General features: G+C 42.9%; 1 protein-coding gene across 1 annotated transcript; it reads right to left on the bottom strand.

Annotated features, from left to right (window-relative positions):
• Positions 1-4,991: 4,991 nt before the first annotated feature.
• LOC125426349 (cytosolic phospholipase A2 epsilon-like) lies at positions 4,992-57,913 on the bottom strand. The gene is made up of 20 exons (XM_048484607.1): positions 57,824-57,913; positions 52,699-52,771; positions 38,743-38,879; positions 38,034-38,162; positions 36,730-36,770; positions 35,065-35,107; positions 33,556-33,628; positions 32,165-32,334; positions 31,953-32,048; positions 30,097-30,134; positions 26,382-26,517; positions 19,489-19,625; positions 16,534-16,759; positions 14,361-14,475; positions 13,871-14,008; positions 11,542-11,649; positions 10,280-10,465; positions 8,823-8,989; positions 8,034-8,217; positions 4,992-5,257 (listed from the first exon to the last, which is right to left on the bottom strand). The coding sequence occupies exons 1-20, from the start codon at positions 57,911-57,913 to the stop codon at positions 4,992-4,994; spliced, it is 2,553 nt and encodes an 850-aa protein (XP_048340564.1).
• Positions 57,914-58,153: the final 240 nt, after the last annotated feature.

Below are 58,153 nucleotides of genomic sequence, written 5' to 3'. Positions count from 1 at the left end.
ACTTCACCAAACCTGGGTGGTATCATTAGGAGAGTCTCCTAAAGATACCCTGAAAGTTTGGTGCTGCTAGCTTAACAATTGCACCCCTAACAGCAGGTACCCCCAAATTTCCCCAGATTTTCCTTTTAACCCCCCCCCCTTTGGCATGGATTTAAAGGGAGAATCTGAGGTCCCCAGTTTAAACATTGAAAGTGATGCTGTTTCAGGGTGGGGGAGAATCCACCCCAAAATAGCAGCACCAATTGGGGGGGACTGGAAACAACACCATAAAATGTTTTCACAGCAGTAATAAAACATTTTGAAAACATTTTGAAAATGTTTTTTTTAATTATTTCTGCTGTGTGGCACGGCCTACTGCTGTTTTCAGATTTGTGAGTTGGGGCATGTTCTATGGTGACTTTGAAACAACCTTGTGTAAAAAATCATTGCTTGGTCACAGTGGGCGAGGGCGGCTGCCCATGGCGGGGGCACCAAACTCCAGTTTGCTTAGATACACCACTGGGCATAGCTACTAGGGGGCCGGGTGTGTGCGCGTTGCACTGGGCACATGCCTGGGGTGGGCATCAAACTCAGGTTTTGCCCAGAGATCCAGTTTGCCTAGTTACGCCACTGTCTTGGATAGCCCAGTCTAGCCAGGTATCAGAAGCAAAACAGGCTCAACTCTGATCCATATTTGGATGGGAACCAACCAAGAAAGTCCAGGGTTACTGTGCAGAGAAAGGCAACGTCCGACCACATCTGTTAGTCTCTTGCCTCGAAAACCCTACAGTGTCAACGTAAGTGGACTGTGACTTGACACTTTTCTCCACCTCCAACCAATTTTATTGAATTGTTCATTGCATGTATTATACTGCTCCTAAATTGTGTAATTTGTCTTGAGTCAAGTTTATTTATTTACAGTCACAGACCAGTTCAGAAAAATATCAACGAAATACACATTCAAGCAAACACCACGATAACCAAACTGGCTGGAATCAAGGTGAACCTATTAACCATTAAAATGAGCATATTAAAACCTTACACAAATATTTGTCTTGAGTCTCAGCAAGAAAGGTAAAGGTAGTTCCCTGTGCAATTACTGGATCATTACTAACCCATGGGGTGACATCACATCACAATGTTTACAAGGTAGTCTATGTTCTGTGGGGAGGTTTGCCATTGCTTCCCCCAGCTGTCTACACTTCACTCCCTACAATTTGGATACTCATTTTACCAACCAGAAGGATGGTACAATAGGTCAACCTTGAATCAGCTACCGACTTGAGCTAGCTACCGACTAACGAAACCGACTTCCGAACTTGAACTGCAGTACAGCATCTTACCACTCTGTGCTATGGGGCTGGTATTCAACAAGAAAGCCAGACTATAAAGTGAATGAATGCAAGTATGTATTTTAAAATTGATTTAATTCAGTTAAGTATCACACTTTCAAATTAAAAAAAAACACCTCAGAGTGGTTTACATCAGTACAGTTTACAGTACAATATAGCTGAATGAACACAACTCAGATTTAATCTAGACAAGATGGAAATGTTGTTGATTAGTGATGGAGCCAATCTATGATTAAGTGACCCAAAATGTAAGGTGTCACCCATTCCGGATGAAGTTATACTCCCACAGGTTTGTAGCTGGAGGGTACTCTTGCCGCCAGACCTGCTAATGGCTAAGCAGGTGGCAGCCAGACCTGCTACTGGCTAAGCAGGTGGCCAGGAGTGACTTTATACTAGCTTCAGATATTTAGCCAGTTGTGGCCTTTTCCAGGCAGAGAAGATCTGGCCACTATAGTGTATTCCAGGTTACAACTTGATAAGATTATTACAATGTGCTCTGTGAAGGCTGCCCTTAAAAAGTGTTTGTTTGGAACCTTCAACTAGTTTGGAATACTACAGTCAGGATGTTGACTAGAATGGGTGGTAGGAACCATACTCCAGTCTTGGCCATCTACAGTGGCTCACAATTTGTTTCCCAACACAATTCAATGTACTGTTTTTCACTTTCAAAGCTGCATATGCTTTGGGACCAATGTTATTATTATTAATTCAATTTCATATACCGCTCCATCCCTGGAGGGCTCTGAGCGGTGCACAACAAATCAATATAAAACATAATAAATATACAATAAAATCCAATACAATTATCTAAAATCGGTAGCAATATATGTAGCACCACATAATACATTTATTAAATATAATTAATGCATTTGATGCATTTAATGCATTTGATGGCATCCGGCCTACATTCTGGGAGGGGACCAACAAATAGCCAAGATAGGCACATTTGGATGACACAGGGGGCATCATATAGACCTGAAGGGTTGCCTAATCCTTTATGAACCTGACTGATCACTACAGTCATCTTCAGAGTCCCTGTCCCTGCCTTGTGAAGTCAAGTGGGTGACAGCCAGAAGATGCTGTCATCTTCTGCCGGCAGATGAAGACTTTTTTGGTTGGTTTGGCATTCCTTCAAAAATACCTCCTTCCCTGTCTTAATTATTTTTATGATGTTAAATGTGTATTTTAATTTTAGTTTTAATTGCTTTAATAACATGCCTGTTTTTTCTGGTTAAAATTTGGTTTTATTATGTACGTTTTTAATCTGTTAGACACCATAGTGGCCATGATATAGGTAGAAATGCAGGTTATATATTTTGTAAACAAACAAAATAATATTTTAATGTTTACTTAAAATATTCCTATTTTAGATAGAATTTGGGGTCAGGTAAGCTTCTTTAACAAGTCATAGCGCAAATTGTTTTTAAAAGCTAACGTTTTTACCCTACTTTGCTCTAACTTGTTTAAATGTGCTGCTGCCCATCTTACTTCCACTCTTTTTAAATTGTGATATGTTTTAATTTTTATATGGTTAACAACTTTGGAGTCTAGTCATATAATGGACAGGTGTGATATAAATACTCAAAATTCAATAAACAATGCAGCATGGTATCATTAATCTAGCTCTGTGTATAAACACACAGTAAATTAGTGAACACTAGCAAAAACTACCTCTTCTCATTTAGGAAACTGATTATTATTTCAGTTTCACTTCCTTACTTTTAGCAACACAATGACATTGAAAACCCCCGTCTTCAAACAATAGAGGAAATGGGGCCTGAGTCAGAAAAATATGCTAACGAAGTGTTAATGTAGAAAGTTCCAGTAATCAGAGATACTGTTACAGAATTATTTTTAAATGAAATGTAATTATTGTTAGGCCCCCCCAAACTATTTATATTTAATATAAAAAAGTCAACGATAAGGTATTTTACTTTGATAACATGGTTTAAAGCTCTTTACAAGGATAGTGCAACAGCTTTCAAATCCACAAATGCCTAATAATACAACTTCTAGTGTGCAGTTGAAACGGAAAGAAACTGAAACATTCCCAATGTTTTTGCTACAAGAAAGCTACTTGAAGAAGTTGGACATTGTGAAAACTGCTAACGTGTCCCATGTGCAATGTTCTGCTTACAGTAATATAATGTGCTAGTAGTTTTTTCACATAACTGAATGAAAGGGTTGCCAGATCTGAGTTAGGAAATATCTGGAGTTTGGGGGATGGACCCTGAGGAGGGTGGGGTTTGGGGAGGGGAGGGACTTCAATAAGGTATAATGACATAGAGTCCGCCTTCCAAAATGGCCTTTTCTCCAGGTGAACTGATTGTCTAGAGATCAGTCGTAATCCCAGGAGCTCTCTAGTTATCACCTGGGGATTAGCAACCTTACTGAGTGAAGATAGGATTTTGACAGTCTGGTAAGTTCTAGCAGAAGCCTCTTTCCAGAAAACAGTTCATGTTCTTTTAAACAGGAGCAAGCCATTTGTTTTTATATTTCTCAGTCCAGCCATTGCAATCTGTGTTCACTTAGACTTTAGTTTCTAGATCATCTTAACCTTGAGGGCTTTATGGAAATAACCTTAATTTTGTCTTCAGTCTGCAAAATCTTCATGCAGGCAAACAGGTGGATCTGCACATTTAATATATGTTTAGCAATAGGCTTGCCAACCTACAGGTGGTGTCTGGAGATTTCCCAGAAATATCTCGAGACTACAGAGATCAGTTCGCCTGGAGAAAGTGGATGATTGGAGGGTGGACTCTATGGTGTTATACTCCTTTGAGTACCCTCTCCTCTCCAAATCCTGCTCTCCCCAGGCTCCACTCACCAGTCTCTAGAATTTTCCCAAGCCACTTTTGGTAATCCTAGTTTAGCAATGTGAACTCTGACAACTTAGATTACCTCTGCATTAGGAGATGAATAAAATCCAGAATCTCCTGAATTGTACACACACACATACACTCCTGTCAGGCAAAACTAATTTTGGGTCTTTGTGTGATGATTTTCATGCACAGCAAGTGTGAAGTCCATTCTTGCAGAGGAAGGCTCTTGATTATAGCTACTATCAGAGCTTGATTGTCACAAGTTATTTTTACTTTTTTTAAAAAGCAGCACCAATTTTATTGCAATGAACTCTGGTTCATCCATTGTTTGCACAGATCCTATGAAATAATAAAAAGAAAGCAAACCAACCAATCCAAATCCACCAGAAACAGGGCTTTTTTTTAAAAAAAAAAAAGAGGTGAGGTCTTATTTTTCAATGTCGAGCATTGAAAGCTACCATCAAGAGTACTTACATTGGGTTTCTACCATAGCTTGATCACAGCACGTCCTAGCAGCTTTTAAAATATTCATTTATAAAACATCTACAATCACTGGGTGCCACACAAAAATTTAAAAATGAAACAGGCTCACAGTCAAAAAGATAACATTCACCAGGGAAGGTAGGTTCACAGGGAACAGCCATGGTGAACAGATGGTTCTGTGTCCATCCTTTATTTGGCCATTGCCTTATTTGGCGACAAGCAAACAGTATCATCTGATTGGCAGAACTCTTGCTTTTATGACCAGCTGATTTTTTGAAATCCGCCATAAGGGTGTGGTTTCATGGAAGATGTTGAACACTGTGTTTAGTATTCATTTGATGTGCTACATTGTGCTTTAGATTTTGTTCCCTTTCCTTCCATATTGAAATGCTTCTTCTCTTCTACTGTGCAGACTGTTTTTATGTTGCTTTTTCCGTTCCACTGCTAGGCGCAAGGCTCCAATCATCATGTCTTTGTTATTCAGGATGTTGTACTGACTCAGTTTTACCAGCTTGTCAAAGTTTTCCTCTGAATATCTTAAAGCATTTATATTGTAAGGGCCAAACGTGCTGGTAATATCAATTATACCATCTTCCATCTCCTCAGGACTACGTTTCACACCTGTTGAAAAAAAGGTGGTCTTATTACTGAGAGAAAATGTACATCTTGAGATCATCTGTGTCAAAAATACATAGCAGATCACAGACTGACAGTGGTAGCCCAACCATAGATTCAATTTCCTCAGCCTATTGCATTTGGTTATATATTTATACTGAGCTTCACTCCTCAATGTGAACGAAAAATGACTCATAGCATCATTCTCCTTCCTCTGTTTTACTGACTGAACATACATTATGGGAGATCATACAAGGGTCTTTGTGGCTGTAAAGTTACGTATTGGTGTATATCCAAGCTGTCGGGAAATAAAGATATTACTTGGTGAGGAGAAAAAAGAGTTTATGGCATAATTGTACCCAATACATACTACTGTTGCTAATCATTTCAGTTGAAAATACATTGTGATTCTTAATCTATTTTGAAAAATCAGCCCTTTTAGATTTATTCCTTTCTACAGATTAGATGAACTAAAACATTGATACATTCTGAAGATGCAACTGTGTCAGCCTGCTGCAGACAAAATAGTTGTGACTTCTTAAACAAAAATAAATTTACAGTGGCACAGCAATGTAGAACTTTGGGAATCATCCAGAGTTAGCAGCAGGGATGTAGGTATAGATTTTTCATGGGGCGGGGGTTCGGTGGTGGGGCCACACCCCACCCGCCCCTAGGGCATGGCCATGCCTCCCTAAGCCCCGCCCCTGGCCTAGCACTTATAAAAGCAGCTCTTCGAGGTTGGGGATGGCAGACTCCCCTGCCCTGCCCTCCCCTGCCCCTCCCCTCTGGGCAGAAGCATAGAGGAAAAATGGAGCCTGGTGCAAAATCTGAGTTTTGTGCCCCCCCTCCTCCGGGATTATCCCCCACCCTGAAACAGCATCACTTTCAATGTGGTGTAGTGGTTAAGAGCAGGTGCATTCTAATCTGGAGGAACTGGGTTTGATACCCTGCTCTTCCACTTGAGCTGTGGAGGCTTATCTGGGGAATTCAGATTAGCCTGTGCATTCCTACACATGCCAGCTGAGTGACCTTGGGCTAGTCACAGCTTTTCGGAGTTCTCTCAGCCCCACCCACCTCACAGGGTGTTTGTTGTGAAGGAACAAGGGAAAGGAGATTGTAAGCCCCTTTGAGTCTCCTACAGGAGAGAAAGGGTGGGGGATATAAATCCCAACTCTTCTTCTTCTTCTAAACTGAGGACCTCAGATTCTCCCTTTAAATCCATGCCGCAGGGGGTGGATTTAAAAGGAGAATCTGGGGAAATTTGGGGGGTGCCTGCTGTCAGGAGTGCAATTGTTAAGCTAGAAGCTCCAAACTTTTAGGGTATCTTTAGGAGTCTCTCCCTGCTTGATACCACCACCAAGGTTTGGTGAAGTTTGGTTCAGGGGGTCCAAAGTTAGCTTGGACCCTCGAGGTCCAATAGCCCCCCATCTTCTATTAGCTCCCCATTGGAAACAATGGGGGGATGGGGGGGGGCACCCTTTGGGGAGTCCATAACTGTTGAACTCCCTGAACCAAACTCCTAAAACCTAAGTGAAGTATCAATAAGAGACTATCCTGATAGTACATCCCAGGTTTGGTGATGTTTGGTTCAGGATGTCCAAAGGTATGGACCCTCAAAGATGTAGCATACATCTTCTATTAGCTCCCATTGAAAACAATGGATTATGGGGCACTCCCTTTGGGAGTCCATAGCTTTGGGCCCCCTGGAACAAACTTCACAAAACCTGGGTGGTATCAATAAGAGACTCTCCTGATAATATATCCCAGGTTTGGTGAAGCTTGGTTCAGGGTGTCCAAAGTTATGGACCCTCAGAGGTGTAGCCCCCATCTTCTATTAGCTCCCATTGGAAAAAAAATGGAGGATGGGGGCACCCCCTTTGGGAGTCCATAACTTTGGACCCCCTGAACCAAACCTCACCAAACCTGGATAGTATCATCAGGAGAGTCTCCCAAAGAATCCCTGAAAGTTTGGTACTGCTAGCCCAAACAATGCACCCCCTGAAGGCCAAATACTGAAAAAGCACTAAAATGTTTTAAAAACCCACAAATGGAGGGGTGGAGCTTCGGACATGAATGGGGTTTTTTTCAAACCTGAGAACCCCCCCCCCCCTTACCTACATCCATGGTTAGCTGTCATCTCCAGACTACAGAGATTAGTTCTCCTGGAGAAAATGGAATCTTTGGAAGGTGGACCCTATGGCACTGTGCCCCACCGAGGACCCTATCCTTCCCAGGGTCCGTCCCCAAATCTCTAAGAGTTTCCCATTCTGGATCTGGCAACCCTACACCTCCCCCTCTGCCCGGCTTCTCACTGGTGGCCTGGGAGACCTGGTAACCCTATAGTGGCATACGTTTTTGTATGAGCCAGAGCTCTATTTATCAGAAGCAATGTATGTAATCTCTCCTAATTGGTATGGCTGTGCTGGACTTTAAAACTCATTATCATTCCAAGCTCAGTGTTTTATCCAATTCATCATGATAACTCCAAAAATCTTGCCTCAAATGCTGTGTCAGAACTCAACAGTAACTGGAAGATGTGTGTGACTTCCTTGCCCAAAGATGGTCAACACAACTTTTGAACCAGCTCAGATGGTTGCTTGGCATGGTAACATTCTTAAGGATGCTAGTGAAGCAACACGGGATATGAGAGATGTATCTCAAATCCTCTGCATGCTTGCAAGGATACCTCAACTGCATCACCTGGATCATGAAATGCAGTTGTTTGGGTTGGCCTGTGCCTGGCCACAAATTCTGTTCTTTTCAAAAGAGAGCAAAGACTTACCTGGTGCTTTGTACTCTCTGAAAGTGTCATCAACTAAGGGGAAAAGAACCACTATAGGAGTTTCAGGGCTTTCTTGATCTCCAAACATGTAGCACTCCTTTACAGCCTTTTCTTCATCATTTGGGATATTTTGGGGAAATGGGATTCCCTGTTTTGAGAAATACTTTGAGGCTTGTTGCAGGGGCTGTGTAATTACAGGGAGAAAAATCCAAACAAGATGTTAGAAATGGATTCAAGTATGCATCTATAGGTTAGCAGTCTGGATACTTTGGGTAGAGTGTGATGTCTCACCTATACACTTGTGATACCTCAGCTACATGCACGGTAACATGCATTGTTCAAAAACAATGTTCAAAAACAATGTTCAAAAACAATGTTCAAAAACTTTTAGAATATGACTAATTCATGAAAAAGCCACCATACACGAAAAAATTGTTATGTTCTGGTTGGTAAGATGCATAAAATTAACAAGATGACCAAGGTTGATCTGAGACTGATTTGGTGGAGCTAGTTAGTGCAAAGTAAATAAAAGGTGAAAGACAACTCTCATTTTATGGCTTTAAACATCTCACTTTCATCGAAATTGGGATGGTTACAGCACTTATTAAACTTCCTCTCTTCTAACCCTGGAGTTGCTGATGGCAGAGAAGGAAGCTCTGAAGAAAGAATAGGAAGGATATTTTAACAACAAAGTTTTTATTTACATCATAAAACAGTTACTGATTCTCAAAGCATGTAAGTTGTGATTTTGGTTTCACTGCAGTCAAGTTATGATTCGTGTTTTCTCACCCTCAATTGTGATCCTGAGCTGTAATTTAAATGTATGATAACATCCACTTTCCTCTCAGGCCTCATGAGTGGTGGGTAGCTGCTATCAAAGGCAAATGCATTATCAACCAGATACAGGTGATCTTCAGCTCCTGTCAGCTGGTTTGGAAAACTATCCAGATCACAGTCTGAAAGAAAATAATTTGTTGTCAAAGTAGCTTTGTCAATTTCACCTAGAGGCTTCAATGTTAACATTCAGGCAAAGACAGAAAGAAGCAGGAGCGACTGGATCAGCTTTGTCAATTTCATATAGCACTAGCAGTGTAACTTTAAAGTGAAGGCACACAGTTAAGCATGAGTGAAATTGACAAGGGACTGCCACAGTAGTGATGCATTAGTGCAGGCCTAATTTGGCTGGAAAATGTTGGGGGGGGGGTTGAAGGAGTGGGCTACAAATTTCTGTTCCTTCAGGCAATGGTGCCTGCTGCAGTAGAGTTTTTTCTTTAAACTTCCATTGTGTGTGGGTACTTGGAGACAAACATTTTTTTAATTGCCGCTTCAATGTAACTTTGCAATAACTCTAGAATGCTTGTGGAAAAAGAAAAAAAGGGGGGAGGAGTGTTCTTCTGTGTCATGGATGACCTCCCACCACCATTAGGAATAATGCATTTTCAGCAGTATGTGTAATAAATACAACTGAAGAGACAAGGGAAAAAACAACGGGGGGTCTGGGGAGGGAGAATGAATGTGTGTGGAATGATTTCACATAAAATGTTTCCCAAATGCAAGATATGACCACTGGAAAAATCTGTGGTAAGCTTTGCATGAGGAAAACACCAGAGTTTCGGCCATTGACTTGACAAGTATAACTCTGGTTAGGAATGCACTGTTTGTTATTTAAATATTTCAAATTTGCCCTCCTACCTACACGAGATCTTTAAAGCAGTTCTCCTTCTCAATCTCTTGCTGCATTTTACTAGGGCTTCAAAATCCATCCTCAAATGATAGCTATTTCTCTGGGAATAAAAGACAATCTCATAGCCCAAACCTTTTCTTCTAGAAGAATGGTCAGTATTGAACCCTTTTAAAGGGTTCCTCCCTTCCCATTGAGGAAGAGGAAGAGGAAGAAGAGTTTGGATTTTTATCCCACCTTTTTGTCCCGTAAGGAGACTGAAAGGGGCTTACAAACTCCTTTTCCCTTCTTCTCCCCACAAAAGACACCTTGTGAAGTAGGTGGGGCTGAAAGAGTTCTGAACAAACTGTGACTTGTCCAATGTCACCCAGAAGTAATGTAGGAGTGGAGAAACAAATCTAGTTCACCAGAGAAGACTCCGCCACTCAGGTGGAGGAGTGGGGAATCAAACCTGGTTGTCAAGATTAGAGTTCATCTGCTCTTAACCACTACACAATGCTGGTTTCCATACAAGCTGTTCAATTTGTACACTCTGTTCAATCTTCCATAACAGCCATTATTATACCTTTCCATTTTGCAAACGGACTCTCCAGGTACTCATTGTGCATCAGGCAGCCTTTCAAAAAATTGGGGACTTTGGTAACTGCTGGTCGCCACATGATAATATCTTGAAAAGTGCTAGCAAGACTATCTGGAGGAGTCTCCATACGAGTAGGTAGTTTATCCACATCAGTATACAAAACATAGTCATCTGCAGAAGAAATAACAGGTAAGTTCATTATTGTTTTGATATTAGTCCTTCATGGTGGTAACATGATACATGGAATTCCTATGAGCTTTCTGCCCTTATTTTATCTCATCTTCTCACATCTTTCTTACATATGTAATATGTAAGAAATGTTTCTTAGTAATAGTGCCTTACAGAAAATGTGAAATACCACATAAGTGAGATCATAGAATCATAGAGTTGGAAGAGACTACAAGGGCCATCAAGTCCAACCCCCTGCCATGTAGGAACCCACAACCAAAGCACACCTGACATATGATCATCCAGCCTCTGTTTAAAAACATCCAAAGAAGGAGACTCCACCACTCTCCAAGGCAGTGAGTTCCACTGTTGAACAGCCCTAACCGTCAGAAAGTTCTTCCTAATGTTTAGGTGGAATCTCTTTTCCTGCACCTTGAATCCGTTACTCTGGGTCCTAATCTCTGAGGCAGCCGAAAACAAGCTTGCTCCCTCTTCAACATGACATCCCTTCAAATATTTAAACATAGCTATCATGTCCCCCCTTAACCTTTTCTTCTCCAGACTAAATATCCCCAGCTCCCTCTTTGTAGGGCATGGATTCCAGACCTTTTACCATTTTGGCTCTCCTCTGGACACATTCCAGCTTGCCAATATCCTTCTTAAACTGTGGTGCCCAGAACTGAATGCAGTACTCTAGGTAAGGTCTGACCAATGCAGAGTAGAGTGGTACAATTACATCCCTCAATCTTGACACTATACTCTTGACTCATGTTCAGTTTTTGGTCTACAAAGACTCCCAGATTCCTTTCACATGTAGTGTTGTCAAGCCAGGTGTCATATCACCCATCCTATATCTGTTCATTTCATTTTTTGTGCCTAAGTGTAGAATCTTACATTTATCTCTGCTGAAATTTATTCTATTAGTTTTGGCCCAGCTCTCTAATCTGTCCAGATCATCTTTAATCCTGCCCCTGTCCTCCAGGGTATTAGCTACCCATCCTAATTTGGTGTCATCTGCAAAATACACAGTATGTTTACACTAGTAAACCAAGCAGAAACAAACCATGACAGTAATTTACCAATATCAGTTATACGGTCTCGTGTCCACCTTTGCCAGAAATCATCTGAACTAATAGACATAAACCAGCCATCCATGATGTTCACAGAAAACACACTACTCCAGATTCCTGTGATAGGGAGAAAGGAAACATTTGTGAAATCTTAAAAAACACTTTTACTAAAAAAAGGGATTTCCCCCCACTCCTGTAAACTTGGCTTCTCAGTCACCTTCAGAAAAAAAACTGTATTTGTCAAGATAAACCAGGTGTGGCCAGTTGGAGTAGCATAGTAGACTATGTTATGAGGTGGGAAGTCCCCAGACTCATATTATTATGAGGATAATAATAGCAACAAATTTTATGGAGTTGTTACAGGGATTACAACAGGATAATTACCAGTATGTAAAATACTAGGAATACTAAAAAACATTATGCTAAGCCTTAATGCTAAGGCTTAAGTTTCAGATGCTCTTTAGTATATCAACTAGACTTAAAGAATGTGTAAATTGGAAACTTACGGGTAGGGCTGTCAAACTCTCAAAGTGGTCAAGAGATTCCCCAATTTGGGCCCCTCCCCCCAGCACCATTCAGCTGGCTGGTGGGGGGACCTCTCACCAGCAAAATAAGTCTTGGGCCTCCATTGCCAGCGATGCATCAACATCACTTCCAGCTCTCACCAGAAAGTGCTGTCATTACAACACCAGTGATGTGGGGATGCTTTGCTACTTGGGCAAAAGCTCCTTGGCAAACCCCCCCCCCCAAAACCTTCTACCACAGAGCTTTTGCTCAAATACTGGAGCATGTTTATGCCACTGGTGACACTGACGTATTGCTGGCAACAGAGGCATAGGCCTCAGCTTCTTGCTGGTAAGTTTCCCCCATCCCCTACCAATTGTCGGGGGATACCTTGCAACCTTACTTGCGCTTTAGATCTCGCTTGCCAGGTGATTTCAGGCAAGCTGTTCAAGTCTTGGCCAGTATCATCATTATCATCATTACCACCACCATCATTATGCTGGCCTATTTTACAAGGCTGTTACGAGATTACAGAGAGAATCTATGTGAAGTGAAGCACTCATAAATACACCAAATGAAATAATACTACACAGAGCAGATTCTATGCTAATACGGATTTCAAGGTGGTAAAAATCAAAGGTGGTAAAAATCAAACTATTAAAAATATTTTAACATTAAAGCATCAAGCCATTAAAACAGTATTTAAAATAGAAATATGTATAACAATATTAAAATAAATTAATATAACATATCAATTCACAACTACACATAACAAAAAAGCATTTAAAACATAAGTATGTATAAACATATTTAAATAAATATAACATATCAACTCAAAACTACACATAATAAGACAACAAGGGAGGAGGGTCAATAACAGTTAGTGAGGGAATGCCAAACAAAACAAAGAAATGTATTGTCGAAAGCTTTCCCAGCCAAATTCACTAGAATGTTGTGGGTTTTCCGGATTGTATGGCCATACTCCAGTAGTATTTTCTCCTGATGTTTCACCTGCATCTGTGGCAGGCATGCAGGCAAAATGTCAGGAGAAAATATTACTGGAACATGGCCATACAACCTAGAAAACCCACATCTTAGTTAAACAAAGATAATGTTTACTGGCTGGCAGAAGACAATGATAGAGGAACCCAAAAGGTCTCCTTGGGGAAGGAGTTCCAAAGTTTTGATGCCACAACCAAGAATGCCCTTTCTTGGGTTACCACCCATCTAGCCTCGGATGGTGGGGGCACCTCAGAGGCATAGCTGGGCCATACTGCGCCTGGTGCACACTCTGGGTTTTTCTGCCCCCCTCTCCCCCTTTACCTTAGTTCAGCCTGAAAGTGCAGGCTGGAAAAGGGGGCCTGTTCTCTTGAGGCTGAAAACAGCCTGGTGAGAACTACACTTCCCAGGAGAGCTTGAAGCTTGAAAGGTCTCCTGGGAAGTGTAGTTCCCACCAGACCATTTACAGCCTCAAGTGAACAGGCTGCTTTTTCAGCCTCTACTTTCAGGCTGAACAAAGGTAAGTGTGTGTGGGTGGGGGTGTTTGGGGGAGCTACAAGGGAGGGGACAGGGGATGCCACGGGGGCAGGGGCAATTTTCTACCCCAGGCATGCGCCCGGTGCAACGCGCATGTCCCCGCTCCCTGGTAACTCCACCTCTGGGGCACCTAAAGCAGAAAATATAATTGGCAAGAACAGTATTCAGGTTTTGAAACTGAAATTTATATCATGTGCATGTGATTCTATGTCTTTAGACCTTTGGCCCAAGTTTCAATAACTGAGTGCTAGTAGCATTTAGGTGCACCTGACCACCAATGTTTTCTTTAGTAATTCACCTTCTAAGAAGCAGATCCGAGATTCTGGAATTTTCTTAAGTAAATGACCCATGAAAAATTCACTACCAAAATGTTCAGCATGGATGTAGGCTCCATATTTTTGGAATCCAATCTCATATGGTGTGAACTCCAACCATTCTAAAAAGAAAGCATTAAGAAAGTTATGCTGCATCAATCACTGCCAATAAAGAAATTCTGTTACATTAAGGCATAACAAAATTAACTGTTATATTTTGTTTCCTAGCTTTCAGATTTAATAAGCATATATAAAATATAAGTCATAGAACTAGGCAGATTAAATAATAGCAAAAATTAAATGAATGCAATTTGTAGTATTATTTTCATAACTCTGTTTCTGAAGTTTTAGTTCTCTTGAAAATCAGGAGTGTCAAATTCAAGTCCACTGAGTTTTTCTGAGTTAGACTTTATAGTTCTCAATGACAACCTTGAGGTTAAAAAGGCAGGCAAAGGTACAGATTATGATTCTTACCTCTAAAATCCCGATTACTTAATTTCTCCTTCACACTGATACAGAGGTATACGGGCAGGGGGTTCTGGCCGTGAGTTAATGCTAGCTGCTGGTCTGTGAGTTTATGTGGATTTTCCTGTTTGTGAATATTGGGGAAAATAGTTAATGTAGCTGAAAAGCACACAACTGTAGCGGCTAGAATTCCAGCAATCTGAACCCTGCACTATGTCTTGTGAAATCAACATGTCTAGAACAACCAACGCTGGTGCCTTTGGTGATTCTAAAAGTAGAAGGTTTGTAATGAAATAATGCCTATTTCAAAATGAACATTCATTAAAGTTTCTCAAAAATTGCTCAAAAAGAGCAATTTAAAGTTCCTTACACAAGAAACTGTTGTATAGGAACCTGATGTACATTTTGAACTGTATGCATCTTTTAAAAAATGGGACAATTATGAACATTAAGATGATTAAAATTTCCAATAGCAACCCATTTCTGAGAAGTCTGAGAACTGGACAAGAGTATCCGAGCAGTTTCAAAGCATGAAGAATCAAAGCAATGGCTGTGTACAGCCTTTTCCATGCAAGTTGTTTACAACATATCTTACTGCCAAGTGCTACAATCATTTGAATTCTACATTCCATTTGATTCCAGAAACGTTTTCCCTTCATTTTAACTCTGTTGTTTTCCCAAGCACTTTAACCATGACTTTTTTTTAAAAAAAATCCCAATTTCTGAGTCAGCTTCCCTTGAGCACGTATCATGTTACAACAGTCTTTATTTCTCTGTCCTACCAAATACCTGGTCCCAATCCATGCCTCCATGTAGTCACCCAACTTCCACTTCAGTAACTTTCTCCCCACACATCTCTGTTTTCAAAAGGTTTTTTTTAAAAAAAAAAACTAGTGATGTAATGTTGAGGCAGAGATACAAAGAAGCAGAAGCAATTGGATCAGAACTAGTGATATAATGTTAGGTCAAAGAGTGATTTTGATGACTGCATCAGCAATAGAATGCTAAGATGCTGGGGCCATTGAAAAAAGAACTAGGAATAATTGCTGCATGAAATCAGAAACTGCTGCAGTAATGACCATGTGTTACTGCAGATAAAATTGTGACCGAAAAATGTTATTCTTTGTGTGAGGGCTGGGCTGGGCTATGTGTTCTTGTTCCTCCCGGTAATGGTGCCTGCTCCAGGAGTTGTTTTGGCTTCCATTTAGGCTGGAAATTCTCAATACAAGAAATGGAGGCAGAGACATTTTGAATTGCCACTTCAAAATGCAACTGGGCCGTAATGCTAGAGCACCTACACAAAAGAAAAAAAAGGGGAGGGTTGTTCTTCTGCATCTTGGATGGCATCCTGCCACCATTAGGAACGATAGGTTTTCAGCAGCAGTGTGTGAAATAAATGCTGTGGAAGAGACAGGGGTGGGGGAGGAGGTATGAAGGATTTCATAGAAAATGTTTCCAAGACACAAGGTTTGACCATTGGGATAACCTGTGGTAAACTGTGCGTGTAGAAAAGATCTACATCTCCCTTTTACAGATATCATGCACTAACTATAAAAGTTATCATCACCTCTGCATAATGGCTACCATGCTATAAAATTAGAGCTCCTCGGTACCATGCTGGTATTTTGCCTCTACCTCTGTTTACAGATATATGGAAGGAAAACATTTTTTAAAGGGATGTTTTTAAAAACATAAAATCATAAAAATTTATGATTCCTGTCTTTAGGTACTTCAGCTTATATGAACAGGAAGTCTGTGGCATGTTAAAGATTAACAACACATTTGCAGTATAGGCTTTTGTGGACTATAACCTGCTTCTTCAGGTGCAAGGATTGGATAACCGCTATGCAGAGATTTTATGTATGGGGATGAGGAAAAAAGCAGGGTCACAGGGCCATGAAATGCAAGTGTAGACTGAAATGCAAATATGTAATTCAGCTCTAATAAAGAGAATGGTTGAGAGACCATTCACTAATTATGCTAAGTTAGTTGACAACCAGAATGTCGGGCATCCCAGGTTTTGTCAGCTTCTGTGGCATATATCACAGCGAAATTATCCTGCATAGAGCAAAGAGATCAGTTCCTAATTTGAAAGTGCTTTAATTTTGCAAGACTATGCCTTTAATCAGAGTTATGGATTTAACTGAAAAAGGAGATATTAGAGAGAGATTGATAAGAATACCCCATCACGTAGCATGGCTTCAATGATAAGCCCCCACAAATCAGTAAAAGATATATTGTAGCCTTCTTGATGCCGCTGTTTTAGTTCCTTTAAATAATATTTCAGACGTTCTGGGGCAAAACTGGCAAGGAACTTGTTTTTTTTCACATGCCTTCGGGCATCAGTGATTAGCTCCTGTAGATTCTTTTTTGACCAGTTAGCATCATCATACAATTTTGACATTGTCCTGGAAAGAAACATAATAAAGACAAACTTAGATTCAGAACAGAAGTAACATGAAGTATAGATTTTTTGGGTGTCATTTCTCTACTTTATTGTGGTCACGTTCTGAGTTCCTATACTTTGAAGTCTATGTGAATCACTTTGTGAATCATGTCTCTCCCAAGACATCAACTGAAATAATTTATCAATGATAGAAACTCATCCATATTTGTCAAGGGAGAGTTTTAATTAAGGACCACTGAACTGAAAGTCCAATTTCCACACACTGGAATCCTAGGATGGATTGTGCAGCAGGAGAATTCAGGTAGAAGCCAAGAGAGGGTCACTTGAGTTACCAGGACTGTCCCAGTTCAGACCTAGAAATTGACTTGTCACCTGAGAATGATCAAGATGTCCACTTCCCTTTCCATCCTAGCAAGCAGTAGTAGGACCATTGGGCTGATGGCAGGAGGGCTTCTGGTTAAAGGTTGACCTAATCTTATATTACTATTTATCCATCTGTTTGAGTTTACCATGAAAGTGAGCAATTGAGATGCAGATCTCAGATTGCAAATGCCTTAGCAGACCAGGTGCTCGGGAGCTGCACCTGCAGAAGGCCATTGCTTTCACATGCTGCAGGTGAGCTCCCAAAGGCACCTGGTGGGCCACTGCGAGGAGCAGAGTGCTGGACTAGATGGACTCTGGTCTGATCCAGCAGGCTTGTTCTTATGTTCTTATGTTCATGAAAGGAGAACTATGACAAGAGTCCAAGCTACTTTTCAGGATGGGAAAGTAAAGTTAAAGGGCCTTTTGCTTGTCTGTTCTTGGAAAAAAGTGCTCAGATACATAACAGAATAGAGTTGAAAGCAGGAGGAGTTTGGAATTGGGACCCATATGCTAATTTTCTACGTGCAGGCAACACTTTGAAACAATCAAGATTCAAGGTCAACTTTCTGCTGCAAGGTGGAATCATCTGTACTTGCACTTTGTGGAAGACAATTGCAATTTGAGGAGTTAATAGTGAGTCACAGTTTTTCCCCCTATATCTAAGGCCGATTTTTCACAGTGAAATTGCTCCTCTGTTGCCACGGGGAATGCCCCAGTGCAATTGGAAGTTCTTCATGGTTCCTGGTGTTGCTGCGTGGCTTCCATGTTTTTGCCCTGGACCTGTCCAGCAGCATTGGCTTTGCTCCATGAATTTCCTGAACAGCAAAGGATGAGGTCCTTTTGAAATGTCCCTTTGTTGCTCTGGAGGCTTCCGCCACCATGCAAAACTCCTCCATAGCAGAACTGGGGCCATTTTTCCTGCCTTGCCACTCTGGTCTGCCCCACCAATGGACAGGAACTAAGAAATGGCGCCCTCCCCTGCTTGCAGTGAAAAAAACAGGGAGAAACCTTGGTTTTAAGAAAGGAGGGAGAAACCTTGGGCAGAAAAGCAGCATGTGCAGGTGCCACGAAAGGAGGGGGTGGAGGATGGCAATTCCATCACACACGTAAGGATTTTAGACGGGGGCGAGGGCGAAGGCGCCGATTCTCAGGGCCTGTTTTGTGTTCAGAGTCATTTAAAACTAAAATAATGAAAGTGAGTGGAGGTAACGGGGGGGAGATTCAGCCAATCAGAATGCGGGAAATGGAGGTTGTCTGCTCATGTGTGGAAGACATTGAAGAACAACCTGTAGTGCAAATGGAGAAGCATCGGGCTCATGAAGAAACATTTGGGGCATAATGCACTGGGCCTGCCTCGAATCCCACGAAAAACTGGTGAGTAGAGAAGAGTCAACAGCAGGACAAAAAGCTCCCCAGATCTACCTCGGGGCATTTTGACTGTGAAAAATCATCCCAAGATGCCCTGTGGGTCAGACCTGAAGAGGTTACCATCACTGAAGATGTTCTCTCTTAAAAACATGTTTTTCTTCCTTAACATTCCTTTATCTCTTGTTATTTGTCACTTTTGGAGTGGGTTGTTTCCATGTTTTCATGCTCATGCTGAGACACTTAATATTGGAATGTAGTACTGGACTGTACTGGACTCTAGGCACCTCACATTGCTTATCAGTTGGCCTTGGGATGTATTGCTTCCCTGAAAAGTCAGTTATGGGATAAAGAGACATGCACACATGAACAAGAAAGCCATGTAATTCTAAAATAGTATATAAGTCTCAGGGAACTGCCCTAATATTGAATCTTGGCTTAGGTTGGACCACAGAGCAGCACTGGGCACATTGGCCAGTTCTAGGAGTCTGCCCACTTTCATTCTTCAGGGTTCCCAATCAGCTGGAGGGGCATATTCTCTGTTCTCCATATTCTCTGTTGATTTCTTTTCTGTACATTTGATAGGCCAGTTTCAATAAAACTTTCTGTTTTCCTACACCACTTGTGTTCTTATCGCCTCCAAATCCTTCAGTGGAAAAGAACCTTTTGCTGCTTGGCAATACACTCTGTAAGTGACAGTTTCTCCTAGATAATTCATATCACATAGAAAACCAGGAGGTTTTCTAACAATAAATCAGAGAGCTCAGGGTGATTCACACAAAGTCAGCCTATCTGCTGGGCAGGGTAAAGGAACTGTGAGGGATTATTTGGCAGTCTGCCTTCAGCAAAATTATTTTCTGATCCCAACCATGTGTGGGGAAAAAAAGAGTAAAAGCCATTGTCTGCAACTCCCAACTTCCTGCAGACATAAAGACCTAGAAACATCCTGTATCATGAAAAACTATATGGATTGCATGAGTATTTTCCTTCCCATTTCCTTACCAGGTTGTGCCAGATAAGCCAGTGATGTATGAAACACAGTCCAAAATATCCAACTCCTGGATAGTCAGCATATGAGCATACATTGATGTCAGTGCTCTCATACCTCCACCAGTAGTCATAATTGCCACAATTGGGACCTGTTTACCAAACACACACAGAAAAGGAAAACATTTGTAAAGATTAACAGATCCGGACAACATACAACCAACAAGGCAAGAGTAAAAATCAGCAGCGTATGGCTGTCATGTACAAATGGAGGCACACTGGTGAATGCCTTCCTGGTAGTTCACACCGCAGTCTTATAGAACTGAGATCGCCAAACAAAACAACACCCAGAGTACAAAGCCCTGACTCTGCAGATAACCAACACATAAGATACCTTCTAAGGAGAGAAGCTTTGAATGGTAGAAAGGTCAGACTGGAGACCAGGCAACAGCAACAACAGCTTGAAATTTCTACTCTGCTATGAACATCTTGTGGTGACCTCACTCACTGTAAAGGATTCAATGGTGTTGATGGTGAAGTAACCTTGAGTGCATTCCACAGCCCGGGCGATGGGCCAGCTTCATCGGCGGAGACTTTATCTTTGCGCGGGAGATGAGGACTCCGTTCCCATGGGAAGCAGGAAGGGGGATGGGGTGAATAGAGTTATAACCTGCGCTTCTGGCGGGAAGTGTCATTCCTGCCACTGCGTGTACTTGAGCTTTCTAAGATGTCTGAATAAACGGTCTTTTTTCACCAAAGAGCCTTTTATTTCTGCTTCTATGGAATTCCTTACATTGTGGCAGGAATCCTTAATCCATCTACTTTACTAGTGCAGTGGACCTCTAGTGTCTCCCATTACGGAGAGGTTGAATGTTACCGCGACAAAAGCGGTAGCCCCCACAGAGGGCTCCCACCTTTCCCTTCTGGATCTGGAGGAACCGGCAGGAGAACGGGCCTCGCTGGTGTACTCTTTCCCGTCCTCGTGATCAGCACGAAGTCTTCCTTTTACTCCGCTGGAACGAGGGACGCAATTTACCACCATGGGGACTTACATGAGTCGCTTTGGGCGCTAAGTTCATGGATCGAGCGCCTGTGGATCGGATCTCTACCCGTTGGCGTGTGGATTACAAACCTCAGATGCAACCCATCAAGTGGAGGAGACGGGCCTGACCACCTTTCATGCGGCAACCCAGGAATCCATTAAACGGTTCCTGGACTTTATTTCGGTGATGTTCTTAAAGAACCACTGCGTGGTATTGCAGCATTTTAAATTCATTCAAAGGACACCGGGACTAAACCTGGGATTGGGAGGGGTGTCCGTACTGTTTGCCAATCGGACCCTCCTGACCCTCGGTCAGCGGGTCGCATCTGAGGTGCCTCGGGGAGCCACCTGGGGCTACGGTGTCTCCGATGTCTCGCTTCAAAACGACGAAGAGGCCGAGGAAAGCCTGCACTCCCAGCCGGATCTCTTTCCTCTCCCATCGAAGGAGACCTGGGATGAGGAAGTGGGGCTTACTGCAAGTAGCCCATGAAGCTACTGGATCCGTGCAACGCCAGCTATGGGAGGAGGAACGTGGTACAGTTGCTGCAAGAGCTTAAAACCTGCAGAGGGTCCGGGAACGGCAACGCAAAGAAGTCCAGCTCGAAGTTGGACCGCAAGCTAAAGATGCGCTTCCAACGACAATATGCCCAGAATCTGTCAGTCCATGATAAAGTCCTTGAACACTCCAGACTGGATTTACAACGGCAACGCGAAGTTGCTTTCAGTATTTTGCGCACGTTTAGGCGGAGTTTCACTTGTGAAGCTTGGAATCGGGACGAATTGGCTAAATTGGAACGAGAAAAAGCTGCTCTGCATGCGCATCTGCGATGCCTTTGACCCGCGAAGGAGAGGGAGCTGGCTGGCGCGGAGAGGGAGCTAATGAGTGCAGCAGACCAGGAAGCCCCGGTTGGAGTCTATGCTGTTACTGATCATGCCGGGCGCCATAGGGGCCACATACCTGGGTCCTGCCACCCAAACGCCAGCGGCACCGCTAAGAATACCGGGATTCAAAGCCCCCCCCCTGCGATAACAGCTGCCTGCCCAACCTGCTCAACTCAAGCAACCGCCGCCTTCAGTGGCTTAAGAGTCAGTGGAACGGGGCTACTATAGGCCCCCCGATACCAGCCCGTTTTGATGGGACCGCTTCCAAACTTCCCTACTTCATTTTGCAACTCAATGCCCACTCGTTAGATTGCGATGATTTATACCCGTCTGAGCGCGGAAAGATGCGGGACATCGGCGCAGTCCTGGATGGCGCAGCAGCCGACTGGTTCGCGGACTCTTTTGGATTTGCAAGATGAAGACTCTCGCGACGGTGCCCGTGATTCCTCCAAGCCTTAAGAGCTGGCTTCCAAGATCCAGGCGCGGTGAATGAAGCTATCCGGCATCCATCAAAACTATCCAGCAAGGCAACCGCCTGCTTGCAGAATTTGGTTCGCGTGAATTTCGTGCGGCGGCTGCTCGACTTCCTCCTGAGTGGCTCTGAACGCATGAAATGCGAATACTTCTCGGATGCTGTGGACGGCAAGCTTTCGCGTGAAACGGTGTTTTTAATTCGGGTTCCTCAGACTATTGCAGATTGGATCCAGTTAGTCCCAGGTGGCGCCTCGCTTTGAATACGCTCAGGCCGGAGGCCGCCAACGTTCAAAACCCAACACCGCGCCTACCAAGCCAAGCCCAGCCAGCTCTTACCGGAAACTACTCTCTGAACGCTGGCCGCCGACTGGGATTGTGTCTTTATTTCGCGAGGGCCAGGTCATCGGCCGCCAACTGTCCTAAGAAACAAAAACTAACCGGGCTTCCAGTTACGCGCACTCCATCTGCCAAGCCACCACGCAGATCGGGGCCGCCTCTGACGGGCTCGCTCTGGGTGCCGTCATCGAAGGCGCACTCCAGAGGAGGGGGAAGCAGCTGTTTGCCTTTCTTCAGCCCCTGAGCATGGACATGGGCCACCACTCCCGGACGCCGTGAGTGAAGGCAGCGCTCCCATTACTGTCCAAGCGCTTCTGGCCAACCCCGCCAACACACTCGCATTATAGCCTCGGCCCTCAGGGATTCTGGCTGCTCCCACTGCTTAATGCGGCCCCAGGTGGCAGAGGAGCTAGGTCTGAACCAAATTCCCCTGGTTAAGCCTTCCATACCATTCACCCAAATGGATTGCAGCTCCCTCGGGAACGGTAAGGACCGGCCCAGTTCAAAACACAGCCGGTTCTCCCTCCGCTATACGTAATTCATTGGGAGAAAAAATTAGTTTTATTTTGGCGCCAGTGGCCAAACACTCCATAGTTTGGGTATGCCATGGTTATTGTTACATGAACCAAAGTTCATTTGGAAAGAACGGATCTTAGAATTCACTGACCCTCCTGGCGGTGAACACATGAATTGGGGGGAAAACCCAACTTCTCCCGACACACCCCCCTCCCTGGCTTTTCCAGCCATTGCTCCCGATTCCATTGGCATCCCACCCATGCATATCATGATTCAGCCAGAGTTTTTCAGGAGCAGGAATGCGATCAGTTGCCACTCCCACAGAGACACTGACTGCAAAATCGCGAGTACAACCAGGGGCTAGAACTGCCTAAAGGTAGAATTCCACCGTGATGAGTCTCCTAATGAGGAGAAGGAACTTCGTGCCTTTCTGGACAAGAACCTCGCTCGCTGGTTCATATCGGCGGGCTACCTCAAACACACTGACACGCTGCTCCCGCTTGTTTGTAAAAAAGAAAGATGGGTCTTTACTGCTTTGGCCAGATTATCGAGGTCTTCAATGCGGTCTCCCTGTCCAAAAAATATCCTTTGCCTTGGATCAAGGACCTTTTAGATGGACTCGGCAAAGGGTGCATTTTCACTAAATTGGACTTGAGAGAAGCTTACTACAGGGTCAGAATTGCTGAAGGCTATGAACACTTGATCCGCGCTTAACACAAAGTTTGGACAGTTTGAATACTTGATAATGCCATTCGGGTTAAGTGGGGCCCCCGGGGCTTTTATGGCCCTTATCAACGAAGTTCTCCATGATTTATTGTACAAGGGAGTTGTGGTATACTTAGATGACGTTTTAATTTACTCACAAACCATAGAAGAGCATGAAACATTGGTTCGGGAGGTATTGAAACGCTTGCTCGACAACTCCCTCTTTGCCAAACTCTCCAAATGCTGTTTTCACCAGACCTCCATTGACTATTTGGGTTACCGGATCTCGCCCGAGGGCTTGAAAATGGATCCTGCTAAAATTGACGCAGTCCTCCAATGGCCTGCCCCCACCAACCGCAAAGAACTCCAATCTTTTCTTGGTTTTGCTAATTTCTATCGTGACTTTATACCCCAATTCGCTGAACTGACTCTCCCTCTCACAGACCTCTTACGCACTAAAGGTAAAGATCCAATGTCCGCCAAGCCCGGGGCCCCCCTTTCCTGGTCTGAAGAGTGTCAAACAGCCTTTCAACTCTTAAAGTCTGCTTTTACCACCGAACCTATCCTAAAGCACCCTGACCCAGATCTCCCGTTTGTGGTTCACGTGGATGCCTCGGACAAAGCACTTGGGGCAGCCCTGTTGCAGAAAAATAAAGATGGTAGGCTGGTTCCGTGTGCTTATTTGTCTAAGAAATTCTCTGGTGCTGAACTCAACTGGACTGTAGGGGATAAAGAGACTGCGGCCATCAAAGTAGCACTCTCCACTTGGCGCCACTGGCTGGAGGGGGCTAAACACCCCTTTCAGGTTTGGTCGGATCACAAAAACCTGGCAGCTCTTTCCACCCCCCTCAAGATGTCCGCAAAACAACTCCGTTGGGCCGATTTCTTTTCTCGTTTCTCTTTCACAGTCCATTTTTTCCCCGGGAAAACCAATAAACTGGCTGACGCGCTCTCGCGCCTACCCGGGGAGGGGGGTGGAGCTGCCTTACGAGACATTCCACGCACTGTTCTCTCCCCCTCCCAGTTGGGGCTGGCTGTCACCCGATCTCAAACGTCCACTCCTCCTCCACCCCCCATTCCTAGTCTCGTCTCTCCTTTCCTGCGGGAACTCGAGGAGGCGGGGCTGCACGAGCCTCCAGCGGAAGAAAGTGACTCCCAATTGCGTTTGGAGAATGGAGTTTGGCGGAGGGGGGAATGTTGGTACGTGCCTCCCCCCCTCCGCAAGCAGGTTCTTGAAGCCTGCCACGATGCCCGCTCGGCTGGACATTTTGGCTTTCTGAAAACTCTGCATTTGGCCCGCCGGCAGTTCTGGTGGCGCGCAATGCGCAAGGACATTGAGGCATATATTAAGGGCTGCTCGGTTTGTGCAGAAGCCAAAACCATCCCGGGAAAGCCCCATGGGCTGTTGAAACCTCTCCCGGTGGCCTCCCGCCCTTGGGAAGTCATCTCCATGGATTTTATTACAGATTTGCCCGAAAGTCATGGCAACACGGTTTTGTGGGTGGTGGTGGACTTATTTTCTAAACAAGCCCATTTTATTCCATGTGCTTCCATCCCCTCCGCTCCTAAGTTGGCACGGCTGTTCATTCAACATGTTTACCGTCTACATTCCGCCCCCGATAAGGTGGTCTCCGACCGCGGCCCCCAATTCATTTCAAAGTTCTGGAAGGCGTTTTTGGGGTTGTTGGGGGCCGCCCCGGCAGTCGCCGCCCCCTACCACGTTCAAAGTGACGGTGAGACGGAGAGAACGAACAGAACCCTAGAGCAGTATTTACGTTGTTACACCAACTACCACCAAGACAATTGGTGCGAGCTTATTCCGTTTGCGGAGTACGCCTATAACAATGCGGTTCATAGCAGTACAAAGAAAACCCCCTTTGAAATTGTGTCTGGTCGCTCCTTCCCGCCGTTGCCACAACTACCCGCGACAGCTTTGGACCCTCCAGAATTTCAACAATGGATTTCGTCCCTAGCCGAGGGGTGGAAATCGGTCCAGAGCGCCTTACAACAGGCTAAGGACTCCCAAAAGCTGCAAGCGGATAAACACCGCTCGGATTTCCCTCTGCGTGTGGGCGCTTGGGTGTATTTGTCCACCAAAAATCTCAGAGACGTGCATAAATTTTCCAAACTGGGCAAAAGATTCGTGGGACCTTTTCAGATTACTAAAGTGATTAATGATGTCACTGCCCGATTGGATTTGCCTAACTCTCTTAGTAACATTCATCCTGTCTTCCATTCCAGCTTGCTCAAGGAGGCTCCCGCTTCCGATGCCTGGCACGACCCGCCGGAGAGGCCCCCACCAACTATTATTGATGGCCACAAGCACTACGAAATTGACGCTATCCTGGACTCTCGCTTTAATCGCAAACGCTTGCAATATTTAGTCTCTTGGGTGGGATATTCCTCTGGGTATAATCAATGGGTTTATTCCGAAAATATTGACGCCCCCACCCTTATTTCTGCTTTCCACCGCGCCTTTCCGCATAAACCTGGGGGGGAGGGGTCTTCTTTAAGGGAGGCAGAGTGTAAAGGATTCAATGGTGTTGATGGTGAAGTAACCTTGAGTGCATTCCACAGCCCGGGCGATGGGCCAGCTTCATCGGCGGAGACTTTATCTTTGCGCGGGAGATGAGGACTCCGTTCCCATGGGAAGCAGGAAGGGGGATGGGGTGAATAGAGTTATAACCTGTGCTTCTGGCGGGAAGTGTCATTCCTGCCACTGCGTGTACTTGAGCTTTCTAAGATGTCTGAATAAACGGTCTTTTTCACCAAAGAGCCTTTTATTTCTGCTTCTATGGAATTCCTTACACTCACTCTCATTATATCCAAACTCATAAGACTCATAATGATAAAAATGAGGAGTGTAGAAAAAAACCATATGGGCCTACTGACACCCTTGGAGGAGAAGCCAAATAAAAACGTGTAAGATAGAAAGATATTCTTGTCCTCTCACCTCATCAACCTGCAGATTTTCTTCAAGGTGAAGGACTTTTTTCAAAGCTGCGGCAGCCACTTTCTTCCGTTTTCGTAGGAATTCCTGCTCTTCAGGACAGAGATCAAAACCCAAGCGAACATCTAGGTCTGCTGTGCTGTAGTAGAGGCAAATACATCATGCATCACAATTTGCAGGTATGTACTGAGAAAATAGACCCAGACCTAGCTTTTCTCACCCCCATGCATGAAAGATTCTCAGTCTGTTTTGTTTTCAGTCTGTTCTCAGTCTGTTTTGTTTTGCATAAAGCTTTCCTCATGTCTTAAATCAGACCATGTGGGTGCAGATTCCTGTTGAAAAGGTGTGTATCTATACAAGTTTTGCTTCTCGACAATTTAAACTTATTTTGCACAATGCAGCTATGGGCCACAAATGACAGGCAGATTCTATGTTTTCAGACAGGAAATGAAACATTTCCTCCATGGAGTTCCACATTGATTTTTCCCTCTTTGGTTCCAAAAACATTCTAGCCCGGAAACACTTTAGCTCAGGGTTAGGCAACCTTTACCACCCAAAGAGCCATTTGGACCCATTTTCCATGGCCCCGAAGATCTACTGAGCTGGGGCGGCGGCTCCACATCCTCCAGTTCAGCCCCTCCACTCACCTTTCCTTCCAGCGCTGGGAGGCAGAGGCACCGGGCAGGAAAACCCCCAACTGCCTGATGGAGCAGGCAGCCCACGCTACCCTCCGGCTTCCAGGAGTCGGCAGGCAGCGTGGGCATGTCTCTCCAGCCCACCAGAACAGCACTGGAAGGAGAGGTGAGTGGAGGGGATGTGAAAAGCGGCGCCCTTATGCATGGAGTCGCCTCCAGTTTGGCCCCTCCACTCACCTTTCCTTCCAGAACTGCTCTGGAGGGCTGGAGGGACACGCCCACGCTACACTCCAACCTCCAGGCCATGTGGAGCCGCAGTATAAGGCTGAAAGAGCCACATGTGGCTCTGGAGCCGGGGGTTGCAGACCCCTGCTTTAGCTGAATCCCCCTTTTAAGGTATTCTTTGGTTTGAAACATTTTCAAGACATCTTCTCTGCTGTGTGGGTATATTTAAAACATTTTATCATTCCTGCTGCCACTTTGCCATCCCTGAACTTCCTCCTCGGTGCCATTTTATTGAGTCCATGAGCTTGTTCCCTCTGTATTTTCTGTTTTCTTCCTGGGGGTGGTGGTAAATCTTTGAACCATCGAATGCACATAGCGACAAAGAATTGCAGCTAGGAAGCATTGAAGCAATGAAGCATTGATTCTTCAAATCCTATCCCCCAAAAGAAAGGGAAGAAACACCTCACGGCGGCCATGAATCATTTTGAGGCGGGTGAGTGTAGACAAACCTTGTGGTAAAGGAAGGGACTGAAAATTTTTTGCAAATGTTTTAGGTGACTTGTGCAGAAAGGGCCAATGTTATAGAGTCCATCCCCCAAAACAGCCATTTTCACTAGGGAAACTGACCTCCATAGTCTGGTGATCAGTTGTAATTCTGTGGGATTTTCAGGCCCCACCTGGAGGTTGACAATGCTAATATTTATACATGTCTACCCACTCACATCTAAATTCTTGGGTGAGGGGAGATAAATCCTTTCATAACCACGCTACTGTACTCTGTAGCGTTAAGCTCTTTTCTTCCAGGTTTTTACTGCATGTATTATTTCATGCAATAGTTTCCTCCCTTTTTCACTTGTGTTTTGCTCCCTCTGGTGGACATTTTGATATTTCCTTGCTGTTTTTCAAGGTTTTTTATGGGCACCTTTAAAGTACTTAGGCCGTTTCTGCACGGCCTCCATTCGCCCCCACGCCGCCAAGAGTTCTGGCGGCGTGGGGGCGGAAGCCCGTTCGCATGCGAACGGGCCAAGCAGAGGCCGACAGACGGCAGGCGGCTCCGCACGGAGCCGCCTCTTCTCCCTTCTGCGCCCCACTCACGATGTCCTCGTCGTCGCCTGCTGGGCGTCGAAGCCCCGCCCACGCTGCCCTCCGACCCCTGGAGGTCGGAGGACAGTGTGGGCGGGGCTGCGACGCCCAGCAGACGACGACGAGGACATCGTGAGTGGGGCGCAGAAGGGAGACAGCGTCTTCCCGGCGGCGCGGTTCGCACCGCGCCGCCGGGAAGACGCTTCCTCCCCAACAACAACCCTTTAAAGGGTTGTTGTTTAGGGCGGCCTGAGGCCGCCCTGGGGGGAGGGAAGCGGAGTCAGGTCGCCGCTGCTGCGTTGCAGCAGCGGCGCCTGTGCGAACGGCGGCCTGGGGGCGGCGTTTTTAGCGCCCCCAGGCCGTCGTTAATGGGCCGTGCGGAAACGGCCTTAGAGAAAACCCAGAAAAAATGGTTGAAAAATCAAAGTGACCCTTACAGGGAGCAAAACACATGCGTGGGAAGGGGGAGGCCTGGACACTCTATAGTCACACATGTAGAGCCCCCCCCCCCCCGGGTCTGGCTCATTTCTAGTATTGTAGCTAGAACATAAGAACATAAGAACATGCCTGCTGGATCAGACCAGAGTCCATCTAGTCCAGCATTCTGCTACTCGCAGTGGCCCACCAGGTGGCTTTGGGAGCTCACATGCAGGATGTGAAAGCAATGGCCTTCTGCTGCTGCTGCTGCTCCCGAGCACCTGGTCTGCTAAGGCATTTGCAATCTGAGATCAAGGAGGATCAAGATTGGCAGCCATAGATTGACTTCTCCTCCATAAATCTGTCCAAGCCCTTTTTAAAGCTAGGTTGGAAATAAAGTTCTGAATGCAACCAAGAGTTGCAATGTGAGACAGATGAACATGTCTCCAAATACATTAAAATTCATCATGATATTTAATTTGGTTGTATATAAAAATGCTGTCTTCTGGAATAAATGACAGGTGAATTCAAAATGTTATAGTTTAATTCTTACACGATTACAAGCGGAGATATGAGAAACTGTCATAAATCCTAAAGCATGTGAGAAACTGTAATAACTCTATAAATCTAAAGCATGTGAGATCTTTAAATACAGAATTGAAGAGTAGAGTATTACAGTCCAAAATACAAGTTATCACAGCTGAGACAGCACAGCAGAAACAGAAGAAGAGTTTGGATTTATACCCAGCTTTTCTCTCCTGTAGGAAAGAAAAGTCTCAAAGCAACTTACAAACTCCTTCCCTTCCTCACCCCTCAGCAGACACCTTGTGAAATAGGTACAGCTGAGAGAGTTTGGAGAGAACTGTGACTAGTTCAAGGTTGCCCAGCAGGCTTCTTCTGGAGGCGTGGGGAATCAAGCCCAACTCTCCAGATTAGAGTCCACTGCTCTTAACCACTACACCACACAAGCAGAAATAAAAAGGTTTTTAAAAACTACAATTTAAGGACTGTGGTGGCAGAAAATAAACATGCTTATCTACACTATGATTATACCTAAACTTCCTCTTGAAGAAGAACAGTTTCAATTTGTATCCCCCGCCCTTTCTCCTGTAAGAGAACTCAAAGGGGCTTACACTCATAACTGAACATATAATTTAAATCCCACATTTATCCAAGTACTGGTCTGTGTTTTTATTTGTCATGTGAATATCTGTCATGTGATTTATTTGTCATGTGAATATTTACAAACAGATGTATGCATATATGTATGTTTGTTTAGTATAAAATGGAAGTTTGTTTAGTATAACACGTGAACAGGACTAATGTATATATATATAGAAATAAACATTCTATCTTACCATTGTTTTACTTTGAAGTGTAAATCAAATTCTGTATCCTGCAGATTAAGAATGTACACAACATAAATTCTGACATGTTATCAAATCCTTCCTAATTTTCATCCATGAGTCATAATCACAGTTTTCTATTTTTTACCTTTCACTATGACCGTAGCTACTCTTGCTTCCTCTGTAGCCTCCTTCTCTTTGCTGCCCTAGAACTACCTGCTAGAATACCTCGACGATGCCATTTTTCTCCCTCTTTTAAAATTCCTCTTCAAAAATCACCTTTTCTGTGAAACTTCTGTATTACCCTCCACAGCACCAGCTCTACTCAAGCTGAACCTAAAAGTATAATTGGAATAAATGTCTATTCTTCCCTTGTCCTCTCCTTTGCATCCTCACCTCTCTTTGTTGGTGTTGTTATGTCAATTTTAGATTGTAAACTTTGTGGGGCAGGGACTTGTCTCCTTGTTCTCTGGGGTATAAGACAAAAGCAGGGTTTATTTTAACTATGGGTAGTTTGTGAAACTAGAATTCATTTCTCATTCAATCACTCAACATTTCCTCAGTAAATTCTATTCAATCTCCTTTTTTATTTATTTTATTTATTTATTGTTGTATTTATAAACCGCCCTCCCCCGAAGGGCTCAGAGCGGTGTTTTCTGTTGTGCAGGAGGGCAGCAGGAAGTTTGCATTCAGACACTGTGTAAAACCATACTTGAGAGTAACTGTGGTCAATAAACCAACTTCAGACTCTGGCTTCAGATCTTGGCACGAAGAATCCTAACTAACCACAGTGGAATGCAGCGTCTTCATTCAGACAATCAGTATAATTACTATAATACTATAATGAATTATACCATGGTATCATGTGATGACTGCACTCAGTCAGTAAATCAGAAAAGGTAGACTGAATGTTGAAAATCTCTAGTCTCCGGCATGTACAACCACCAATATAATTCTGCAGCCTGAGAACCTAGTAATCTTATGTATAGGTCGAACCAAAGAGCCAGCCAATTAAGATCTTCCTTACAAGCCCAGTTATCTGTGCCCCCACTTGCAAGGGTAGGTGGGTAGTGACTAGAAACAAGGTATTTTCAGTGGTGGCACCTTGACTTTGGAATGCACTCTTTTTAAAGCTCACCTGATATCTGCCTTACTGTCACTTAGGTGCTAGGCAAAAACATTTGTTTTTATGAACATTTTTCATACATGGATTTGATCTTTTTTTATATGTTTTAATATCTCCTACTACCCTTAGGCCTGTTTTATGGATATTGTCTAGGCTGCTCAATGATTGTTTGATGCCATTTATCTGCAAATGGATTGTTTTTAATTTTGATAATTTATAGTGCTGGTTTTATGATATTATTTTTATTTTTGATCGACTCCAAGCAGGTTGGCATATGAATTTCTAAATGAAACAAAATAAATAAATAATAAAATAATACCACAGCTGAAAAACCAGGATGTCATTTAGAAAAGGAAGAATCAGGTCATGTTCTCCAGGGGTCTGACAATATGCAATTACTCTTTTGGAACACTGATATTTCTTCTCAAGTCCCTCATTACGCAAACTGAATTTTTATATGTGGAATCCTGTCTAGATGGAAAGATAGCATAGAAATATTTAAATCAAATAAATGAATGAATGAATAGATTCAAACATGCATCTATTTTCAGTGATTTGAAACAGCCCAGGAAGAGCTGCACCATACATTTCTTCTATAGTTCTAGTTTGAGAGTTACCATCAATAGCAAAAGAGGTGCTATATTACAGGACAATATTATAATCCCCGACGATTTAGTGATTGGAGAAAGGTGGGCTATGGAATTTGACTTTTTCCCTTGCCTGAAAGTTTGACATTACTTACATCATCTATTATGTCCTGATCCAAGGGAAATAAATTTAAAGGCAAGGTCAGACTTCTGTTCCTCTGTACATTGGCCTTACATGACATGCAAGTGCCCTGAAAAAAAGTAAGATTTTTTAAAAATAAAAAAATACTTTTAAAGTGACTCTAGTAATTACAGACTTGATCATTGTAATTCATCTGGAATGCTACCATGCTCATTTATAACATACAAAGCAAGGAAGTGACCTCTTCTTGGGGAGTAGAACCTCCAGCTCTAATGGCTTGTATCTGGCATAGTGGAAGATGGTGGGATTTGTGCAGCGCGAGCACGATTTACAGCACAATGAAATCTTTTGGGTTTCTTCAAAAGATTCTTTCAATGTACATTTGACATCTTGTTCTGAAGAAAGAGACAAGTAACAAAAAAATTAAACACATAATTAACAAAATCAGCATTTATTCTACTGGCATCTGTATATGTAGATTTAGCTGTATATTGTTTTAAAATTCACTGCTTTGAGTCTCAATAAAAATGGTATAGAGCATTATGAATAAACTAATTCCAGACCTAAATAGGGAAATGAAAATTACCCCCACTAATTATGATTACATTTTTTAGCCTAGACATTTTAAAGGAGGCCAAACTGACATATTTTTGTTTCTCCTTTCTTCCTCTTTTATTCCCATAATAACCTAGCAAAGCCTTGTTAGGCTGAGACAGAATTATCTCCTGGGCCTGTAGAGAGAACTCAGGGAACAAAAGGGTTTTCCTGTATAGCACTGTGGCATAGCGCCAATGGGGCGGAGGTGTGACGTCCTTGGCACACGCCTGTGCGGGGGCATGATGGGGGCTTTCTGGGGCATGACGTGGGCAAGCAAGGGCACATGTGTGCCCTGGGCGCAATTCCTCCTTGCTCCACCCCTGCCATGCTCTTGCTTGGGAGTGTTTCAGGTTGGGAAAATGGTCCAGGGAGGAAGGCTGAAGCCCCTTCTCCATGTGCATCACTCCTCTGAGCCCAATTGCACAACACATATGTAGAAATTAGGAGAACCCATACTTCACAAGCAGTTATTTGACAGGATGTGGACCCAGACTCAATTTGTATTCTCCATAATGTGTACATTTGAATCTCATAGCTGAGTGGAGATTTGACTCTTGACTTCCAATCCTTAATCTGACATTTAAGAACATAAGAACATAAGAACATTTAACTATTAACTGGCTTCAGAACCAGTGTGGAGTAGTGGTTAAGGTTTTGGACTAGGACCTGAAAACCCAAATTTAAATCCCCACTCACACCATGGAAGCTTGCTAGGTGACCTTAGGGCACTCACATACTCTCAGTCCTAACCTTGGCTACTATTTGGATGGGAAACCTCCAAGGAATACTAGGATTTGCTATTGCCTCCCTCTGTGGGAGGCAATAGCAAATCACTTCAGAATGTCTCTTGCCGTAGGCAGTTGATTTTAAATTTTACAATTAAAAATATCTAATTGGTTAAGTCATGTAAACAAACATGCAAATACGGATTCTGGCATTTTGACCAATCCAGGTTGAATTTAACCCTGAAATCCATTATTTAAAAATTTATAATCCAGACTAGGAAGAAGCACTCTCACGTTTAGAATGCTTCTTCTTCGACTTCCTTTTTCTTTGGCCCACCTGAACCTCCAAGCAGCAAAGTTCACGACACTGTAAGAGAAAATAATCAACAAAATAGTGAATAACTTTTGGAAGTGAAAGACTTTGTGCTGCCTCTTAACCTCATCTTCAGAGGGGGACTTGACTAGGGAGTCAGAGTCATTTGGGCAAGCCTGCATAGCTACAAATTGGTGTGAAGTAAATAAAAAAAAGAGAGACGCATCTCCGTGCAAAGGGGCAACAGCAACCTGGATTGTTTCTGTGGGCTCCAATCGTTGCCTGCACAGATGCATGTGAATGCGAACACAGGAAAATGGGTTACTTTATCCCGACTGCAACCCATTATACATTTGCTGTGTGGAAGGGGCCAGAAAGATAGAGGGGTCAAGGTGCTGGGCATCCTTTCTCTACTGCTCTGACACTATCCTTTTGATGTGCAAATTGCTGTTCTCAGGAAACTTCCTTCTTTCCTCCTTTTCACACCTCCACTCCCATGCATGTTTTTGCTTCTCCAACTTGAACCATGAGGTTCTATATCTGCCTCCACTATATCTGCCTCCACTAGTTGGTTATAATTACTTTTTCCTATTGAGAAATGGATTTTCTATAATAAATCAAGTACATTAGTTTGCACAGACAAAAGGCTCTGAATAATGTTGTTCCTGGCACACACAGAGACTAGATGGGCTTTGCTGCACACAATAGCCTTTGAGAACGGTGCTAAATTACTAGATTTTATATGAATAAGAAAATCCAGTACAAAAAGTACTGGATTTGGTTTTGAATCTCACATTTTATTCTGAGAAGAATGTGCTAGAAGCTAACAAATCCCCTAAGTTGTAATTCAGTTTTACTGTATTATTTACTTTATGTATTATACCGTTTTATGCCATCATTTTTAAATTCTGTAATCCACCCTGAGATCTTGATGGGAAAGGCAGACCGACCGACCGACCGACCGACCGACCGACCGACCGACCGACCGACCGACCGACTATTCTCATGATAGCTGTATCCATTTTGTGAGATAAATATTTTAGTCTCGTTTTCCTCAGATCAGATTCTTCTGGCACAGCATACATGTATTTGTGTGAATGAAGCAATTCAAACATTCTTCATCAGCATAGGACATGAGGGGCTGATGTGGGTACTGGTTACTTGTGGAGCCTTACTGGGACAAAAGAGATTTTGGGCAGCAGACATAAAGTTGAGTTGGTCCTTGAGGGTATACATGTCATGAAAGTGGGAAGCAGGAGAGTGGGGTTTTTATAGCCCCATTGTATACAGCTCTGTGTGACGCTTTCAAGATATTCATCCTGATAATTCTCCCCTTCACACTAGCTGAGCATGGTGGTAATTCACTAATTGTTGTCCATCCCTTTTCCTTCAGCCTCTCATACACTCAGGATACAAGGCAGCTTATAGATTCTTCAGGCCCACTAGTCATACATGTATCTAATTGTATCATACAAGAAAATGAAGGTTACCACTATTGCTCCATTTGTTGCGATAATTTCAGGACTACAGGTTCTAGGAAATATGAACAGAAACAGAAGTTATAATTTGAATAATCTGCCATTTAAAAATATTTTTATAGATCTATAAATCTATTAACATTATATTTTAATTTTTTGGTGCTGCTGAATTTTGCTTTTGGAGATTGAGACCCCAAATCTTGTTGCTAAGTAAAACCAGACATAAAGTAAGTGATTATAAAATTTACCATGGCCAGAAAGGTTCAAGGAGTTCTTACTGAACTGGTCTTGAATAGACCCATTTCCCATAGAAAGAAAGGATTCTTTACTGATCGGAATCTGGTATAAGGTATAGTATCAAGAATACATGAAGCAGGATCATTTGGACTACATTTTAGACTACATTATCCCCTTTGGCTTCAATAGACTTTGCAATGTATAACTGCATAGAATTGCACTGAGAATAATTTGACTTGGATGTTTGGCACTGGGGATAGAGAGTGAATCTATTTATTATAGTGGCAAGATTTGCCAAGGCTAATCCAATTAGTGTTCTCATTGTTGGATTCATCTCATATAAACTGTCTGCCTCCTTGGTCAACACCATTGCCCTATCCATTCTCCTAGCAGCTGCCACCACCGTGATCCTCTGATGGACTAGCATGACACAAACCTTTGTCTCTTCTTGCAAAATTCCTAAGAGAAGGAAATTTAGATCCTTGAAGCAGGTGGCCCATCCCTAACTTCTGGCTGGAATTCGTAACTACTTAATTCATTTTACTAATGCCAGAAAACTGTTTCAAAATTGCATTGCTAAATAATTTGTCACTGGTTCTTTTTGTATTTAAAGTAAATAACCTGAGGAAATATTGGGTTCATTATGAAAAGTTCACACCACTGTACTTGATAAAAACCATCACTTCCTGATGCAATGGACCATTCTTCAGTGATTATAATGCTTTCGTGGGAGACCACACACGAAACTCTGGCACATGAAATCAGCCCATGAAACTTCTGCCTACACCCCTGCTGACCTCTGCTAGTAGAAATGCATCCACTCATGGCAAACAGCTACTATTATGCAATCCCAACCACCATAGCTGACTGCCTTATGATGAAAGGTACATGAGTTCCTGTTTTGCTTTCAGGTTTGTGGCAAGTATCACTGGGAAATCTGACATCTGGAAATACACTAAACTAGTTCAGACAGTATTGAAATAAAAGAGACTGTCATTCTACTAATCACTTCCTAGCTACTTCACCAAATGCATAGGCTAAAGATTGCTGATTTGAATTACTGGATCTTGCGTTTCTATTGTAACAGACATCAAGTGGCTAAAATAGACTTCATGGGTGATTTGGTAGTGTATAAGCTGCATTATTTAATTAATTACAAATTTCATAATTTATTTGTTTCATTTATATTTCCCCTGACTACCTAATGGGGATCCAAAATGGCTTATTTCATTCTCTTCTGTATTTTATCCTCTGAGCAATCCTGGGAGATATGTCAGGCTGCGTGTGATCACCCAAGATCACCCAGCAAGCTTCCATGGCAAAGTGGGGATTCAGAGCTGAGTTTCTCAGACTCTAGTCCAACATGTTAACAACTACACCACACTGGTCCTCCAAATAATACCAAGAAGAATTAATTTCTGTAGGAATTGGTTCACTTACATATTCTCCAGTGAAAATTCAACTTCCAACTCCTCATGTTTCTGAAAATTAAGATGTACCATAAATGAAACAATGGTTTAACAATGGTTGAAACCACCGACTCAAGCAATAGTTACTTCCTGTTACTTGTACAGATTAAATGAAAGTGAAATATCAAAGATGTATCTTTTCAATCTTTTCTAGAAATTAAAATTGAAAGTTGAAACCTGAAATTGAAAAATCTCAACCAAACAGATTTTTTTGTCATAATATGCATTAAAACATTTGCCATACACTAATATTACATACGTCTCTAGATTTTTTTAAAGGATATGGACCAAGTGCATTGTACTCCATAACTTGAAACCCCCTAGTGCTTAGTGGTGAGCCAGCATTATTATAGAAGTCAACTACCTGTGGACAGATCAGATTGTATGGCAAAATAAACCTCTGACCCTATGGTGCTATGTGAAGACTAGAACAGGTCCTTCAGACTTGCCACCTGAGACTAGCAGTGCTATCCTAAGAAGAGTTACACTCTTCTAACTTTATTAAAGGCAACTCTTCTCAGGACTTAACTGTAGATAATCAGACATTACAGTCAGGCTGTATCCATACAGAAATGATCTGTCCAAATCCCTCACTATAATATTAAGATTTTCTTTTAAATCAAAAGACAGAGGTCCATTCTGCACAGCTGAAATAAAACATCCTTATTTTAGCTCAAGGCTTTTTTTTAGAATGTTTCAATGTGCACCTTTCCCCCCCAAAACACCTGCAAGACGTCACCTGCCTGGCTGTGCGGAATGTCTCAGGAGGTGTCTCATGCTTCCCGTCCAACAGTTTTGCTCTCTGGTCAGTTTCACTCTCAGCTTGTGCCCAACATTTTGTGTGCAGCTGAAGGGATTCTCCCTGTCACCATTTGCTGAAGGTTGTCCCAAGACGTTTGTCCTGCAGACTCTGATCCTGGGTGCTGTTTCAGCCCCAAAAGTGCATAGTTGTACTTCGCTAGTCCAGCTGATTCTAGCAGTATACAGCTTCCCCATTTTTCTTATTATTTTCGAGGAACTATCTTTGCAGCTATGCAGACACACATAAAAGAATCTTAACCACTCAGAAGGCGGGTCTGCTACCCATTGAAAAGGATTGGGTTGACCTACCCTCCATGGACTGATGCGGGGGGGGGGGGCATTCTTACTGCATGGAAAAAACTAAGTTGCCTTTTCTTAAGATGTCCCATAGACTTTATTTTTTGCTGGGCAGAATGGAGTAGAGACAGGAAGCATGGAAGCCACCCGTTAACATACAACAAGATACAAGCTCACCTGTGGATTCAACTCAAATATCTTAAAAATTGACTCTCCAAGAGGCACTTGAGCTATATCATAAAAAATGACACGGTCCGTATCATCTTGAATAACGTCTTCATCGCAGACAGTCAGTTCCAATATGTTCTGAAATGGAAATACATTATAAAAACACACCATAATAGAAATGTAAGCAAATCAAAAGCCATTTTGTCCAACTTACAGTGCAATCTTGGGTTGCAGAGGGTGAACTCCCTCAGAAGGTGACATGACCCTGCCACCAGCATAAATGCTACTTATGTTGACATAGGGGGCATTTACACTAACACAGGGGCACTTACATTAGTGTTGGGAGCTGTGTGGCAGTGCTACACCCAGGTGTCTACACAGCTGTGGAGCCAGCACTCCTCCAGTACAGGAATGTACTGTTTGCATCTCAGAGGAAGATATCTGACTGCCACAATATGCCAAAGGGAAAGCTAAAAGCTCAGTGGTAGCCCAGTTGGTTTGCCTGCCAAAGATCTTGGGTTCTCTCTATGACAATCAGTTGAAAGTTCTCAAGTAGCAGAGTTGGGAAAGTAAAAAACTGGAGACAATTGCTGCCCATCAGAAAAAGTGGCACTAAGTTATTAAGAAAGGAAAAATATTAACTGAAGAAAAGAAAATCATTAGTTTGTTTCTTTGCTTCATCTCGCAAAACCCACATAAGGACTATGTTTTATCTTACCTTAACCTGACTTTGGATCCTGAAGAAGAATGTTTGATTCCACACTGGATCATTGCAATTAGGAACTGTTTTAGTTCGAACCCTTTCTGATGAGGCAGTAGGGAGCCACAAGGTCACATAACAATCAGTTGGACTTACTGGGGGGAAAATATAGAGTAATTTGTACATTTATGGATAGAATAAATATGCATTTCATGGGTATTGTGAGTTGATAACTTGACCTTTAGAAACATTCTTGAGTTTAGAGTTGTTCACAAGCAACTGCGGTTGAAGAATACCTTAAACACTCAAGCTTTCATATCTGCATGTTAGAGAAAGTCAACAAATACAGTGTAATCCCAAACAGAGTTGTACCATTCTAAATCCATTGAAGGCTAAATCCAGTGATAGGAAAAATCAAAACAGTGCACTCACATCTAAAATAAGCATCTTGGGTTCAGAGCAGAAGTTGTCCACATTTAAACCTACACATACACGCATGCACGCACGCACACACACACAGGGGAGGGCAGGTTATAAATAACATTGAAAAATAATAAAAAATAATGAGTAACTGGCAGCCACAGTCCCAGATTTGGGTTTGGATTGTAGCACGGTGGGACTAAGTCTCCTTGCCTGAAGCTATTTTGTAGCTGCTATTTGCTCTGCTGGAGAAAATATATAGGAAATCACCGAGTTTTAGAGTGGCAGCTTCCTGCATCCCATCCATTTCAAATGGGTTGGACATTGCATTAATCTGGTTGAATCATGACTTACCTTGGATCAGATATATGGGTATACCCCTAGCACTGCAGTGGGAATGGAAAACAGAAACAGACACCAGTGAATCAGAAATCTAATTCAGCAACTGCCCCTTCTACTTTTTATGGGTCAGCATCACAGTGCTATGGCTTACTGATAATTGGTAAATAGGAATAGGGAAACTAAGAGCATCTTTTTGCTGATTTTCTGAGAAAAAAACCCTAGTTTAAGACTGACAGGTATTATGGAAGAAGCAGGCGCACTTCTGTCCAGATAAAGAGCAGTTGTTCAAATAACTGGGCGTATGCAACTGGAGAAAGCTGTCATGGAATGCTGAAACTAACTCATTTCTTCTCTCACCAATAGAATTGTTTCTAGTAATGGTATGACTTCATGTCTTACCAAAAGTGAGTTTATTTATTATCATAGCAAAATATTGCTGTGGAATGACAGTGTTGTTCCTCTATATTACAGCTTCCTTGCAAATGTAAGCTTATCTGGAAAAAACATCAAGCATGTCACTAGACAAGGACCCCCCCCCCCATCCCGATACACCTCTGACCCTGAGTGAGTGCTTTTAAAGGGCTTCAGGGATAAGCAGCTGTTTCTAACCATGAATGATTTCTTGGGCCCTTTCTGCACAGGCGATTTACAGCGGCCCAGGGACAGCAAAAATGCCGTCCCTGGGTGGCTGTTTGCACAGGAGGCACTGCTGCATCACAGCAGTGCCATCCTGTCCACCCGGGAGCAGCGTAAAGCCGCTCCTATTAACCTCGCAAAACTAGCGAGGTTTTTCTAAAGCACCGACTTCCCGTTGGCGCAGTGCAAACAGCGTCAGTGGGAAGATGCTGCTTTCCCCCTCCCCTCCACTCACTGTCCTGTCCTTTGTTGCTATGGAAGACTGCAGAACCCTGCCCATGCTGCCCTCTGACCCCTGGGCGGGTCCCTGCAGTCCTCCAGCATGGGTGGGTCCCTGCAGCCCTCCAGAGCTATGAAGGATGGGATGGTGAGTGGAGGGGGGGGCGACCATATGGAGCCGCCTCTCCAGCTGAGGGGGAAGTGCTGGCCGCTCACACGCGGAGCGTGCATAAATTATGCCGGCAGAGGCTCAGATCTGTGTGTGTGCGGAAAGGGCCTTATATTTCAATCTTTGTCTTCAGTCCTTAGCACCAGTTATGAGGAGAATAGAAACATAACTGGAAATCAAGGCACTAGAATCAACTAGGCCTGTAATTGCAACAGGGAGCAGTGCGCGTGGTAAGAGCTCCAGAGGCAGGGAGCATGCATGACCCTGGGCTGGCCAGGCAGCTGAGCCTCATCACCCGGCAATGTCGTACAACACTCACGTGGGCCTGGGGTAGAGCAAGCTCCCTATAAATTAGGCAGCATGCGGTTGCCCCAGGCTTTTCGGCACCTGGAAGCAAACTGACCCACCCAACCTCCCTGAAATTAAGGGTTGGGGTTTTTGTTTTCACTTATTGTCGCAGCCCTGGGTGGTTTGGACAGAGGAGTGCATCTCTTGGTGGGGGCGAGCTTGCGTGCTGGACCTCCCTGTGTATGGGGGCCTCTGTAAGAGGCGTGGGGTAGGGCAGGCCCAAGGCGTATGCCGCAGAGGCCTCTGCAGGCGAGCACGACACCCTAGCAGTTTGGGGGCCACAAAGATGGGCGAACACCCCCTGGCCCAGTACCTCTCTGTCCTACCCAATAAGAATTGGAGTTGTTGCTGGGGGCAGCTGGGGGGGCTGACCAGCTCCTAACGATGCACTCCTCTTGCTTGCCCAGCTTCTGTTTAATAATAATAATAAAGGGCTGCAGCCCAATTTAATCCAAGCCGTGTCCTGTGATTATTACAAAGCATCTGCACATCTGGCCGCAAATCCAAAATGCCATGGCCAACAAAGGTAGAGATTCAGTTCAGTGACACTCTAACTGTGCAATCCAAAGCGGGAGCTGAATGGAGCTTTGGAAGTGGCGTGGGGCTGTGCCCCATTATTTGCTTGCTTCCTTTTCCAGAGCCTATGCTTTTTAGGGGAGGTGCCTATCTTTGCCTGAAGTGTCCACAGTTCCAGCACACTGCAAGTTGAAGGGGTTGAAAGAAAACCTGGCAGCTCCTGATCCTCTGGCAGTTCTTGACAGAGACAGATTTAGCTAACAAGGACAATGCCATTTGCCTAATCTTGCATTCTGCTCTGGGAAAGCTCCTCACAACAAGGTGTGAACCAGTTCTACAAACATTTCAGTCCTTAGGTATGGCCAGGTGCCTTGTCAAAATCTAATTCATTTTAAATATTTCTAAACTTCCTTTACTCACAAACATAGTTTGGCTCATGCCACACATGCAGAATAATGCACTTTCAAACTGCTTTCAGTGCTCTTTAAAGCTGTGCGGAATAGCAAAATCCACTTGCAAACAGTTGTGAAAGTGGTTTGAAAATGCATTATTTTGCGTGTACGGAAGGGGCCATAGTTTGTGCCTCTCCCTAGTGAGCTACTGGTGTGCAGCTGTGTGTTCTCTTTTGTTCCTTCAGTGTCTCTCTCTATCTCTTTTAAACTTTCCTGGCCTGATCTCCTGAGTTCCATCCTGGCTGTAAACCAAACCCTTGGGGTCTTGGAGAACTCATCATTGTTGCCTGTACTGAGAAAGCTGCAAGAGAGTGGGAATGCTGTGGCTGGACTGGCAATGCTTTCTCTCTTGCAAATGCCCCTTCCAAAAAGGTAACTCAGCAGATGGGGACTTAACCCCATCTGCAGAGATCACTAGGACATGTTAAGTCCAGGGCTTTCCACTGCTCACACCACTGGTCTCCTTGGGGGCTACAGAGTCTGGCTGACATTCTGCATGGTGGGTGGGGAAACTCAGGGGTGTCCCAGGTTGCATGGGCTGGCTAGGCTATGTCTGGAGCTGCCAATTGCAGGAATGTTCTCAGCATGCTGCTCCGTGACTGGGGTTGGTAATGGACTCCAGTATGAGTGCTCTGTGGCCAGAACCTTGTTGAAAAGTGTTTCTTTTTCTTCTTCTCTGCAGAATGGCTATAGAATGCTAACTAGTGGCTCCACTGCCATGCCAGTGTTGATGTTTTAGAATGGCCCAGAAATGAAGGGAATGATCCACCCTGCCTCTGGACCAATTCTTGTATGGTATATGTGTGCTGCCTTCCTACTAGTCTTGCACTGTAGCATGCTGAGAGATTCAATTTAATACTAGATTCAATTTCAGATCAAATGGAAAGGTGGGTAGGAAAAGAGGAATTAAAGGGGTCTCTTTTGGTGATTGTGCTTTCTATAACTCATAGATCAGATCTTACTGAAAAGATCTGCATGGGCAAGAGGGAGACCCTAACTTCTGTTACAATCTTCCAGTTCCCCCCTCATGACACTCCTGGGGGTGCCCTGTTCCCCAGATGCAGAAATTCGCAGGCCATGTGGTGCTGATTTGGGAGGTGAGTTCTAATTCCATGCATAGAATTTAAATTTGAATAGTTCCATTTAGTATTCTGACCTCTGCCCCTACTGCAGGCTGAAAGCTTATTACAAATCTTTTAAAAGGTTTGTATTTGATGCAGTCCAATTCTATGGAGCTAACTTCCAAGTAAATGGACACAAGACTGAAGCCCTATACATTTAGCTTAAATCTCCTCCCTCCAATACTGACATGAAATATTATCATGACTAACTTGGGAAACAGAAAGTGCTCTGCCAGTCAAGGAGCAAAGCAATTGCAAAGTGTGCTTTGCTTTTGGCAGTCACCTAGATCCCATTAAGACTTTGCTGTGATGTTGGGTGTGCCTGCTGCTATGACTTCATCAGACCTTGCCAACCATGGAATGAAGGACTTTCCAACTAGGAATGCCACATACACCCCAGTAAAGCGGGGAGTTGCTTTGAACATAAGGGCATGGCCACTGTTTTGCAAGTCAGGACATGCTTTTTGCACCCACCTGGATCTCACTAAGATTTGGCTTCTGCTTGGAACTAATGGGTGTGGCTGCTATTTTGACTTCATCAGCCTCATGCCCACAATAACTGTCCAATTATTTAAGCTTTGCTTCCTGCCTTCTGTTGATATCTACGTTGGATAATGAAGATTAACTACTGCTTTTTTCCCTCAGTCAGTTGCCAGGCCAGCCAGAGTGGATATTAAAGGCATGCTTTAGTTTCCGCGAGTAGCCAGCTGCTTCACCTGCTGAACAGAACCTTGATATCCCCCTTTCTAGCCTTATCCCATTGCTCTTCCTATTCCCAGTTTATCCACCACCCTCCAATTTTTCTCAGCCTTTATATGATTATTTCAAGCATTACGATCTCCTCCTAGTGACATTCCATCTCCAATGGTTGCCATGCATTCTCTTCTCCTGTTTCCTCTGAAATTACCAGTTCCTCATTTCCTTGTCCTCAACAGGACCTACTATCCCAATCCTGCCATACTTCCTGCATTTAATTCAGTGGCTTCCCCATCCACACCAGTCAAGGTGGTGGAACTGGCCTTTTATCCTAGCCTTTTTAATGCACTTGCTGTCTGCCTCGCATTGAGCATACATCCCCTTTGGATTGGATTTTCTATTATGTACTCATTTTGGCCTCTTCAGAAGTCACCATACTCTCAGATCAAAAAAGCTGTGAAGTTTTTGAAAGCGGGCAAAGTGCAACTTTTTCTTCCCTTTGCAGGGAAGGCAAAAGGAACTAGCATGTGTTACACTTCCTTCAGGTTTTCCAACTCCTCCCCACCTTTCCCCACCCACACAACTGATCTTCTGGCCAAGGTTGAAAGAGCTGCGTTTTTTATTTTCCTCACTGTTGGTCTAACTGTGGAGCCACAGACCTTGTGAAATTGACACAGTTTATTGCACTCAAGATAGACTCAAGCTGGCAAAAGTGGCTGGCAGGCAACCTTCCTCGAAGGAGATTGCATGGAAATGAAAAGGAAGCAGTTGGTCAGCAAAATGGCAGATCAGATTGACATGGCTGGGAACACTTCACAGCAGGAGTATTCCCATCTGAACAGAAAACTGCAGAATACCACATTGCAAAGCGAACAGTTGCATCACAAGCAGTAAGTGCACAAAAGTTCCTAATCTTACCACATACCATACCAGACCCAGCTCAACTGCTGCTCTCTCTCATTGCCTTCCTTGTATCAACATTTATTCTATAGATCTTGGACTTTTTGCATCAGGTATATCATCCTCCTTTATTATTATTATTATTATTATTATTATTATTATTATTATTATTATTATTATTATTATTATTATTATTATTATTATTATTATTATTATTATTATTATTATTATTAATTCAATTTGATAGACCGCCCTACCCCCGAAGGGCTCAGGGCGGTGTACAGCAAACAACAACAAACATAATAAAACAAATCGAATAACCTCAGTTAAAATACAAAACCTTAAAACTATAGCAGCATTTTCAGCTTCCTTCTATGATGTTGATAAGTGGCCTACCTTCTTCCTCTTTGAAAACATTCCATCATTGCATGATGGTGTACCGAATGAACATGTTGAGAATTTCACTGAGCCAGGTATTAATTCAGATCTATTTTCATCTTCCGCAGCTGACACTTTAATCATATACCTGCTCAACTAAAGTAGTGTGTGTGGGTGTGTGCATGTAAGATTCTGCGTAAAACAAAGTATCTTCCCACCCTGAAGCCCAAATCCAAGCTCATTTTCCTATCTCAGCTCTCTTCCATTACCAAAAGTGAAACAAAATGGAAGAAATGTCCATGGGGTACGACTACAGGGAGGCTAGAGCAGGTGGTTCAACTTCTTTCTCTTATGTCTTTTTTAAAAAAATAGGAATATTAGACCTTCAATACAACCACACATACTCTATATGGGAATAGTATAAATATGAAATAAATACATTAGATGGTTATCCTCATGTGTCTAAGCTGATTGTCCTGAAGATGTCATCTGGCTAACTAAGATACAGATGTCTTAAATTAACCTCTTAAATTTATGTGTGATAACTGAATAATGACAGACAGGCATGACATATGGAAGAATGGCCAGCCAGACAGCAGCAAGTTTCTATTTGTCAGTTAAATCCTGAAAAATGTTTTAGGGTTAGGTACATTTTTTTTCATGTTGTGGTGAGCTTCATAGAAGAATACTTAGCTGGGTTTAGTAATTTATCTGACTCTATCCATTAAAGGTCATGGATCGGTAATGTTCCGTAAATAGGGGGTAACTGATTCCATCTCCATCTTGATTATCTTACTGATGTTTTATCACTTTATTGTGTGTGAGCAATTTGTCATCTGAGGGTTCTTCTAATAGTATTTTTGTATGTTAAATTTAATTTCTGTTTATAGGATTGTGCTTTTGCTTTGGTAATATGGTCACCTATCCTGAACTTAAAAAGAAAAAACACACACAAATATATTGCAACATAATACAGTATGGCAAGCTATCGTGGCATCAAAGTAAACTAGTGTTGCAATTCTATTCAGTAAATAGCAAACAATTCTTGAGCTGCCTCAACAATTCCTAATATCATTGGAATTCAGTGGAAAATTATATGATAATCTTCATCACATTTTGCAGCAGCATCAGGTACATTTAATCATATTCTGCATCTGTTAATTCAGATCTATTTCCAGCAGCAAAGTGAAAGCCAATTCTCAACACTTTCCAGATATGAAAGGATCACCTGTGGGTGTAGAAATTCTGAATGCTCCTTTTCTGCTTACAAGCATCAGCGTAATCACCTTTTGCCCTAGGCAAGATCTCAGAAGCTAAGCAGGGTTGGCCCTGGGTAATATTTGGAGGGGAGACCTCCTAGGAATATCAGGGTCTATTCAGAGGAAGGCAAACCATCTCTATTAGTGTTTTGCCTTGAACACGCTACTAGGTTGCCATAAATTGGTTGTGACTTGATGGAGTGAGTCAGTATTTATTGACAGTCATTGACCAGGTTGATCTCAAAAGAGTGTACATACATACATTTTAACTATAAACTATAAAAATACCCTTTAAATTTAATTTTTCCCCTGAACTTGATGGAGCTTTACACATGCAACCACTTTTCACAACTTCAATGTGTACTCTCCTTTTATGTATTTTAACTGGGCTTTCTCCTCCTCCAACATGTTTCCTCCAGAGGTCTTACAAACACTCTGTTTCTGACATTAGAGATATTTCTAATCCCAATAATTCAATTAATTGCCCTTTCTGAACTACCAGCTACCTGAAATTGTACGCCCTGTGTTTCTGTCACTGAGTTGCATAATTCCATTAACTGCTGATACCTGAAAGACTCCACTATGTCCACATATCTGGAAGGAATTCTGGAGAACAGGATTGTCCCAGTAATCCTCCAATTTCCTCTAGGTACACACCCAGCTTTGGAAAGAATTTATGACCTGGCATTTCAGATTCCTTCCTTAGTTCTTTAAACCACTGATTTAATGATCTTCAGAAAGGATTCTGATCAATCATAATGCCAGGAAGATTTTGTTCTTAATATATAATAGAAACAGGAATAGTCTCATGGATCTACAACCACAAGAATCTGCCCGTTCTAGAAATTCTCCTGAAAACATCTTGTCTAAACAGAAACAATCCCCATACCCGATAATCACCCTTTAATTTGGGGTAGGAAATTCCTGAAGATATCAACCTCATCAAGACTGCCAACTTTTAAACCAGTCCTTCTAGCTCTCCCTTAGATTGTAGTTTGATCTGCAGACAGTTATCAGATGTGGTTATTTAACCTCATGTTGTAAAAGGCTTCAAGTGCCCATTTGCACTCATCAAATCTCTGTTAAAGAGACACAGCACTTTTTCTTCCAATCTGGATACTTTAATAGTTTTGCTGTGAATAATATGGTTGAAGTCTACTAACATTTTATAAAATATGGCTTCCAGTCCCTAAATGTTTCACAGTCTCGAAGACTCAAAGTGAAATTATCTATATAGATGCATGTAAGCAATCTGTGATCTGTTCTGCACAGCTGAAATAAGTCATACTGAGGGTGCAAAAAAGGCTGAGGGCACAGCCTTTTTCTCAAGACTTCCTCAGGATGCCTAATTTCAGCTCAAGGTGTCTTTTTTTAAAAAAAAAAGTTTCAAAGTGTATCTTCCTCCCCTAAAGCACCTGCAAGGCATCTCCTGCCTGGATGTACAGAATCTTCAGAGCCATCTTAAGTTCCCTGCCTGTTTTGCTGTCTGGTCAGTTTCACCCCCAACTGGTGCCCTACATTTTGTGTGCAACTGAGAGGATTCTTCCTGTTGCCATTTGCTGAAGGTTGTTCTGGGACTCTGGTACTGGGCACCTTTACAGCCCCAAAAGTACATAATTGTATTCAGCTGGTTTTGCTGATTCTGGCATATATAGCTTCCCTATTTTAAAAATTTTTTAGAAGCTATCTTTGTAGCTATGCAGGCACACAGTCCCATTCTGCATGGGCCAATCAAAATGAGTTGGGCCCCTTTTAAAAAGTATTTTGGGGGTTGGAGTTTTCTCGGAACTCGCCCCCAAAACGCTGCTAACCCATTTTAATGGCCAGAATATGGGTTTAATGAAAAACTCACTAATTCTGTGAGGGTTTTTTTCATTAAACCCAGATTGGAAACACTTCCTGCTTGCCTATGTGAACTTTGGCAAGCAGGACCGTTCAATCCCCACCCCCTTCCCTCTACCATTATGGTGGATTCCACAGGCAGCTGCCATTAGAGGGGATACTCTAATATGAGGCTGCCATGCCATGCAGGTAAATGGGGGGATTCTCAGATGAGGGATTCTTAGGGTGGGTGGATTCTTGGGAGGGAGGGAGGGAGGGAGGGAGGGAGGGAGGAATCTCAGCTGCATGGTTCACATGGAAACACAGCATTTCTGAGTGAATCATGCTGCCTTCTTCCTCCGGGATCCCAGTGATCCTGGCTGGCTCCTGCAGCTGCCATGCAAACAATGGCAGAGCAGCAGAAATGGGTTTCATGAACCCATTGTTGCCTTGCAGAAGGGACCACAGAGAATCTTAACTGCTCAGAAAACCAATCCCACTGAAAACCATTGGGTTGCCCATTGAAAACCACTGGGTTGACCTGTACTCCACAGAAAATGGTCAATGGATGGCAGGTCAACTCAGTGTTTTCCAATGGGCAGCAGACCCAGTGGCTATGATTCTCCTATAGGTGTTTGCATAGCTGCAAAGATAGTGCCTTGAAAAAAAAGGAAAACCTATATATTGCTGGAATCGGCAGGTCCAAGCTGAGTATGTACTTTTTGGTCTGAACAGGCACCCATGATCAGAGCCTGCAGAGCAAATGTCCTGGTACTACCTTCAGCAAATGGAAGCAGGGTGAATCCTTCAACTGCACACAAAATGTTGGGTGCAAAACTGAGGGTGAAATTAACCAGACAGTGAAACAGTTGGATGAGAAAAAAGCCTCTTTTGCCCTCTGATGACTTTGCTGTTTGGAAAGCACCCAGAAGCTGCCTCTTTTTAAGACATTCTCCAGATGTCTTATTTTGGGTGTGTGGAGTGAAAACAGGCAATTGTCTCTTTTTATGACATCCCAAAGACACCTTTTGTGTGCAAAATGGACCTCCAACTGGACTGCGAACATTTTTATTTTTGCTTAATAACAGCTACAAGAAACTTCAGATATGATTAGAGTAGAGGTGCTGGAGAATGGCAGTATATAACCCTTTTCCTTAGTTTAATTTTTATATCATATCAACTCCCCACCCACCCCACCTTAAGCTTGTAGTCCTTGTCTTTCTTTTTCAGCAGAGCCAACAATAGCTTTATAGGCAGTGATTAGCCTTAGAAAAAAATGTCATGGGAACAGAAGTGAGTATTCTGTCATCCAGTGTTGTGGCTCCAATTAAATAAAAATCCCCTGCATTTCAAAAATCAAAATTTCAGGAAATCTGCCCATTGCTCTCAGTGTAATATGGCATCAACTTCAGGCTTCAGAAGTTTATCTTCTCAGTTATTCACCCTAACTATATGACTTCGGGCATGCTTGCCAGTCTGCTGTATGGCTGGCAAGAAGGGTTTATGCCCAGCTTGCAGAGAGCATTTTACTGGCCAGTGCTGGTGGGTGGTGTCATTGGTATGTGCTGTTCCTTCCCACTAAAAACTTCCACACAGGTTCCACAGTTCCATATATATGTATGCCACAGGCTGAATCTGCCCTGCCTCTCAGTCACTCTCTGACACTCTAACAGTGCACTACACATTCCTTCAAGGGCTGAGATTACAGATGTATCTCCTACCTCACATCACCTGGTAGCCCTTCTTTCTCTCTTTATGTAAAACTTCATCTGTGTCACCCTCTTTTTCTTTTGTCAGGTGACTTTCCATACCTGGAATCACATCTCAGATAATTTTTAGTAGAAGTTAGAATTGCCAGATGGGGTTGGAGTTTCCCCAAAATTACAACTGATCTCCACATTGTGGAGATCTGCTCCCCTGGGGAAAAAAACTGCAGCTTCTGTGGCTCTGTGGGATTACATCCCCAATGAGATCCCTCCTTACACCAAACACCACCCTCTGCTCTCAAATCTCCAGGTATTTTCTAATGCAGAGCTGGCAGCTCTATCGGGAGGGGGAACTGTGGGAAGATGGCTGCCGGCTTCTAAGATCTGGGCTAAGTGTTTGACTCCTGCTGCAGGTATTTAAAGCCTGGGTGTGGTCAGCAGTTCAAGCTCTTGGATGTAAACTGAAGAACAAGAGCCAAAAGATTTTTGTCTTTGATACATGAATTATAGCCTGTGGCCATGACCTTGATGAACTACCCTAATGGGCACCAGTCCAAGATGTTTTGTGTACCATTTTTTTAATCAAACATCTTTAACCTGTATTGTTTTTGTAAGCTCCTTTGATGGATTCCTACTGGGGAGATAATTTTATCCCACTAAATATATACGTTACTAGCCTGTTAAGCCTCTCCTGAGGAGTAAGTTTTGCATGATTCAGTGACTGAATCATCCCAGCATTCTCAACTTGCCCACCACAAGTTTGCATCTGTAAAATGTAAGCCAGCCAACAAGGCATTATGCTACCTTCATGTTCTGTGCAGGACTCCCATTAAATCAATAAACAACTATGCACTGTAGTAGAAGTAAGTTGTGGCATGTGTTAGTTTGATCCTTAGAAAGAAAAAAAGAGTAGAAGGTGAAATTGCCATTGTCACAAGAGGGAGAAGGGACCCTTTCTGACCCCTGAAAAGACTGTACTGGAAATTGTGGACCTACATGGAAAACCTAATGGGTTAGCAAAAAAGCTGGTAGGATACAACCTGCTGTATCTCCATAGGAATTTAACATATGTAGTGCTGACAAGAATTGCAATTCTGTTTTTACTTAATGACTGAACAATTTCCCTGCATGAAAACGTTTGCAATGCTGTTAGAATTATCTATAAAGTTACAATAGGGCCCAAGTATATTGCCAGTTGCATTTGGTTCTTACTAAGGCAGCAGGTGTGAGGGGGGAAAGCCTTTAATACAATGTATAATGACTTATTGCCATAATCAAAAAGTGAACAATTAAATGAGCTCCATCCTATGAATGGCAGGCAAGTATTTCATTTATTGTTAACTATTGTTCCTCTGTCTTAGCACTGAAATTTTTAATCTGACGAGAATCACCAGCCAAATCACTTACTTGCTGTTTGATCCTTGGATTCTACTGGTTAATTGTCAACAACAGTATCAGGCATGCTAGGCATGCTTGAATTTCATCCTCCTCCCTCTGATTTACTTTTGTGGTTTTATTATTAACCTCATTAGCTTTGATCTAAGACAACATCGACAATTAGTAAATGTATCCGATATATATGGTTTAATATATTTCCAAGTGTGATCCAGGAGGGAAACACTGGAAATTTCAAGTCACTGGAACACATGAAGAATTTTCCCCTCTAGAAAACTGTGTTCAAATCAAAACACACTGAAAATGTAAACACAGCTTAAATTGATTTATCTCAGTTCTTCATCATTAGCAAAGTCATTAACTTTTCATTTCACGAAAATATATAACTGGTCTATTTTAACACTCCAAACTGTAAAACACATTAACATAATGAGTATTGTGTATTGGTTGCCTATCAGGAATAATTCCTAAATGAATGGGAAAGGATTAAATTTCCTTCTTTAACTATTAAGAGCTAGCCTAGTTTACATGTCATCCAACCCATTAGATATGCTATTCCAAATTTTTCCCAGCTATATAGATCAGGCTGGGAAGCATTTAGAACTGTATATCTTATTCTGTGGGGGCAGTGAAGGAAAACAGCCAGATGCCTCCATTGCTGAGACATTTCCCTACTGCCACCCTAATTGAACAGTAAGTCTGGGGAAAGGTACTATAAAGGATTCATTGAACCCTGAAATGGGGACACCTGTAGGTTAGTTTGTGTTTCTGATGAAGATGTGTGAAAGTTTTGGCTTTCCAAAAGGAAGACCAAAGTCATTTTTATTCCCAATTCTTGAAAGGCAAATTGCAACTTTAGTTCTACTTTTAATTTCACTCTGTCATGTGAACAAAGGAATTATTATTCCAGAGTAAGACATTATAATACTATTTTTAGTATCAATATCCCCATAATGCAGGAGAAGCAGAGAAATAATGGATTGAAAATCTATTTTGAAACATGATATGGAAACAACTATTTGAAATGTATTGGAGGAGACTTTTGCAGATTCCATGCACTGCCAACAAGACAAATAAATGAGTTCTAAACCAAATCAAGCACAAGTCTCCCTAAAATGACAAAACTGAGGCTGTCATACTTTGGTCATATTGTGAGAAGGTAAGATTCACATAATGCCAGGAAAGCTGATAGGTAACTGGAAAAGAGGAACACCTAACAGGAGAAGGAATGATTCAATCAAGGAAGGCACAGCCCTCAGTTGGCAAGATCTGAGCTGAATTGTATTCCCTTGATATTTCTCTTCTTATGCCCCCCCCCTCTGCAATTACTGGGATCCCTGAGCCTTCATTGGCCTTCCTCATAACAATCATACACCCTCCTAACACTAGCAGCTAATATATCCTGCCAATAAACAAATCATCCCCCGTTTCTAACTTTTGTCTTTGTCTATCCCTTTCTTTTTTCCTCTAGAAGTTGGCAACCTTATAAAGCAATGTATAACATCTGTTCCCCCTTGAAATGACAATCTATAGGATCAGTTAATATTATTGTTCAGACAGTTTTAGAATGATCAAAAAGCTTAATGAAATACTCACAAAAGTCTTGTTGGTGAACATTTCGCATTCGTATGATTCTTACAGTGAGTATATGGCAAGGCGATGCCACCCTCTGGAAAACAAGGCATTTATAGAGAGGTGAATATTTAAAATATTGAATTTATACTTAAAAACCTATGTACAATATTTTTTAAATAGAGATTATCTGAACATAAAATAAACGTTACTGGAAAACTCTTATTTCAAACACATTCCACAAGGTGGATTATTCTATACTATTTCTCTGGGTAAACATGATCACCCTTCAATATCCATATAATCTCCAATAAGTGAATAAGTGAGTTATTCATAAGACTCATGCTTAGTTTCCTCCCTTTCCCTGTGACATTTGAACAACATGGAAGGGGAATAGGGTTGCCAGCACCAAGTTGGGAAACACCTGGAAATTTTTTTTGGGGGGGGTGGCGGCGGCTGAGGAGGGCTGGGTTTGTAGACTTCAATGCCTTAGGGTTTGCCTTCAAAAGTGGCCATTTTCTCCAGGTGAACAAATCTTCTGTTGCCTGGAGATCAGTTGTAATCTCAAGTAATCTCTAACAACCTCCTGGAGGCTAGTCATCCTAGAGGGATATCTGGCTTGGCAGCAGCCATAGTAACACTCTGAACATTAAATTACTCTGAACATTAAATCACTCCTGTCCAGGGAACAGAATGTTCACAGGCACAAGAAATCACAAGTTAAACTTTTGCTCTTAGACTGCAGATCCAATTTGTAATTTGTCATCATCATTTTCTGTAATTGTCAAGTCAGCATGATCATATTTTGGAATAACTCCCGAAATCTCAATTTTTTTAAAAAACGGCAATCTCACTAAAACTGACCCATTATTTAAACTGCTCATTTAAAATTACGTTAATAGTTGCCATATTGAGGAGCATATCCAGACTGAAATTATTGTTTGCCCTGCATGACAAATCATTCAACAAAGGGGTGTCGTTTATTATCAATGCTGGATAGGGTCCAACTGACTGCAGTGGATGCTGTAAAGAGGGTGGGCTAGATTGTTCCCTTACCCTGGAAAAGTATGTATCCGTGGTAGTGAAGATGGCATTTTCTGTCTGTGCTATTCCTATCAATTGGCCCCCTATTCATCCTGGTCAGATCTTGCCTCAGTGATCCATGTGATGGTCACCTCCAGATCGGACTACTGTAATGCACTCTGCATAGGACTACCCTTAAAGATGCTTCAGAAATTTCAGGTAGTCCAGAAAGCTGCTGACAGGCTGTTGACTGGGTCTCCATAGTTGGCTCATATCATCCCTATTTCACACCAGCACTGGCTCCCAATTAGTTTCTGGTACCAATTTTAACTTATAAAACCCTTAATTATCTGGGGCCTTCAAACCTGGAGGACTGCCTCTCCTTAACTCCTCACATCCACTCTGGTCAGGTTGTCTTGAGGCTTCTTGCAAGTGCCTGGCTTTCAGATTGCGTTTATCTTCCACTGGGGCCAGGGCCTTCTAGAATCTTCCTGCATTCCACAGGGCATGGAAGGATGCTCTATTCCATCAAGCCTTTGGCTATATTTTGTGGAACTATTTTATTGCCTGTACTTGGTAATTGTTGATAGGCTAACACTTGATGAATTTGATTATCTTACTGATGTTTTATCACTTTATTGTTATTATATTTGACTTAGTGCTATTGTAATGTTTAGATGTGTTTCACCTAATGTTTATGGTGTAATGTTTTATTGCAAACTGTTCATAGATTACAGGAGAGAATGCAGTATAAAAATGTAAATAATGATGATAATGCTAATTGTGATGCTGTTTTGAGGTGGATTCAGTGGTGGGATTTAGCAGGTTCGCACCACTTCGACAGAACCAGTTGTTAAAATGGTGCTTGTAAACAATCCGTTGTTAAATTATTTGAATTCCCACCATCAGAACCGGCTGTTAAATTATTTGAATCCCACCACTGGGTAGATTGTCTTCCTTCCTTCCTGAAACAGCATCACTTCTAATGTTTAATCTGGGAACCTCAAATTCTCCCTTTAAATCCATGCAAAAGGGGGTGGATTTAAAAGGAGAATCTGGGGAAATTTGGAGCGTGCTTGCTGTCAGGGGTGCAACTGCTAGCTGCACCAAACTTTCAGGGTATCTTTAGGTGACTCTTCTGATGATACCACCCAAGTTTGGTGAAGTTTGGTTCAGGGGGTCCAAAGTTGTGGACCTTCTAAGATGTAGCCCCCATCTTCTATTAGCTCCCATTGGAAACGATGGGGGATGGAGCACCCTCTTTGGGAGTCCATAACTTGGGACCCCCTGAACCAACCTTCACCAAACCTAGGCGGTGTCTGCAGGAGACTATCCTTATGATACCACCTAGGTTTAGTGAAGTTTGATTCAAAAGGGTAGCCCCATCTACTATTAGCTCCCATTGGAAACAATGGGGGATGGGGGCACCCCCTTTGTGGGTCTATAACTTTGGACCCCTGAACCCAAATTCACCAAACTTGACTTGTATCATCAGGAGTGTCACCTGATGATAGCCTGAAATTTTGGTGTTGCTAGCTTAAAAACTGCACCCCCTGCAGGCCAAAAACAAAAAATTAAAATACAAAAAATCCACAAACAGGGGGCGGAGCTTCAGACATGCAATGGGGGGGTTTGAACCCGAGAACCCCCCCTTTCCTACGTGCTTGGACTAATTCCTGGTCAAATGAGAGTTTGTATCACATGTTCAGCTGTATATGAATTGAATGGAACATGAGAATTACTCAATGCATGTATTTTTTTTAAAAAAAATCAAGTGTACATGGTACATGGATTGTATGTGTATAAACCCTAAGTAGAGACAAGTTACATTGGCTTAGTGGCACCAAGAAAATTCAGGCTATATTAACATTTTTTCAAGTGAAGGAAATCTGTTCATGGATCTCCTACAGTCACATCTGCTTCAGACTTAAGTACTGAGTTAAATGTTAAAGCTCCCATGGGGAAGTTATAAAAAACTACTTTCTTGTCGGAGTGGAGGAGTCATAACATTTGCTAACTTGCATGATCAGATCAGAAACATAACACCGCCTAGGGAAAGCACTAAAAACCCCTCTCCACAGCCCTGCCGAGTCCAGCATTAAACTATATGAACTGACTGTGAAGTCCATGTGGATTTTGAAGGGACAGCTCACTGTTAAATCTGGCCCTGGTCAGGCTGAGCCAAAGTGGGTTCATCCTGGCTTGGTTCAGCTTTGTACTGCTGGTTCCCATTCCAAAGTCCACCTAGTTTTGGAGATGGAGCTTTGGGGGCAGACTCAGCAGACTTTAGGGGCAGAGGTTCCCATATAGCGCCAAAGAGACTCCCTCAACAGCCGAGGGTGGGTGTGCCCAGCGAAAACATGGTGGCGATGGTGGCGGATCCCGAGGGAATTTTTGAAGAGAGTCATCTCCAGAGGGCGAGGACATTGTTTCTTGGTTAGTGCAGATAGCTTTGGATGTTTTTAGGTAGTGTTGGTATTTAGTCAGTGTTAGTCAGGAAATTTGTTTATTGCTAGTGATTATAGGTAATGTTAGGTAAGGGCAGGAAGGGACTGATTAGTTACTAGTTTTAGTATAATATATTAGACTAGCACTGTAGTGGAATTGCAAATCCTAGGTTATGGGGGTAGTTGATTAAGTCTATGTTTATTTGTGTTAGTCATTTGAAATTATGCTACATCTATGCACATGTAAATGATTTCTTACCTGCTGCCATTAATCATCTTATATTTCTCTATGTAGTGTCTCACATGTAGCTGGAAACTACAGGAAAATATTTAGGGAATTCCTCCAAACTTACTCCAAGTAAATGTGTATGTATGATACCCTCATGAAATTCAGTGTGACTAATTTCCAAGTGAATGTGTATAAGATGAAGATGTTAAGCTGCAATTCTAAGCATCTTCATACAAAAGAAAATTTCAGTGGCATTAATGAATTTTGGGGTTCAGTGGACTGAGATGGTAATAGTCAAATACACAATTTGTGAATAAAAGGAACAAAAATTAAGATTCAGAAAGAAGATAAAGATGTCTCCAGTGAAATTGCTAAGCAAGTGTTTGCAATCCTCTGGCTTGGCCGCAAGGGAGAGGACAGGATTTTCCAGCCGCCGGTGTGGGAGGGGGCCACTTTGGCACCGACCCCCTCCATGCGCAGCCTGGGGGTCCACCTGGATTTGTCTCTCTCAATGGAGACCCAGGTGGCCCATACGACCCGGGCTGCCTTTTTTCACCTTCGCCAGGCCCGGCGGCTGGCTCCTTTCCTCTCCTGGGCAGACCTAGCCACGGTGATCCATGCAACGGTCACCTCCAGATTAGACTATTGTAACTCGCTCTACGCGGGTCTTCCCTTGCATTTGCTCTGGAGACTAAAACTGGTCCAGCATGCAGCGGCGCGCCTACTTACAGGCAGCGCTATTTACGATCATATTCAGCCTGTATTGCGCCAGCTGCACTGGCTCCCAGTAGAGTTCCGGATCATTTTCAAGGTGCTGGTGTTGACCTTTAAGGCCTTACGCGGCCTGGGACCCTCGTATCTTCGAGACCGCATCACCCCATATGTCCCTGCACGGCCTCTCCGCTCGGTGGAGGCTAATTTATTAGTGGTCCCTGGCCCCTCTATGATGCGGCTGGCCTCCACGCGGGCCAGGGCCTTTACAGCTCTGGCCCCGGCCTGGTGGAACACTCTTCCTCCGGCTGTTCGGGCCCTGCGGGATCTTGGTGAATTCCGCAGGGCCTGTAAAACGGAATTGTTCCGCCGGGCCTTTGGAGAGACCAGCTGCTGAAATGGTGCCCCCAACTGGCCTTCCAACTGGCCTTTCATCCTGGCCATTATCAAATGTGACTCGCTGCCCTCCTTCCCTCTCTTTTGGGGAGAATTTTAAAAATGGGGTTGGTCGGACGCCTCCATTATTATTACTATTGTTATTGTCATCGTTGTTTTAATGATTTTATAATTTGTTATTTATATGTCATGTTGTACACCGCCCAGAGCCCTTCGGGGATGGGGCGGTTTAGAAGTCCAATAAATAAATAAATAAATAAATAAAATCTGAATTGCACATCTACAGTGTCTCAGACTCAAAATGAAAACACATTTGGTTTCATATGCTTTGCCATGCAGGTACCTTACAGCTGACATTTTCCTGAACTGTTTGGGGTTGCATCCATTGTGCTTCCAACATTCCCAGTGGTTTTGTTTTGCTGTTTAGAACCATTAAATAAAATTAAATAAAATCAGAACAAGCAGTGGAAAATTCGCTATTAAAGAACCATTGCTTCACATTTGAGTTTACCCAGAAATTAAGATCTCTGTCAGAGGTCCTTTTGGTTATTGCACCATGGTACATAACAGGGGCCTTTACATATCAGCATCAAAATCATGGGACTCCCTTCCCAGGGAAATTCATTACACCCCAGTGTTATTGGTGGCTTTCAGAGAACATTTGGTATCTACT

This window comes from Sphaerodactylus townsendi, linkage group LG02 (assembly GCF_021028975.2).
Source record: "Sphaerodactylus townsendi isolate TG3544 linkage group LG02, MPM_Stown_v2.3, whole genome shotgun sequence".
Lineage (NCBI taxonomy): Eukaryota > Metazoa > Chordata > Lepidosauria > Squamata > Sphaerodactylidae > Sphaerodactylus > Sphaerodactylus townsendi.
The sequence above is the reverse complement of the archived record's forward strand: the minus strand, read 5'-3'. Positions and strand labels throughout refer to the sequence as shown.

Coding starts and splice junctions, on each gene's coding strand:
- LOC125426349 (XM_048484607.1), bottom strand. CDS start 57,913: ATGGTTCTAAACAGCAAAACAAAACCACTGGGAATGTTGGAAGCACAA. Junction 33,629..35,064: donor CAACAAATGGAGCAATAGTG/GTAACCTTCATT, acceptor TTTCTCTTACAG/TGTCGTGAACTTTGCTGCTT. Junction 10,466..11,541: donor AGACCGTATAACTGATATTG/GTAAATTACTGT, acceptor TTTCTTCTGCAG/ATGACTATGTTTTGTATACT.